The following is a 67,602-nucleotide window of genomic DNA, read 5'->3' as shown; positions in this document are numbered from 1 at the left end:
GTCTTTCCATGACGTAGACTGACCAGGTGTATTTCCATGACGTAGACTGACCAGGTGAATCCAGGTGTCTTTCCATGACGTAGACTGACCAGGTGAATCCAGGTGTCTTTCCATGACGTAGACTGACCAGGTGTCTTTCCATGACGTAGACTGACCAGGTGTCTTTCCATGACGTAGACTGACCAGGTGAATCCAGGTGTCTTTCCATGACGTAGACTGACCAGGTGAATCCAGGTGTCTATCCATGACGTAGACTGACCAGGTGTCTTTCCATGACGTAGACTGACCAGGTGAAACCAGGTGTCTTTACATGACGTAGACTGACCAGGTGAATCCAGGTGTCTTTCCAAGACGTAGACTGACGAGGTGTCTTTCCATGACGTAGTCTGACCAGGTGAAACCAGGTGTCTTTACATGACGTAGACTGACCAGGTGAATCCAGACTGACCAGGTGAATCCAGGTGTCTTTCCATGACGTAGACTGACCAGGTGAATCCAGACTGACCAGGTGAATCCAGGTGTCTTTCCAAGACGTAGACTGACCAGGTGTCTTTCCAAGACGTAGACTGACCAGGTGTCTTTCCATGACGTAGACTGACCAGGTGAATCCAGGTGTCTTTCCATGACGCAGACTGACCAGGTGAATCCAGGTGATCCCATATTGATGTCACCTGTTAAATCCACTTCAATCAGTGTAGATAAAGGGGAGGAGGCCTGGTTAAAGATGAAGGGGAGGAGGCCTGGTTAAAGATGAAGGGGAGGAGGCCTGGTTAAAGATGAAGGGAGGAGGCCTGGTTAAAGATGAAGGGAGGAGGCCTGGTTAAAGATGAAGGGGGAGGAGGCCTGGTTAAAGATCGAAGGGGAGGAGGCCTGGTTAAAGATGAAGGGAGGAGACCTGGTTAAAGATGAAGGGGAGGAGACCTGGTTAAAGATGAAGGGGAGGAGACTCTGGGTTGAAAGATGAAGGGGAGGAGACCTGGTTAAAGATGAAGGGGAGGAGGCCTGGTTAAAGATGAAGGAGGAGGCCTGGTTAAAGATGAAAGGGAGGAGGCCTGGTTAAAGATGAAGGGGAGAGGCCCTGGTTTAAAGATGAAGGGGGAGGCTATAGTTAAAGATGAAGGGGAGGAGGCCTGGTTAAAGATGAAGAGGAGGAGGCCTGGTTAAAGATGGGAGGAGCCTGGTTAAAGATGAGAGGCCTGGTTAAAGATGAAGGGAGAGGCCTGGTTAAAGATGAAGGGAGGAGGCCTGGTTAAAGATGAAGGGGAGAAGGCCTGGTTAAAGATGAAGGGAGGAGGCCTGGTTAAGTGAAGGGGAGGAGGCCCTGGTTAAAGATGAAGGGAGGAGGCCTGGTTAAAGATGAAGGGAAGAGGCCTGGTTAAAGATGAGAGGCCAGGGGAGGAGGCCTGGGTTAAAAGATGAAGGGGAGGCCTGGTTAAAGATGAAGGAGGAGGCCTGGTTAAAGATGAAGGGGAGGAGGCCTGGTTAAAGATGAAGGAGGATCTGGTTAAAGATCTGGTTCAGATGAAGGAGGAGGCCTGTCAAGGCCTGGTTAAAGATGAAAGGGAGACCTGGTTAAAGATGAAGGAGGAGGCCTGGTTAAAAACGAAGGGGAGAACCTGGTTTAAGACAGAAGGGGAGGAGGCCTGGTTAAAGACGAAGGAGAGGCCTGGTTACAGGCGAAAGGGAGGAGCCTGGTTACAGACGAAGGGAGGAGGCCTGGACACAGACGAAGGGGAGAGGCCTGGTTACAGACGAAGGGGAGAGGCCTGGTTACAGACGAAGGAGGAGGCCTGGTTACAGACCGCGAAAGGGAGGAGGCCTGGTTAAAGACGAAGGGGAGGAAGGCCTGGTTAAAGACGAAAGGGAGAGGCCTGGTTAAAGACGAAGGAGAGGCCTGGTTAAAGACGAAGGAGGGAGGCCTGGTTAAAGACGAAGGAGGAGGCCTGGTTAAAGACGAAGGGGAGGAGCTTCCTGCCGAAGGAGGAGGCCCAGGCAGATCTGATCCTGGTTGATGGTTGGAGGGGAGAGATCAGCCTGGTTGAGAGGGGCTGGTTCTGGTTACCTGGTTAAAGACGAAGGGGGAGCTGATGGCAGGAGAAGGCCTGGTTGACGAAGGGAGGGGCCTGGTTCGAAGGGGAGGAGGCTGAGTTCCTCAGGACTGGTTACGAAGGAGGAGGCCTGGTTAAAACAAAGAGCAGGAAGAGGCCTGGTTAAAGACGAAGGGAGCCTGGTTAAGAACGAAGGGAGAAGGCCTGGTTCAGAAGGGAGGGAGACCTGGTTAAAGACACCTGGTTATGTTATGGTTCGTTCGAAGGGAGGGATCAGACCAGCGAAGGGGAAGACCTGGTTAAAGCGAAGGGGGAGGAGACCTGGTTAAAGACATCTGGTTACACTGGTTAAAGGTATAGTGAAGGAGGAGGCCAGTTAAGCGTGGTTAAAGTATTACATGTTAATCAGTTACTTCCCAACCCTGCCTTTCACTATTGTTTTTTCTATTTAATGTATTTTTGTGTTTGTCTCTTTCTCATCTCCCTCATCTGATCTCTTCTCTCCTCCTTCACGTGACGGGGCCTTCGCTGAGTTCCTCTCTTTACGCCAACAAAAAACCAGGAAGATCTCTCATATGTTATCTTCTCATCTCTCTCTCACTATTCACTCTCTCCTATTGTTTTCGTATTTTACGTTTGTCTCTTTCTCATCTCCCTCATCTCTTTTTCTCTCCTTCTTACGCTTTCTCTCCTCTCTCTCTCTCCCTTCACTCTGTCTCTCTCTCCTTGCTCTCTCTCGTCGCTCTCTCTCTCGCTCTCCTTTGCTCTCTCTCTTCTCTGTCTCTCTCTCTCTTTGCTCTCTCTCTTGCGCTCTCTCTCTCTCTCTCTCTCTCTCTGCTCTCTCTCTCTCTCGCTCTCCTTTGCTCTCTCTCTCTCTCTCTCTCTCTCTCGCTCTCCTCTCTCTCTCTCTCTCTCTCTCTCCTTTGCTCTCTCTCTCTCTCTCTCTCCTTTGCTCTCTCTCTCTCTCTCTCTCTCTCTCTCTCTCTCTCTCTCTCTCTCTCTTCTCTCTCTCTCTCTCGCTCTCCTTTGCTCTCTCTTTCATTCTCTCTTTCATTCTCCTTCTTTCTCTCTTTCTTTCATCCCCCTTTTTTGTCCTGTCCGCCATTCAGAAGAGGGGAGGGAGGAGGAGGAGGATACTGAAGGTTTGATTGGTTGTCTGTCCCCCTAGGAGACTTGGGTTGTGTCCCAAATGGAACCATATTCACTATGTAGTGTACTTGTTTGAACCAGAGCCATATGAGTTATATGTAGGGAATAGATCGCCATCTGGGACACAGCCTTTGGTTTAGTCAGGGTCTCTATCCTAATACAGGCTACCTCTCCTTGTCTCCTCCCTATTTCCCTTAACAAACACTACTGATCTGGACTGGTAGCTTTGTTCCACCCTCCTGATCTGTTAGGAGAGCACAGGGGTCAGGATGGGGTCAGGCTACAGGACTGGTGTGGAGATAAAAAATAAAAAAAATGATTGGTTTAGTTGGCTGGAATTCCAGGAATTATTTTTCACATCAGTATCTCTGATTTCAGATTGTCACTCTTATCTGAGGGTATGAGGTCACTCTGATCTGAGGGTATGAGGTCACTCTGATCTGAGGGTATGAGGTCACTCTGATCTGAGGGTATGAGGTCACTCTGATCTGAGGGTATGAGGTCACTCTGATCTGAGGGTATGAGGTCACTCTGATCTGAGGGTATGAGGTCACTCTGATCTGAGGGTATGAGGTCACTCTGATCTGAGGGTATGAGGTCACTCTGATCTGAGGGTATGAGGTCACTCTGATCTGAGGGTATGAGGTCACTCTGATCTGAGGGTATGAGGTCACTCTGATCTGAGGGTATGAGGTCACTCTGATCTGAGGGTATGAGGTCACTCTGATCTGAGGGTATGAGGTCATGAGGTCACTGGTATGAGGACACTGATCTGAGGGTATGAGTTCACTGTGATCTGAGGGTATGAGGTCACACTGATCTGAGGGTATGAGGTCACTCTGATCTGAGGGTATGAGGTCACTGATCTGAGGGTATGAGGTCACTCTGATCTGAGGGTATGAGGTCACGAGGTCACTGGTATGAGGTCACTGATCTGAGGGTATGAGGTCACTCTGATATGAGGTTATGAGGTCACTCTGATATGAGGTTATGAGGTCACTCTGATATGAGGGTATGAGTTCACTCTGATCTGAGGGTATGAGGTCACTGGTATGCGGGTATGAGGTCACAAGGTCACTGGTATGAGGTCACTGATCTGAGGGTATGAGGTCACTCTGATCTGAGGCTATGAGACAAGGGTGGTAGGCCATGTAAAGACTGTGTAAAGATGGCCCTGCAGTATGGACACACAGACAGCCTGGCTCATGCATGTGTTTGCATGTCAGCTACATTACATTACACTACATTACATTACACTACATTACATTACATTACACTACACTACACTACACTACACTACACTACACTACACTACACTACACTACATTTAAGTCATTTAGCAGACGCTCTACAGCAGCACTCAGAGAAAACACAGGTCCTCCTGGTCCAAGCCCATGTTGTTTTCAACTCTACAACCTGACACTGTGATGGGTGGGTTCTGGGCTGGATGGCTGGGAGGAGGGCTGATTGATTGATGATGGCTGGGAGGAGGGTTGATTGATTGATGATGTGTGGGAGGAGGGCTGATTGAGAGATGATGGCTGGGAGGAGGGCTGATTGAGTGATGATGGCTGGGAGGAGGGCTGATTGAGAGATGATGGCTGGGAGGAGGGCTGATTGAGAGATGATGGCTGGGAGGAGGGCTGATTGAGTGATGATGGCTGGGAGGAGGGCTGATTGAGTGATGATGGGTGGGCAATGGGCTGGATGGCTGGGAGGAGGGCTGATTGAGAGATGATGGCTGGGAGGAGGGCTGATTGAGAGATGATGGCTGGGAGGAGGGCTGATTGATTGATGATGGCTGGGAGGAGGGCTGATTGAGTGATGATGGGTGGGAGGAGGGCTGATTGAGTGATGATGGGTGGGCAATGGGCTGGATGGCTGGGAGGAGGGCTGATTGAGAGATGATGGCTGGGAGGAGGGCTGATTGAGTGATGATGGCTGGGAGGAGGGCTGATTGAGTGATGATGGCTGGGAGGAGGGCTGATTGAGTGATGATGGGTGGGCAATGGGCTGGATGGCTGGGAGGAGGGCTGATTGAGAGATGATGGCTGGGAGGAGGGCTGATTGAGTGATGATGGCTGAGAGGAGGGCTGATTGAGTGATGATGGCTGGGAGGAGGGCTGATTGAGTGATGATGGGTGGGCAATGGGCTGGATGGCTGGGAGGAGGGCTGATTGAGAGATGATGGCTGGGAGGAGGGCTGATTGAGTGATGATGGCTGGAGGAGGGCTGATTGGTGATGATGGCTGGGAGGAGGGCTGATTGAGTGATGATGGCTGGGAGGAGGCTGATTGAGTGATGATGGGTGGGCAATGGGCTGGATGGCTGGGAGGAGGGCTGATTGAGAGATGATGGCTGGGAGGAGGGCTGATTGAGTGATGATGTCTGAGGCTGTGAGGTGTCAGAGTTGGGTGGGGCTGGATCCTGGGGTCTGAGTGTGATGGGGAAGGAACTGCATGAGATTCTGGCGTTGACACAATTTCACAGTTTGGGTGGTAATGTTCTGATCAATTTGAATGGGTTTTACAATGCATGAAACCAGTTGAGTTATACAGCATCTTGTCAAGGGTTTGAAGACACAGAATCACTTTTTGACATGAGCATGGGGTGATGTTTAAAACCATTTAGTTGTGACAACACGGAGAGTTTATCTCACTGGTATCATTACAACGTGATATCGGTGATGCTGGATGCATACCCTGGTTGGTATCATTATAACATGATATCAGTGATGCTGGATGTATACCATGGTTGGTACCATTACAACATGGTATCAGTGATAATAATAATAATATAATAATATATGCCATTTAGCAGACGCTTTTATCCAAAGCGACTTACAGTCATGTGTGCATACATTCTACGTATGGGTGGTCCCGGGGATCGAACCCACTACCCTGGCGTTACAAGCGCCATGCTCTACCAACTGAGCTACACAGAACCACTAATACCACTAACCACTAATGCTGGATGGATACCCTGGTTGGTATCATTACAACATATCAGTGATGCTGGATGGATAACCTGGTCGGTATCATTACAACATATCAGTGATGCTGGATGGATAACCTGGTCGGTATCATTACAACATATCAGTGATGCTGGATGGATAACCTGGTCGGTATCATTACAACATATCAGTGATGCTGGATGGATAACCTGGTCGGTATCATTACAACATATCAGTGATGCTGGATGGATACCCTGGTTGCTTATGCTGTATTAAGCACAGCTCTGGGGTCAGGTTCAGTGTACTTCCCGAAGGGCACCCTATTCCCTGTAAAGTGCACTGCTTTAGACCAGAGCCCTGTATAGTGCACGACTTACCTATTCCCTATATATAGTGCACCCCTTTTGAACCGGGGCCCCATATCCCCAATCAAACGTAGTGCACAATTTAGGGAATAGGGTGCATTTGGGAAACATCCTTATGCTGTATAAAGAAGTGTTTCAGACATACAGACGGTAGGACTTCCTCGCTACGAGCCACTCCACTGTTTATACAACTCTTAACGTTCAGTTGAACTACAGGACATCTAAAGAAATAAGTTCTGTCCAGTTCAGGACTCCAGCTCCGCGTTTGGTTTGCTAATTTAATAAGTAGCTGCATGTCAGGATGAAGCGTCTTGGTTACAGCTGAGATATTCAACCCCCCCTTCCTGGATTAAGATCCCTGGTGCCTAAATTGTTTTGTGCGTTTTTGGGGGGAAACAGCGCCCCCGTGTGTGCATGTCCGGTAATACCGTACACCTCAGTATGGTACAGAAGCAGTATGACATTCAGGGGAGGTTGGGTTAAACCCCCGGAAGACACATTTCAGTTGAATGCATTCAGTTGTACAACGGACTAGGTATCTCCTCTCCCTTTTCCCATCCGGATACTGCTCAACCCTGCTCCTTAGTTTCTATCCTGGTAGTTAAGGTTAGGATTGGGGCGTGGGGATCTGACCCGAGACCACTGCTAAGGGGCAGGTGTTTCCCTGGAGCTATCCTAGTAGTTAAGGTTAGGACTGGGGCGTGGGGATCTGACCTGAGACCACTGCTAAGGGGCAGGTGTTTCCCTGGAGCTATCCTAGTAGTTAAGGTTAGGATTGGGGCGTGGGGATCTGACCTGAGACCACTGCTAAGGGGCAGGTGTTTCCCTGGAGCTATCCTAGTAGTTAAGGTTAGGATTGGGGCGTGGGGATCTGACCTGAGACCACTGCTAAGGGGCAGGTGTTTCCCTGGAGCTATCCTAGTAGTTAAGGTTAGGATTGGGGCGTGGGGATCTGACCTGAGACCACTGCTAAGGGGCAGGTGTTTCCCTGGAGCTATCCTAGTAGTTAAGGTTAGGATTGGGGCGTGGGGATCTGACCTGAAACCACTGCTAAGGGGCAGGTGTTTCCCTGGAGCTGTTCTGACCCTGCTTTGTGTGGTGCTAATGGGTTATTCTAGCTGTGTGTGTGTGTTTTGAGTCTAGAGTGTGTGATGTACTCCCTATAGTTAGTGAAAGGTCTGACCAGGTGTCTGTCTCTTCTCTGGGATGTCTAGACTCTGCACCAAAGAGAGGACTGGAGAATGGACTTCCTGCTGCTGTGATTGGGTGAGTGAACACTCCCACTCTGCTGAAATCCTGGCTTTACAGCTCACGCTAAACTCTACAAACATCTCAAATCTCTGGCACACTCTCTCTGTCTCTCTGTCTCCAGTCAGGACCATACCAGTACAACCCTCTCTGTCTCTCTCTCTGTCTCTCTGTCTCTCTGTTTCTCCAGTCAGAACCATACCAGTACAACCCTCTCTCTCTCTCTCTCTCTCTCTCTCTCTCTGTCTCTCTCTCTCTCTCTCTCTCTCTCTGTCTCTCTCTGTCTCTCTCTCTGTCTCTCTCTCTGTCTCTCTCTCTGTCTCTCTCTCTGTCTCTCTCTCTGTCTCTCTCTCTGTCTCTCTCTCTGTCTCTCTCTCTGTCTCTCTCTCTCTCTCTCTCTCTCTCTCTCTCTCTCTCTGTCTCTCTCTCTCTCTCTCTCTCTCTCTCTGTCTCTCTGTCTCTCTGTCTCTCTCTCTCTCTCTCTCTCTCTCTCTCTCTCTGTTTCTCCAGTCAGAACCATACCAGTACATCAGCTGTGAGGACAGAAGGAGAGGTCCTGGGGAAGAAGGCCAAGAACGCTGAGGTGGGGAGAATCACAGAGGCTGACAAGGCCAACACCGGGCGGGTAAGAGACTGAGTGTGAGATCTTAAGTGACTCCCTATTAACAGTCAATGTAGTATACCAGAGCCTCAGAGCAACTGTCCATCTCTTACATTGAATCTCTCTCTTCTCTTTTGGTCTCTCTCCTCTCTCTCCCCTCCTCCCTCTCTCTCCCCCTCCCTCTCTCTCCCCCTCCCTCTCTCTCCCCCTCCCTCTCTCTCCCCCTCCCTCTCTATCCCCTCCCTCTCTCTCCCCCTCCCTCTCTCTCCCCCTCCCTCTCTATCCCCCTCCCTCTCTATCCCCCTCCCTCTCTATCCCCCTCCCCTCTCTATCCCCTCCCTCTCTATCCCCCCCCTCTCTCCCCCTCCCTCTCTCTCCCCTCCCTCTCTCTCCCCCTCCCTCTCTATCCCCCTCCCTCTCTCTCCCCCTCCTCTCTCTCCCTCTCCCTCTCTTCCTTTTCTCCCTCTCTCTCTCGCTCTCTCTCTCTCTCTCCCCTCCTCTCTCTCTATCCCCCTCCCTCTCTCCCCCTCCCTCTCTACCTTTTCTCTCTCCCTCTCTCTCTCCCTCTCTCTCTCCCTCTCTCTCTCCCCCTCCTCTCTCTCTCCCCTCCTCTCTCTCTCCCCCTCTCTCTCTCTCCTCTCTCTCCCCTCTCTCTCCCCTCCTCTCTCTCTCTCTCCCCTCCTCTCTCTCTCCCCCTCCTCTCTCTCTCTCCCCCTCCTCTCTCTCTCCCCCTCCTCTCTCTCTCTCTCCTCTCTCTCCCCCCTCCTCTCTCTCTCCCCCTCTCTCTCTCTCTCTCCCCCTCCTCTCTCTCTCTCTCTCTCCCTCTCTCTCCCCCTCCTCTCTCCCCCTCCCTCTCTCTCTCTCCCCTCCCCCTCCCTCTCTCTCTCCCCCTCCTCTCTCTCTCTCCCCCTCCTCTCTCTCCCCCCCTCCCTCTCTCTCTCTCCCCTCCTCTCTCCCCTCTCTCTCTCTCTCCCCCTCATCTCTCTCTCCCTCTCTCTCTCCACCCCCCCCCCCCTCTAGGTGAAGTTGTCAGTATTCTGGGAGTATATGAAGGCTATAGGGGTGGTGTTGTCCTGCGTCAGTATCTTCCTGTTCTTCAGTCACCACTTCGCCTCTCTCTTCTCTAACTACTGGCTCAGTCTGTGGACTGACGACCCAGTCGTCAACGGAACCCAGCCCAGCAGAGAGATGAGACTGGGGGTGTACGGAGCTCTGGGGGCCTCACAGGGTAAGGACGGTGGTGTGTGTTAGTCTCTGTCTGTGGGTGGTATCCTGGTCTGTCTACAAGTCTTTATGTTCAACTCTCTCCCTTCCTCTCTCCTCTCTCTTCTCCCAATTCTCCCCTCCCCTCGCTCTCCTTCCCCTCTCTTTTTCTCCTTCTCCCCAAACCCCCTTCCCCACTCTCTTCTCCCCCCTCTCTCCCCTACTCCCCATACCCTCGCTCTCCTCTCCCTCGCTCTTTCCCCTTCTCCCCATACCCCCTTCCCCTCTCTCTCACCATACCCCCTCTCCTCACCCCATACCCCCTTCCCACTCTCCTCCCCCTCTCTGTCTCCTACTCCCCCCATACCCCCTCCCCTCGCTCTCCACCCCTCGCTCTTTCCTCTTCTCCTCATACCCCCTTCCCCTCTCTCTCACCATACCCCCCGCCCCCTCTCCCCTCATACCCCATTCCCTTTCTCTCTCACCATACCCCCCTCTCTCTCACCATACCCCCCCCTCTCTCTCCCCTCATACCCCCCTTCCCCCTCTCTCTCACCATACCCCCTCTCTCTCCCCCTCATACCCCCTTCCCCCCTCTCTCTCACCATACCCCCCTCTCTCTCCCCTCTCTCTCACCATACCCCCCTCTCTCTCCCCTCATACCCCCTTCCCCCTCTCTCTCCCCTCATACCCCCTTCCCCCCTCTCTCTCACCATACCCCCCCTCCCCCCTCTCCCCCCTCTCTCTCACCATACCCCCCTCTCCCCCTCTCTCTCTCCCCTCATACCCCCTTCCCCCCTCTCTCTCACCATACCCCCCTCTCCCCCCTCTCTCTCTCCCCTCATACCCCCTTCCCCCTCTCTCTCCCCTCATACCCCCTTCCCCCCCTCTCTCTCACCATACCCCCCCTCTCCCCCTCTCTCTCACCATACCCCCTCTCCCCCCCTCTCTCTCTCCCCTCATACCCCCTTCCCCCCTCTCTCTCCCCTCATACCCCCTCCCCCCCTCTCTCTCACCATACCCCCTCTCCCCCCTCTCTCTCACCATACCCCCTCCTCTCACCATACCCCCCTCTTCCCCCCTCTCTCTCACCATACCCCCCTCTCCCCTCTCTCTCTCCCCTCATACCCCCTTCCCCCTCTCTCCCCATACCCCCCTCTCCCCCTCTCTCTCTCCCCTCATACCCCCTTCCCCCTCTCTCTCCCCTCATACCCCCCCCCCTTTCTCTCCCCTCTACTCCCCCTCTCTCTCCCCTCATACCCCCTTCCCCCTCTCTCTCCCCATACCCCCCTCTCTCTCCCCTCATACCCCCTTCCCCCCTCTCTCTCACCATACCCCCCTCTCCTCCCCCTCTCTCTCACCATACCCCCCTCTCCTCCCCCTCTCTCTCACCATACCCCCCTCTCCTCCCCCCCTCACTCTCCCCTCTCATATCCCTTCCCCCTCTCTCTCCCCATACCCCCCTCTCTCTCACCATACCCCCCTCTCCTCCCCCTCTCTCTCCCCATACCCCTCTCCTCCCCCTCTCTCTCCCCATACCCCTCTCCTCCCCTCTCTCTCCCCATACCCCCCTCCCCCTCTCTCTCCCCATACCCCTCTCCTCCCCTCCCTCTCTCTCCTCCCCCTCTCTCTCCCCATACCCCTCTCCTCCCCCTCTCTCTCCCCATACCCCCCTCCCCCTCTCTCTCACCATACCCCCCTCTCCCCCCTCTCTCTCACCATACCCCCTCTTCTCCCCTCTCTCTCCCCATACCCCTCTCCTCCCCCCCTCTCTCCCCATACCCCATCATCTCTCTCTCTCAGGCATAGCTGTGTTCTGCTACTCCATCTCTGTCTCTATCGGTGGTATATTAGCATCACGCTACCTCCACCAGTCCATGCTGTACAACGTACTGCGCTCCCCCATGTCCTTCTTCGAGCGCACCCCCAGCGGTAACCTGGTGAACCGTTTCTCCAAGGAGACAGACACCATTGACTCTATCATCCCAAGGTTTTTACAGAAAATATTTAGATATATATTTGTACAGAAAATCCTTAAATTCTTCTTCTTATTTTTTTTAAAGTTGTCGATTTTATTATGTCTATAACATTTTTGTGTATTGTGTTTTTATGAAAATATGAAATTCTCTGAAATTTCCCTGTCGCCTGCTGTTGGTACCATGTAATGCCGCCTTATAGAAGTAAATATTTCCCTGTCGCCTGCTGTTGGTACCATGTAATGCTGCCTTATAGAAGTAAATATTTCCCTGTCGCCTGCTGTTGGTACCATGTAATGCTGCCTTATAGAAGTAAATATTTCCCTGTCGCCTGCTGTTGGTACCATGTAATGCTGCCTTATAGAAGTAAATATTTCCCTGTCGCCTGCTGTTGGTACCATGTAATGCTGCCTTATAGAAGTAAATATTTCCCTGTCGCCTGCTGTTGGTACCATGTAATGCCGCCTTATAGAAGTAAATATTTCCCTGTCGCCTGCTGTTGGTACCATGTAATGCTGCCTTATAGAAGTAAATATTTCCCTGTCGCCTGCTGTTGGTACCATGTAATGCCGCCTTATAGAAGTAAATATTTCCCTGTCGCCTGCTGTTGGTACCATGTAATGCTGCCTTATAGAAGTAAATATTTCCCTGTCGCCTGCTGTTGGTACCATGTAATGCTGCCTTATAGAAGTAAATATTTCCCTGTCGCCTGCTGTTGGTACCATGTAATGCTGCCTTATAGAAGTAAATATTTCCCTGTCGCCTGCTGTTGGTACCATGTAATGCTGCCTTATAGAAGTAAATATTTCCCTGTCGCCTGCTGTTGGTACCATGTAATGCTGCCTTATCTCTCCTCTCTCCCCAGTATCATTAAGATGTTCATGGGCTCCATGTTCAACGTAGTAGGATCCTGTGTGGTCATACTGATCGCTACTCCACTAGTGGCTATTATCATACCTCCTCTGGGGATACTCTACTTCTTTGTCCAGGTGGGTCGCTGAGGGGGGCAGAGAGACTGAGAGAGGGGGGGTTAGAGAGATAGAGAGAGGGGGGCAGAGAGACTGGCTATTATCATACCTCCTCTGGGGATACTCTACTTCTTTGTCCAGGTGGGTCGATGAGGGGGGGGGGGGTTAGAGAGACTGGCTATTATCATACCTCCTCTGGGGATACTCTACTTCTTTGTCCAGGTGGGTTGTTGAGGGGGGGTTAGAGAGATAGAGAGAGGGGTGTTAGAGAGAGAGAGGGGTGGGGGCAGAGAGACTGGCTATTATCATACCTCCTCTGGGGATACTCTACTTCTTTGTCCAGGTGGGTCGATGAGGGGGGTTAGAGAGGGGGGCAGAGAGACTGGCTATTATCATACCTCCTCTGGGGATACTCTACTTCTTTGTCCAGGTGGGTCGATGAGGGGGGGGGGTTAGAGAGATAGAGAGAGAGGGGGTGTTAGAGAGAGGGGGCGGGCAGGGAGTTAGAGAGAGAGAGAGGGGGGCAGGGGAGTTAGAGAGAGAGGGGGGGCAGAGAGACTGAGAGAGGGGGGGGGCAGGGGAGTTAGAGAGAGAGAGGGGGGCAGAGCAGACTGAGAGAGGGGGGCAGGGGAGTTAGAGAGAGGGGGTGTTAGAGAGAGAGAGGGGGGTGTTAGAGAGAGGGTGTAGAGAGAGGGGGGCAGAGAAACTGAGAGAGGGGGAGGCAGGGGAGTTAGAGAGAGAGAGGGGTGTTAGAGAGAGAGGGGGCAGAGACTGAGAGGGGGGGCAGGGGAGTTAGAGAGAGAGAGGGGGTGTTAGAGAGAGAGAGAGGGGGGGGCAGAGAGACAGAGAGGGGGGGCAGGGAGTTAGAGAGAGAGGGGTGTTAGAGAGAGAGAGGGGGGGGGCAGGGGAGTTAGAGAGAGAGAGGGGTGTTAGAGAGAGAGAGAGGGGGGCAGAGAGACTGAGAGAGAGGGGGCAGAGAGACTGAGAGAGAGGCGGGGTGTTAGAGAGAGAGAGGGGGTGTTAGAGAGAGAGAGGGGGTGTTAGAGAGAGAGAGAGGGGTGTTAGAGAGAGAGAGGGGGTGTTAGAGAGAGAGAGGGGTGTTAGAGAGAGAGAGGGGGTGTTGGAGAGGGAGGGTGAGAGAGGGGGTGTTAGAGAGGGAGGGTAAGGGGGGGTGAGAGAAAAAGGGTGAGAGAGAGAGGGGGAAGGTGAGAGAGAGATCCCTCTCTCCCTACTCACTGTTATTTTATCTCCCTCCATCTCATCCCTCCGTGTCATCCCTCCGTGTCATCCCTCCGTGTCATCCCTCCGTGTCATCCCTCCGTGTCATCCCTCCGTGTCATCCCTCCGTGTCATCCCTCCGTGTCATCCCTCCGTGTCATCCCTCCGTGTCATCCTCGTGTCATCCCTCCGTGTCATCCCTTCGTGTCATCCCTCCGTGTCATCCCTCCGTGTCATCCCTCCGTGTCATCCCTCCGTGTCATCCCTCCATGTCATCCCTCCATGTCATCCCTCCATGTCATCCCTCCATGTCATCCCTCCATGTCATCCCTTCATGTCATCCCTCCATGTCATCCCTCCGTGTCATCCCTCCGTGTCATCCCTCCGTGTCATCCCTCCGTGTCATCCCTCCGTGTCATCCCTCCGTGTCATCCCTCCGTGTCATCCCTCCGTGTCATCCCTCTGTGTCATCCCTCTGTGTCATCCCTCCGTGTCATCCCCTCCATCACATCCCTCTGTGTCATCCCTCCGTGTCATCCCCTCCATCACATCCCTCTGTGTCATCCCTCCGTGTCATCCCCTCCATCACATCCCTCTGTGTCATCCCTCCGTGTCATCCCCTCCATCACATCCCTCTGTGTCATCCCTCCGTGTCATCCCTCCATCACATCCCTCTGTGTCATCCCTCCGTGTCATCCCTCCATCACATCCCTCCGTGTCATCCCTCCGTGTCATCCCTCCGTGTCATCCCTCCGTGTCATCCCTCCACCTCATCCCTCCGTGTCATCCCTCCGTGTCATCCCTCCACCTCATCCCTCCGTGTCATTCCTCCCCACAGCGTTTCTACGTGGCGTCGTCTCGTCAGTTGAAGCGTCTGGAGTCCGTCAGTCGCTCCCCGGTCTACACACACTTCAACGAGACGTTGCTAGGCGCCAGCGTCATCCGAGCCTTTGGGGAGCAGGAACGCTTCATCAGGGAGAGTGACGGTCGAGTTGACCACAACCAGAAAGCATACTACCCCAGCATCGTAGCCAACCGGTGAGGAGCGTGGTCACACACACACACACACCTTTATTGGTTGAATCAATAAGTCATGTTGAGATATAAAATATTTTTAAAACAAAATCCAAACTAATGAGACCTGGTCAACATTTATAGCAGGTACTATTAACATTAACCTGCGTCTGGAGTTTGTAGGGAACCGTACCGTAATGTCTCTAATATCTCTGTGTGTTGTAGGTGGCTGGCGGTGCGTCTGGAGTTTGTAGGGAACCGTACCATAATGTCTCTAATATCTCTGTGTGTTGTAGGTGGCTGGCGGTGCGTCTGGAGTTTGTAGGGAACTGTATCGTAATGTTTGCTGCTCTGTTTGCTGTGATGGCCAGAGAGAGCCTCAGCCCTGGGATCATGGGCCTGTCCATCTCATACGCACTACAGGTCAGTAACGTGTGTGTGTGTGTGTGTGTGTGTGTGTGTGTGTGTGTGTGTGTGTGTGTGTGTGTGTGTGTGTGTGTGTGTGTGTGTGTGTGTGTGTGTGTGTGTGTGTGTGTGTGTGTGTGTGTGTGTGTGTGTGTGTGTGTGTGTGTGTGTGTGTGTGTGGTTCATAAAAAAAAAACGGTTTAGTTTCACAGCCGGTCCCCCCCCCCCAAAAAAAAACAGGCACAAGTTAAAGATGAACCTTGTTTTTCTGGGAGCCCTGTCAGTCCTGAGAGCCCAGGTTGTTGAACCCTGTCAGTCCTGAGAGCCCAGGTTGTTGAACCCTGTCAGTCCTGAGAGCCCAGGTTGTTTAACCCTGTCAGTCCTGAGAGCCCAGGTTGTTTAACCCTGTCAGTCCTGAGAGCCCAGGTTGTTGAACCCTGTCAGTCCTGAGAGCCCAGGTTGTTGAACCCTGTCAGTCCTGAGAGCCCAGGTTGTTGAACCCTGTCAGTCCTGAGAGCCCAGGTTGTTGAACCCTGTCAGTCCTGAGAGCCCAGGTTGTTGAACCCTGTCAGTCCTGAGAGCCCAGGTTGTTGAACCCTGTCAGTCCTGAGAGCCCATGTTAGTATTTACTATGGTCTTCTAGATTAACCCCTTACAGTATTATAGACACTATGACCTGGGATTTACTATGGTCTTCTATGTAGATTAACCCCTTACAGTATTATAGACACTATGACCTGGGATTTACTATGGTCTTCTATGTAGATTAACCCCTTACAGTATTATAGACACTATGACCTGGGATTTACTATGGTCTATTATGTAGATTAACCCCTTACAGTATTATAGACACTATGACCTGGGATTTACTATGGTCTACTATGTAGATTAACCCCTTACAGTATTATAGACACTATGACCTGGGATTTACTATGGTCTTCTATGTAGATTAACCCCTTACAGTATTATAGACACTATGACCTGGGATTTACTATGGTCTTCTAGATTAACCCCTTACGTTGTAATGAGTGCTGTGTAGTTTATGAGCGTCATAGAGCAGAACATGTTACATGTGTGAGTCTCAGCTGTTCCTAGATGACATCATAGATGGCTTTTAATACTTTGACTCAAACCACTCTGCCTCTCTCTGTCTCTGCTTCTCCTTCTCTCTGTCTCTGCCTCTCTCTGTCTCTGCCTCTCTCTGTCTCTGCCTCTCCTTCTCTCTGTCTCTGCCTCTCCTTCTCTCTGTCTCTCTCTGCCTCTCCTTCTCTCTGTCTCTCTCTGCCTCTCCTTCTCTCTGTCTCTGTCTTTCTCTCTGTCTCTGCCTCTCCTTCTCTCTGTCTCTCTCTGTCTCTGTCTCTCCTTCTCTCTGTCTCTCTCTGCCTCTCCTTCTCTCTGTCTCTCTCTGTCTCTGTCTCTCCTTCTCTCTGTCTCTCTCTGCCTCTCCTTCTCTCTGTCTCTGTCTTTCTCTCTGTCTCTGCCTCTCCTTCTCTCTGTCTCTCTCTGTCTCTGTCTTTCTGTCTCTCTCTGTCTCTGCCTCTCCTTCTCTCTGTCTCTGTCTTTCTGTCTCTCTCTGTCTCTGTCTCTCCTTCTCTCTGTCTCTCTCTGCCTCTCCTTCTCTCTGTCTCTGTCTTTCTCTCTGTCTCTGCCTCTCCTTCTCTCTGTCTCTCTCTGTCTCTGTCTTTCTGTCTCTCTCTGTCTCTGCCTCTCCTTCTCTCTGTCTCTGTCTTTCTGTCTCTCTGTCTCTGTCTCTGTCTCTCCTTCTCTCTGTCTCTCTCTGCCTCTCCTTCTCTCTGTCTCTGTCTTTCTCTCTGTCTCTGCCTCTCCTTCTCTCTGTCTCTGTCTTTCTCTCTGTCTCTGTCTCTGCCTCTCTCTCTTCTCTCTGTCTCTGTCTTTCTCTCTGTCTCTGCCTCTCCTTCTCTCTGTCTCTGTCTTTCTCTCTGTCTCTGCCTCTCCTTCTCTCTGTCTCTCTCTGTCTCTGTCTTTCTCTCTGTCTCTGCCTCTCCTTCTCTCTGTCTCTGTCTTTCTGTCTCTCTCTGTCTCTGCCTCTCCTTCTCTCTGTCTCTGCCTCTCCTTCTCTCTGTCTCTGTCTCTCCTTCTCTCTGTCTCTCTCTGCCTCTCTTCTTCTCTCTGTCTCTCTCTGTCTCTGTCTTTCTCTCTGTCTCTGCCTCTCCTTCTCTCTGTCTCTGTCTTTCTGTCTCTCTCTGTCTCTGCCTCTCCTTCTCTCTGTCTCTGCCTCTCCTTCTCTCTGCCTCTGTCTCTCCTCTCTGTCTCTGCCTCTCCTCTCTGTCTCTGCCTCTCCTTCTCTCTGTCTCTGTCTCTCCTCTCTCTCTCTGTCTCTCTCTGTCTCTGTCTCTCCTTGTCTCTGTCTCTGTCTCTCCTTGTCTCTGTCTCTGTCTCTCCTTCTCTCTGTCTCTGTCTCTCCTTGTCTCTGTCTCTGTCTCTCCTTCTCTCTGTCTCTGTCTCTGCCTCTCCTCTCTCTCTGTCTCTCTCTGTCTCTGCCTCTCCTTCTCTCTGTCTCTGCCTCTCCTTCTCTCTGTCTCTGTCTCTCCTTCTCTCTGTCTCTCTCTGTCTCTGTCTCTCCTTCTCTCTGTCTCTCCTTCTCTCTGTCTCTGTCTCTCCTTCTCTCTGTCTCTGTCTCTCTCTGTCTCTGTCTCTCTCTGTCTCTGCCTCTCCTTCTCTCTGTCTCTGCCTCTCCTTCTCTCTGTCTCTGCCTCTCCTTCTCTCTGTCTCTGCCTCTCCTTCTCTCTGTCTCTGTCTCTCCTTCTCTCTGTCTCTCTGTCTCTGTCTCTCCTCTCTGTCTCTGTCTCTCTCTGTCTCTGCCTCTCCTTCTCTCTGCCTCTGTCTCTCCTTCTCTCTGTCTCTCTCTGTCTCTGTCTCTCCTTCTCTCTGTCTCTGCCTCTCCTCTCTGTCTCTGTCTCTCCTTCTCTCTGTCTCTGTCTCTCCTTCTCTCTGTCTCTCTCTGTCTCTGCCTCTCCTTCTCTCTGCCTCTGTCTCTCCTTCTCTCTGTCTCTCTCTGTCTCTGTCTCTCCTTCTCTCTGTCTCTGTCTCTCTCTATCTCTGCCTCTCCTTCTCTCTGTCTCTGCCTCTCCTCTCTGTCTCTGTCTCTCCTTCTCTCTGTCTCTGTCTCTCCTTCTCTCTGTCTCTCTGTCTCTGTCTCTCCTTCTCTCTGTCTCTGTCTCTCTCTGTCTCTGCCTCTCCTTCTCTCTGCCTCTGTCTCTCCTTCTCTCTGTCTCTCTCTGTCTCTGCCTCTCCTTCTCTCTGTCTCTGTCTCTCCTTCTCTCTGTCTCTCTCTGTCTCTGTCTCTCCTTCTCTCTGTCTCTGTCTCTCTCTGTCTCTGCCTCTCCTTCTCTCTGCCTCTGTCTCTCCTTCTCTCTGTCTCTGCCTCTCCTCTCTGTCTCTGTCTCTCCTCTCTGTCTCTGCCTCTCCTCTCTGCCCCTGTCTTTCTGTCTCTCTGTCTCTGTCTCTGCCTCTCCTTCTCTCTGTCTCTGTCTCTCCTTCTCTCTGTCTCTGTCTCTCCTTTTCTCTGTCTCTGTCTCTCCTTCTCTCTGTCTCTGTCTCTCCTTTTCTCTGTCTCTGCCTCTCCTTCTCTCTCTCTCCGCCTCTCCTTCTCTCTCTCTCCTTATCTCTGTCTTTCTGTCTCTCTCTGTCTCTGCCTCTCCTTCTCCTTGCCTCTGTCTTTCTGTCTCTCTCTGTCTCTGCCTCTCCTTCTCTCTGTCTCTGTCTCTCCTTCTCTCTGTCTCTGCCTCTCCTTCTCTCTCTCTCCTTATCTCTCTCTGTCTTTCTGTCTCTCTCTGTCTCTGTCTCTCCTTCTCTCTGTCTCTGCCTCTCCTTCTCTCTGTCTCTCCTTATCTCTATGTTTCTGCCTCTACTTCTCCTTGCCTCTGTCTTTCTGTCTCTCTCTGTCTCTGCCTCTCCTTCTCTCTGTCTCTGTCTCTCCTTCTCTCTGTCTCTGCCTCTCCTTCTCTCTGTCTCTGCCTCTCCTTCTCTCTCTCTCCTTATCTCTCTCTGTCTTTCTGTCTCTCTCTGTCTCTGTCTCTCCTTCTCTCTGCCTCTGTCTTTCTGTCTCTCTCTGTCTCTGTCTTTCTGTCTCTCTCTGTCTCTGTCTTTCTGTCTCTCTCTGTCTCTGTCTTTCTGTCTCTCTCTGTCTCTGCCTGTCCTTCTCTCTGTCTCGGTCTTTCTGTCTCTCTCTGTCTCTGCCTCTCCGTCTCTCTGTCCTGTAGCTGACGGCCTCTCTGACCTGGCTAGTGAGGATGTCTTCAGATCTAGAAACCAACATTGTGGCCGTGGAGAGAGTCAAGGAGTACGAAGACACAGAGAAAGAGGTACGTCTGTGTGTGTTTATGTTCTCATAGACAACTCTGTAGGTAGAGCTGTTGTTGGGACTGTGTGTGTTGTTGTGACTGTGTGTGGTGTTGTGACTGTGTGTATAAAATAACATATGACCTGCCATACTGTCCTTCAGTCAGCTGGTCTTTCTATAAAATAACATATGACCTGCTATACTGTCCTTCAGTCAGCTGGTCTTTCTATAAAATAACATATGATCTGCCATACTGTCCTTCAGTCAGCTGGTCTTTCTATAAAATAACATATGACCTGCCATACTGTCCTTCAGTCACTGTAAAATAACATATGACCTGCCATACTGTCCTTCAGTCAGCTGGTCTTTCTATAAAATAACATATGACCTGCCATACTGTCCTTCAGTCAGCTGGTCTTTCTATAAAATAACATATGAGCTGTCATACTGTCCTTCAGTCAGCTGGTCTTTCTATAAAATAACATATGATCTGCCATACTGTCCTTCAGTCAGCTGGTCTTTCTATAAAATAACATATGACCTGCCATACTGTCCTTCAGTCAGCTGGTCTTTCTACTTCTATAAAATAACATATGAGCTGCCATACTGTCCTTCAGTCAGCTGGTCTTTCTATAAAATAACATATGAGCTGCCATACTGTCCTTCAGTCAGCTGGTCTTTCTACTCCTATAAAATAACATATGAGCTGCCATACTGTCCTTCAGTCAGCTGGTCTTTCTACTCCTATAAAATAACATATGAGCTGCCATACTGTCCTTCAGTCAGCTGGTCTTTCTACTTCTATAAAATAACATATGAGCTGCCATACTGTCCTTCAGTCAGCTGGTCTTTCTACTTCTATAAAATAACATATGAGCTGCCATACTGTCCTTCAGTCAGCTGGTCTTTCTACTTCTATAAAATAACATGACCTGCCATACTGTCCTTCAGTCAGCTGGTCTTTCTATAAAATAACATATGACCTGCCATACTGTCCTTCAGTCAGCTGGTCTTTCTATAAAATAACATATGAGCTGCCATACTGTCCTTCAGTCAGCTGGTCTTTCTACTCCTATAAAATAACATATGAGCTGTCATACTGTCCTTCAGTCAGCTGGTCTTTCTATAAAATAACATATGACCTGCCATACTGTCCTTCAGTCAGCTGGTCTTTCTACTTCTATAAAATAACATATGAGCTACCATACTGTCCTTCAGTCAGCTGGTCTTTCTACTTCTATAAAATAACATATGACCTGCTATACTGTCCTTCAGTCAGCTGGTCTTTCTATAAAATAATATGATCTGCCATACTGTCCTTCAGTCAGCTGGTCTTTCTATAAAATAACATATGATCTGCCATACTGTCCTTCAGTCAGCTGGTCTTTCTATAAAATAACATATGACCTGCCATACTGTCCTTCAGTCAGCTGGTCTTTCTATAAAATAACATATGACCTGCCATACTGTCCTTCAGTCAGCTGGTCTTTCTATAAAATAACATATGACCTGCTATACTGTCCTTCAGTCAGCTGGTCTTTCTATAAAATAACATATGATCTGCCATACTGTCCTTCAGTCAGCTGGTCTTTCTATAAAATAACATATGACCTGCCATACTGTCCTTCAGTCAGCTGGTCTTTCTATAAAATAACATATGACCTGCCATACTGTCCTTCAGTCAGCTGGTCTTTCTACTTCTATAAAATAACATATGACCTGCCATACTGTCCTTCAGTCAGCTGGTCTTTCTATAAAATAACATGACCTGCCATACTGTCCTTCAGTCAGCTGGTCTTTCTATAAAATAACATATGAGCTGCCATACTGTCCTTCAGTCAGCTGGTCTTTCTATAAAATAACATATGACCTGCCATACTGTCCTTCAGTCAGCTGGTCTTTCTACTTCTATAAAATAACATATGACCTGCCATACTGTCCTTCAGTCAGCTGGTCTTTCTATAAAATAACATATGACCTGCCATACTGTCCTTCAGTCAGCTGGTCTTTCTATAAAATAACATATGATCTGCCATACTGTCCTTCAGTCAGCTGGTCTTTCATATAAAATAACATATGACCTGCCATACTGTCCTTCAGTCAGCTGGTCTTTCTATAAAATAACATATGACCTGCCATACTGTCCTTCAGTCAGCTGGTCTTTCTATAAAATAACATATGACCTGCCATACTGTCCTTCAGTCAGCTGGTCTTTCTATAAAATAACATATGACCTGCTATACTGTCCTTCAGTCAGCTGGTCTTTCTATAAAATAACATATGATCTGCCATACTGTCCTTCAGTCAGCTGGTCTTTCTATAAAATAACATATGACCTGCCATACTGTCCTTCAGTCAGCTGGTCTTTCTATAAAATAACATATGACCTGCCATACTGTCCTTCAGTCAGCTGGTCTTTCTACTTCTATAAAATAACATATGACCTGCCATACTGTCCTTCAGTCAGCTGGTCTTTCTATAAAATAACATGACCTGCCATACTGTCCTTCAGTCAGCTGGTCTTTCTATAAAATAACATATGAGCTGCCATACTGTCCTTCAGTCAGCTGGTCTTTCTATAAAATAACATATGACCTGCCATACTGTCCTTCAGTCAGCTGGTCTTTCTACTTCTATAAAATAACATATGACCTGCCATACTGTCCTTCAGTCAGCTGGTCTTTCTATAAAATAACATATGACCTGCCATACTGTCCTTCAGTCAGCTGGTCTTTCTATAAAATAACATATGATCTGCCATACTGTCCTTCAGTCAGCTGGTCTTTCTATAAAATAACATATGACCTGCCATACTGTCCTTCAGTCAGCTGGTCTTTCTATAAAATAACATATGACCTGCCATACTGTCCTTCAGTCAGCTGGTCTTTCTATAAAATAACATATGACCTGCCATACTGTCCTTCAGTCAGCTGGTCTTTCTATAAAATAACATATGATCTGCCATACTGTCCTTCAGTCAGCTGGTCTTTCTATAAAATAACATATGAGCTGCCATACTGTCCTTCAGTCAGCTGGTCTTTCTATAAAATAACATATGACCTGCCATACTGTCCTTCAGTCAGCTGGTCTTTCTATAAAATAACATATGACCTGCCATACTGTCCTTCAGTCAGCTGGTCTTTCTATAAAATAACATATGACCTGCCATACTGTCCTTCAGTCAGCTGGTCTTTCTATAAAATAACATATGACCTGCCATACTGTCCTTCAGTCAGCTGGTCTTTCTATAAAATAACATATGATCTGCCATACTGTCCTTCAGTCAGCTGGTCTTTCTATAAAATAACATATGATCTGCCATACTGTCCTTCAGTCAGCTGGTCTTTCTATAAAATAACATATGATCTGCCATACTGTCCTTCAGTCAGCTGGTCTTTCTATAAAATAACATATGACCTGCCATACTGTCCTTCAGTCAGCTGGTCTTTCTATAAAATAACATGACCTGCCATACTGTCCTTCAGTCAGCTGGTCTTTCTATAAAATAACATGACCTGCCATACTGTCCTTCAGTCAGCTGGTCTTTCTATAAAATAACATGACCTGCCATACTGTCCTTCAGTCAGCTGGTCTTTCTATAAAATAACATATGACCTGCCATACTGTCCTTCAGTCAGCTGGTCTTTCTATAAAATAACATATGATCTGCCATACTGTCCTTCAGTCAGCTGGTCTTTCTATAAAATAACATATGAGCTGCCATACTGTCCTTCAGTCAGCTGGTCTTTCTATAAAATAACATGACCTGCCATACTGTCCTTCAGTCAGCTGGTCTTTCTATAAAATAACATATGAGCTGCCATACTGTCCTTCAGTCAGCTGGTCTTTCTATAAAATAACATATGAGCTGCCATACTGTCCTTCAGTCAGCTGGTCTTTCTATAAAATAACATATGATCTGCTATACTGTCCTTCAGTCAGCTGGTCTTTCTATAAAATAACATGACCTGCCATACTGTCCTTCAGTCAGCTGGTCTTTCTACTTCTATAAAATAACATATGAGCTGCCATACTGTCCTTCAGTCAGCTGGTCTTTCTATAAAATAACATATGACCTGCCATACTGTCCTTCAGTCAGCTGGTCTTTCTATAAAATAACATATGAGCTGCCATACTGTCCTTCAGTCAGCTGGTCTTTCTATAAAATAACATATGATCTGCCATACTGTCCTTCAGTCAGCTGGTCTTTCTACTTCTATAAAATAACATATGAGCTGCCATACTGTCCTTCAGTCAGCTGGTCTTTCTATAAAATAACATATGACCTGCTATACTGTCCTTCAGTCAGCTGGTCTTTCTATAAAATAACATATGATCTGCCATACTGTCCTTCAGTCAGCTGGTCTTTCTATAAAATAACATATGACCTGCCATACTGTCCTTCAGTCAGCTGGTCTTTCTATAAAATAACATATGAGCTGCCATACTGTCCTTCAGTCAGCTGGTCTTTCTATAAAATAACATATGATCTGCCATACTGTCCTTCAGTCAGCTGGTCTTTCTATAAAATAACATATGACCTGCCATACTGTCCTTCAGTCAGCTGGTCTTTCTACTTCTATAAAATAACATATGAGCTGCCATACTGTCCTTCAGTCAGCTGGTCTTTCTATAAAATAACATATGAGCTGCCATACTGTCCTTCAGTCAGCTGGTCTTTCTATAAAATAACATATGACCTGCCATACTGTCCTTCAGTCAGCTGGTCTTTCTACTCCTATAAAATAACATATGAGCTGCCATACTGTCCTTCAGTCAGCTGGTCTTTCTACTCCTATAAAATAACATATGAGCTGCCATACTGTCCTTCAGTCAGCTGGTCTTTCTACTTCTATAAAATAACATATGAGCTGCCATACTGTCCTTCAGTCAGCTGGTCTTTCTACTTCTATAAAATAACATGACCTGCCATACTGTCCTTCAGTCAGCTGGTCTTTCTATAAAATAACATATGACCTGCCATACTGTCCTTCAGTCAGCTGGTCTTTCTATAAAATAACATATGAGCTGCCATACTGTCCTTCAGTCAGCTGGTCTTTCTACTCCTATAAAATAACATATGAGCTGTCATACTGTCCTTCAGTCAGCTGGTCTTTCTATAAAATAACATATGACCTGCCATACTGTCCTTCAGTCAGCTGGTCTTTCTACTTCTATAAAATAACATATGAGCTACCATACTGTCCTTCAGTCAGCTGGTCTTTCTACTTCTATAAAATAACATATGACCTGCTATACTGTCCTTCAGTCAGCTGGTCTTTCTATAAAATAATATGATCTGCCATACTGTCCTTCAGTCAGCTGGTCTTTCTATAAAATAACATATGATCTGCCATACTGTCCTTCAGTCAGCTGGTCTTTCTATAAAATAACATATGACCTGCCATACTGTCCTTCAGTCAGCTGGTCTTTCTATAAAATAACATATGACCTGCCATACTGTCCTTCAGTCAGCTGGTCTTTCTATAAAATAACATATGACCTGCCATACTGTCCTTCAGTCAGCTGGTCTTTCTATAAAATAACATATGACCTGCTATACTGTCCTTCAGTCAGCTGGTCTTTCTATAAAATAACATATGATCTGCCATACTGTCCTTCAGTCAGCTGGTCTTTCTATAAAATAACATATGACCTGCCATACTGTCCTTCAGTCAGCTGGTCTTTCTATAAAATAACATATGACCTGCCATACTGTCCTTCAGTCAGCTGGTCTTTCTACTTCTATAAAATAACATATGACCTGCCATACTGTCCTTCAGTCAGCTGGTCTTTCTATAAAATAACATGACCTGCCATACTGTCCTTCAGTCAGCTGGTCTTTCTATAAAATAACATATGAGCTGCCATACTGTCCTTCAGTCAGCTGGTCTTTCTATAAAATAACATATGACCTGCCATACTGTCCTTCAGTCAGCTGGTCTTTCTACTTCTATAAAATAACATATGACCTGCCATACTGTCCTTCAGTCAGCTGGTCTTTCTATAAAATAACATATGACCTGCCATACTGTCCTTCAGTCAGCTGGTCTTTCTATAAAATAACATATGATCTGCCATACTGTCCTTCAGTCAGCTGGTCTTTCTATAAAATAACATATGACCTGCCATACTGTCCTTCAGTCAGCTGGTCTTTCTATAAAATAACATATGACCTGCCATACTGTCCTTCAGTCAGCTGGTCTTTCTATAAAATAACATATGACCTGCCATACTGTCCTTCAGTCAGCTGGTCTTTCTATAAAATAACATATGATCTGCCATACTGTCCTTCAGTCAGCTGGTCTTTCTATAAAATAACATATGAGCTGCCATACTGTCCTTCAGTCAGCTGGTCTTTCTATAAAATAACATATGACCTGCCATACTGTCCTTCAGTCAGCTGGTCTTTCTATAAAATAACATATGACCTGCCATACTGTCCTTCAGTCAGCTGGTCTTTCTATAAAATAACATATGACCTGCCATACTGTCCTTCAGTCAGCTGGTCTTTCTATAAAATAACATATGACCTGCCATACTGTCCTTCAGTCAGCTGGTCTTTCTATAAAATAACATATGATCTGCCATACTGTCCTTCAGTCAGCTGGTCTTTCTATAAAATAACATATGACCTGCCATACTGTCCTTCAGTCAGCTGGTCTTTCTATAAAATAACATATGATCTGCCATACTGTCCTTCAGTCAGCTGGTCTTTCTATAAAATAACATATGACCTGCCATACTGTCCTTCAGTCAGCTGGTCTTTCTATAAAATAACATGACCTGCCATACTGTCCTTCAGTCAGCTGGTCTTTCTATAAAATAACATGACCTGCCATACTGTCCTTCAGTCAGCTGGTCTTTCTATAAAATAACATGACCTGCCATACTGTCCTTCAGTCAGCTGGTCTTTCTATAAAATAACATATGACCTGCCATACTGTCCTTCAGTCAGCTGGTCTTTCTATAAAATAACATATGATCTGCCATACTGTCCTTCAGTCAGCTGGTCTTTCTATAAAATAACATATGAGCTGCCATACTGTCCTTCAGTCAGCTGGTCTTTCTATAAAATAACATGACCTGCCATACTGTCCTTCAGTCAGCTGGTCTTTCTATAAAATAACATATGAGCTGCCATACTGTCCTTCAGTCAGCTGGTCTTTCTATAAAATAACATATGAGCTGCCATACTGTCCTTCAGTCAGCTGGTCTTTCTATAAAATAACATATGATCTGCTATACTGTCCTTCAGTCAGCTGGTCTTTCTATAAAATAACATGACCTGCCATACTGTCCTTCAGTCAGCTGGTCTTTCTACTTCTATAAAATAACATATGAGCTGCCATACTGTCCTTCAGTCAGCTGGTCTTTCTATAAAATAACATATGACCTGCCATACTGTCCTTCAGTCAGCTGGTCTTTCTATAAAATAACATATGAGCTGCCATACTGTCCTTCAGTCAGCTGGTCTTTCTATAAAATAACATATGACCTGCCATACTGTCCTTCAGTCAGCTGGTCTTTTCTATAAAATAACATATGAGCTGCCATACTGTCCTTCAGTCAGCTGGTCTTTCTATAAAATAACATATGACCTGCCATACTGTCCTTCAGTCAGCTGGTCTTTCTATAAAATAACATATGACCTGCCATACTGTCCTTCAGTCAGCTGGTCTTTCTATAAATAAAATAACATATGAGCTGCCATACTGTCCTTCAGTCAGCTGGTCTTTCTATAAAATAACATATGACCTGCCATACTGTCCTTCAGTCAGCTGGTCTTTCTATAAAATAACATATGAGCTGCCATACTGTCCTTCAGTCAGCTGGTCTTTCTACTCTATAAAATAACATATGACCTGCCATACTGTCCTTCAGTCAGCTGGTCTTTCTATAAAATAACATATGACCTGCCATACTGTCCTTCAGTCAGCTGGTCTTTCTATAAAATAACATATGAGCTGCCATACTGTCCTTCAGTCAGCTGGTCTTTCTACTCCTATAAAATAACATATGAGCTGCCATACTGTCCTTCAGTCAGCTGGTCTTTCTATAAAATAACATATGACCTGCCATACTGTCCTTCAGTCAGCTGGTCTTTCTACTTCTATAAAATAACATATGAGCTGCCATACTGTCCTTCAGTCAGCTGGTCTTTCTACTTCTATAAAATAACATATGACCTGCCATACTGTCCTTCAGTCAGCTGGTCTTTCTATAAAATAACATATGACCTGCCATACTGTCCTTCAGTCAGCTGGTCTTTCTATAAAATAACATATGATCTGCCATACTGTCCTTCAGTCAGCTGGTCTTTCTATAAAATAACATATGACCTGCCATACTGTCCTTCAGTCAGCTGGTCTTTCTATAAAATAACATATGACCTGCCATACTGTCCTTCAGTCAGCTGGTCTTTCTATAAAATAACATATGACCTGCTATACTGTCCTTCAGTCAGCTGGTCTTTCTATAAAATAACATATGATCTGCCATACTGTCCTTCAGTCAGCTGGTCTTTCTATAAAATAACATATGACCTGCCATACTGTCCTTCAGTCAGCTGGTCTTTCTATAAAATAACATATGACCTGCCATACTGTCCTTCAGTCAGCTGGTCTTTCTTTCTATAAAATAACATATGACCTGCCATACTGTCCTTCAGTCAGCTGGTCTTTCTATAAAATAACATGACCTGCCATACTGTCCTTCAGTCAGCTGGTCTTTCTATAAAATAACATATGAGCTGCCATACTGTCCTTCAGTCAGCTGGTCTTTCTATAAAATAACATATGACCTGCCATACTGTCCTTCAGTCAGCTGGTCTTTCTACTTCTATAAAATAACATATGACCTGCCATACTGTCCTTCAGTCAGCTGGTCTTTCTATAAAATAACATATGACCTGCCATACTGTCCTTCAGTCAGCTGGTCTTTCTATAAAATAACATATGATCTGCCATACTGTCCTTCAGTCAGCTGGTCTTTCTATAAAATAACATATGACCTGCCATACTGTCCTTCAGTCAGCTGGTCTATAAAATAACATATGACCTGCCATACTGTCCTTCAGTCAGCTGGTCTTTCTATAAAATAACATATGACCTGCCATACTGTCCTTCAGTCAGCTGGTCTTTCTATAAAATAACATATGACCTGCCATACTGTCCTTCAGTCAGCTGGTCTTTCTATAAAATAACATATGATCTGCCATACTGTCCTTCAGTCAGCTGGTCTTTCTATAAAATAACATATGACCTGCCATACTGTCCTTCAGTCAGCTGGTCTTTCTATAAAATAACATATGACCTGCCATACTGTCCTTCAGTCAGCTGGTCTTTCTACTTCTATAAAATAACATATGACCTGCCATACTGTCCTTCAGTCAGCTGGTCTTTCTATAAAATAACATATGACCTGCCATACTGTCCTTCAGTCAGCTGGTCTTTCTATAAAATAACATATGAGCTGCCATACTGTCCTTCAGTCAGCTGGTCTTTCTATAAAATAACATATGACCTGCCATACTGTCCTTCAGTCAGCTGGTCTTTCTACTTCTATAAAATAACATATGACCTGCCATACTGTCCTTCAGTCAGCTGGTCTTTCTATAAAATAACATATGACCTGCCATACTGTCCTTCAGTCAGCTGGTCTTTCTATAAAATAACATATGACCTGCCATACTGTCCTTCAGTCAGCTGGTCTTTCTATAAAATAACATATGACCTGCCATACTGTCCTTCAGTCAGCTGGTCTTTCTATAAAATAACATATGACCTGCCATACTGTCCTTCAGTCAGCTGGTCTTTCTATAAAATAACATATGACCTGCCATACTGTCCTTCAGTCAGCTGGTCTTTCTATAAAATAACATATGATCTGCCATACTGTCCTTCAGTCAGCTGGTCTTTCTATAAAATAACATATGATCTGCCATACTGTCCTTCAGTCAGCTGGTCTTTCTATAAAATAACATATGACCTGCCATACTGTCCTTCAGTCAGCTGGTCTTTCTATAAAATAACATATGACCTGCCATACTGTCCTTCAGTCAGCTGGTCTTTCTATAAAATAACATATGAGTCAGCTGGTCTTTCCATGACTGCCATACTGTCCTTCAGTCAGCTGGTCTTTCTATAAAATAACATATGATCTGCCATACTGTCCTTCAGTCAGCTGGTCTTTCTATAAAATAACATATGATCTGCCATACTGTCCTTCAGTCAGCTGGTCTTTCTATAAAATAACATATGACCTGCCATACTGTCCTTCAGTCAGCTGGTCTTTCTATAAAATAACATATGACCTGCCATACTGTCCTTCAGTCAGCTGGTCTTTCTATAAAATAACATATGACCTGCCATACTGTCCTTCAGTCAGCTGGTCTTTCTATAAAATAACATGACCTGCCATACTGTCCTTCAGTCAGCTGGTCTTTCTATAAAATAACATATGACCTGCCATACTGTCCTTCAGTCAGCTGGTCTTTCTATAAAATAACATATGATCTGCCATACTGTCCTTCAGTCAGCTGGTCTTTCTATAAAATAACATATGAGCTGCCATACTGTCCTTCAGTCAGCTGGTCTTTCTATAAAATAACATGACCTGCCATACTGTCCTTCAGTCAGCTGGTCTTTCTATAAAATAACATATGAGCTGCCATACTGTCCTTCAGTCAGCTGGTCTTTCTATAAAATAACATATGAGCTGCCATACTGTCCTTCAGTCAGCTGGTCTTTCTATAAAATAACATATGATCTGCTATACTGTCCTTCAGTCAGCTGGTCTTTCTATAAAATAACATATGACCTGCCATACTGTCCTTCAGTCAGCTGGTCTTTCTACTTCTATAAAATAACATATGAGCTGCCATACTGTCCTTCAGTCAGCTGGTCTTTCTATAAAATAACATATGACCTGCCATACTGTCCTTCAGTCAGCTGGTCTTTCTATAAAATAACATATGAGCTGCCATACTGTCCTTCAGTCAGCTGGTCTTTCTATAAAATAACATATGATCTGCCATACTGTCCTTCAGTCAGCTGGTCTTTCTACTTCTATAAAATAACATATGAGCTGCCATACTGTCCTTCAGTCAGCTGGTCTTTCTATAAAATAACATATGAGCTGTCATACTGTCCTTCAGTCAGCTGGTCTTTCTATAAAATAACATATGAGCTGCCATACTGTCCTTCAGTCAGCTGGTCTTTCTATAAAATAACATATGACCTGCCATACTGTCCTTCAGTCAGCTGGTCTTTCTATAAAATAACATATGACCTGCCATACTGTCCTTCAGTCAGCTGGTCTTTCTACTTCTATAAAATAACATATGAGCTGCCATACTGTCCTTCAGTCAGCTGGTCTTTCTACTTCTATAAAATAACATATGATCTGCCATACTGTCCTTCAGTCAGCTGGTCTTTCTACTTCTATAAAATAACATATGATCTGCCATACTGTCCTTCAGTCAGCTGGTCTTTCTATAAAATAACATATGACCTGCCATACTGTCCTTCAGTCAGCTGGTCTTTCTATAAAATAACATATGACCTGCCATACTGTCCTTCAGTCAGCTGGTCTTTCTATAAAATAACATATGACCTGCCATACTGTCCTTCAGTCAGCTGGTCTTTCTATAAAATAACATATGACCTGCCATACTGTCCTTCAGTCAGCTGGTCTTTCTATAAAATAACATATGATCTGCCATACTGTCCTTCAGTCAGCTGGTCTTTCTATAAAATAACATATGATCTGCCATACTGTCCTTCAGTCAGCTGGTCTTTCTATAAAATAACATATGAGCTGCCATACTGTCCTTCAGTCAGCTGGTCTTTCTATAAAATAACATATGATCTGCTATACTGTCCTTCAGTCAGCTGGTCTTTCTACTTCTATAAAATAACATATGACCTGCCATACTGTCCTTCAGTCAGCTGGTCTTTCTATAAAATAACATATGAGCTGCCATACTGTCCTTCAGTCAGCTGGTCTTTCTATAAAATAACATATGATCTGCCATACTGTCCTTCAGTCAGCTGGTCTTTCTACTTCTATAAAATAACATATGATCTGCTATACTGTCCTTCAGTCAGCTGGTCTTTCTATAAAATAACATATGATCTGCATACTGTCCTTCAGTCAGCTGGTCTTTCTATAAAATAACATATGACCTGCCATACTGTCCTTCAGTCAGCTGGTCTTTCTATAAAATAACATATGAGCTGCCATACTGTCCTTCAGTCAGCTGGTCTTTCTACTTCTAAAAAACAGTTATGATGGTTATTTTATTTATTTAGTTGTGTCGGGAACTATAAAATAACATATGATCACGGGAACTGTCCTTGTCAGCTGGTAAAATGACTGTCTGTACACGGGAACTCTGCTGTGTATGGCTATAAAATAACATATGACCTGCCTGTTTGTCCTTCAGTCAGCTGGACTGGAGACATGACCAATGAGTCTCTGCCTCCAGGCTGGCCCACAGTCCAGGCAACATAGACATCAGGGGTTTCTCTGCGAAAATAGGACCAGGAACTGCATACTGTAACATCACCGTAGCCATCCACGGAGGAGAGAAGGTATGTGATGGGGGGTATACGGACTGTATGACAGGTCGGGCTGTATGACAGGACATATGCTGTGTGACAGGAGGGTCGGGCTGTGTCAGGAGGGTACGGGCTGTGTGACATAGGGTACGGGCTGTCCTTGACAGGAGCTGGTCGGGCTGTGTGACAGGAGGGCCGGGCTGTGTGACAGGAGGGTACGGGCTGTGTGACAGGAGGGTACGGGCTGTGTGACAGGAGGTACACGGGCTGTGTGACAGGAGGGTACGGGCTGTGGAACAGGTGGTATGGCTGTGTGATGGGAGGGTACGGGCTGTGTGACAGGATATACGGGCTGTGTGACAGGCAGGCGGGCTGTGTGACAGGAGGGTACGGGCTGTGTGACAGGAGGCAACGGGCTGTGTGACAGGAGGGTACGGGCTGTGTGACAGGAGGACCACGGGCTGTGTGACAGGAGGGTCACGGGCTGTGTGACAGGAGGGTACGGGCTGTGTGACAGGAGGGTACGGGCTGTGTGACAGGAGGGTACGGGCTGTGTGACAGGAGGGTACGGGCTGTGTGACAGGAGGGTACGGGCTGTGTGACAGGAGGGTACGGGCTGTGTGACAGGAGGGTACGGGCTGTGTGACAGGAGGGTACGGGCTGTGTGACAGGAGGGTACGGGCTGTGTGACAGGAGGGTACGGGCTGTGTGACAGGAGGGTACGGGCTGTGTGACAGGAGGGTACGGCCTGTGTGACAGGAGGGTACGGCCTGTGTGACAGGAGGGATTAGGATGCGTGACAGGGGGATTAGGCTGAGCTGTGTGACAGGGGATTAGGCTGCGTGACTGGTGGGGGATTAGGCTGCGTGACTGGTGGGGGATTAGGCTGAGGTGACGGGGGATTAGGCTGTGTGACTGGTGGGGGATTAGGCTGAGTGACGGGGGTTTAGGCTGCGTGACTGGTGGGGGATTAGGCTGAGTGACGGGGGGATTAGGCTGCGTGACGGGGGATTAGGCTGCGTGACAGGGGGATTAGGCTGTGTGACGGGGGATTAGGCTGAGTGACAGGGGATTAGGCTGTGTGACAGGGGATTAGGCTGTGTGACGGGAGGATTAGGCTGCGTGACAGGGGGATTAGGCTGCGTGACAGGAGGGGTTTAGGCTGTGTGACAGGGGATTAGGCTGCGTGACTGGTGGGGGATTAGGCTGAGTGAAAGGGAGGGTGGGTATAGTAGGTCGACACAGGACCAGGGTAGTGACTGTTGTTGTTGTTCCAGGTGGGTATAGTATTACAGGAGCAGGGTAGTGACTGTTGTTATTGTTATTCCAGGTGGGTATAGTATTAGGAGCTAGTGACTGGTGTTATTGTTATTCCAGGTGGGTATAGTAGGGCTACAGGAGCAGGGTAGTGACTGTTGTTATTGTTATTCCAGATGGGTATAGTAGGTCGTACAGGAGCAGGGTAGTGACTGTTGTTGTTGTTATTCCAGGTGGGTAGGCGTAGTGGTGACAGGAGCAGGATAGTAACTGTTGTTGTTATTCCAGGTGGGTATAGTAGGTCGTACAGGAGCAGGGTAGTGACTGTTGTTGTTGTTGTTATTCCAGGTGGGTATTAGGCTGTGAGCAGGGTAGTGACTGTTGTTATTGTTATTCCAGGTGGGTATAGTAGGTCGACGGGGGATTAGGTAGTGACTGTTGTTGTTGTTATTCCAGGTGGGTATAGTAGGCTGCGTGACAGGGTTTAGTGACTGTTGTTGGGTTATTCCAGGTGGTTATAGTAGGGGGATTAGGAGCAGGGTAGTGACTGTTGTTGTTGTTGTTATTCCAGGTGGGTATAGTAGGTCGTACAGGAGCAGGGTAGTGACTGTTGTTGTTGTTATTCCAGGTGGGTATAGTAGGTCGTACAGGAGCAGGGTAGTGACTGTTGTTGTTGTTATTCCAGGTGGGTATAGTAGGTCGTACAGGAGCAGGGTAGTGACTGGTGTTATTGTTATTCCAGGTGGGTATAGTAGGTCGTACAGGAGCAGGGTAGTGACTGTTGTTGTTGTTCCAGGTGGGTATAGTAGGTCGTACAGGAGCAGGGTAGTGACTGTTGTTATTCCAGGTGGGTATAGTAGGTCGTACAGGAGCAGGGTAGTGACTGTTGTTATTCCAGGTGGGTATAGTAGGTCGTACAGGAGCAGGGTAGTGACTGTTGTTGTTGTTGTTATTCCAGGTGGGTATAGTAGGTCGTACAGGAGCAGGGTAGTGACTGTTGTTATTGTTATTCCAGGTGGGTATAGTAGGTCGTACAGGAGCAGGGTAGTGACTGTTGTTGTTGTTATTCCAGGTGGGTATAGTAGGTCGTACAGGAGCAGGGTAGTGACTGTTGTTGTTGTTATTCCAGGTGGGTATAGTAGGTCGTACAGGAGCAGGGTAGTGACTGTTGTTGTCGTTGTTCCAGGTGGGTATAGTAGGTCGTACAGGAGCAGGGTAGTGACTGTTGTTATTGTTATTCCAGGTGGGTATAGTAGGTCGTACAGGAGCAGGGTAGTGACTGTTGTTGTTGTTGTACCAGGTGGGTATAGTAGGTCGTACAGGAGCAGGGTAGTGACTGTTGTTGTTGTTGTTGTTGTTGTTATTCCAGGTGGGTATAGTAGGTCGTACAGGAGCAGGGTAGTGACTGTTGTTGTTGTTGTTCCAGGTGGGTATAGTAGGTCGTACAGGAGCAGGGTAGTGACTGTTGTTGTTGTTGTTATTCCAGGTGGGTATAGTAGGTCGTACAGGAGCAGGGTAGTGACTGTTGTTGTTGTTGTTCCAGGTGGGTATAGTAGGTCGTACAGAAGCAGGGTAGTGACTGTTGTTGTTGTTGTTATTCCAGGTGGGTATAGTAGGTCGTACAGGAGCAGGGTAGTGACTGTTGTTGTTGTTGTTCCAGGTGGGTATAGTAGGTCGTACAGGAGCAGGGTAGTGACTGTTGTTGTTGTTGTTGTTCCAGGTGGGTATAGTAGGTCGTACAGGAGCAGGGTAGTGACTGTTGTTATTCCAGGTGGGTATAGTAGGTCGTACAGGAGCAGGGTAGTGACTGTTGTTGTTATTCCAGGTGGGTATAGTAGGTCGTACAGGAGCAGGGTAGTGACTGTTGTTGTTATTCCAGGTGGGTATAGTAGGTCGTACAGGAGCAGGGTAGTGACTGTTGTTGTTGTTCCAGGTGGGTATAGTAGGTCGTACAGGAGCAGGGTAGTGACTGTTGTTATTCCAGGTGGGTATAGTAGGTCGTACAGGAGCAGGGTAGTGACTGTTGTTGTTATTCCAGGTGGGTATAGTAGGTCGTACAGGAGCAGGGTAGTGACTGTTGTTGTTGTTCCAGGTGGGTATAGTAGGTCGTACAGGAGCAGGGAAGTGACTATTGTTGTTGTTCCAGGTGGGTATAGTAGGTCGTACAGGAGCAGGGTAGTGACTGTTGTTGTTGTTCCAGGTGGGTATAGTAGGTCGTACAGGAGCAGGGTAGTGACTGTTGTTGTTATTCCAGGTGGGTATAGTAGGTCGTACAGAAGCAGGGTAGTGACTGTTGTTGTTGTTGTTGTTCCAGGTGGGTATAGTAGGTCGTACAGGAGCAGGGTAGTGACTGTTGTTGTTATTCCAGGTGGGTATAGTAGGTCGTACAGGAGCAGGGTAGTGACTGTTGTTGTTATTCCAGGTGGGTATAGTAGGTCGTACAGGAGCAGGGTAGTGACTGTTGTTGTTGTTCCAGGTGGGTATAGTAGGTCGTACAGGAGCAGGGTAGTGACTGTTGTTATTCCAGGTGGGTATAGTAGGTCGTACAGGAGCAGGGTAGTGACTGTTGTTATTCCAGGTGGGTATAGTAGGTCGTACAGGAGCAGGGTAGTGACTGTTGTTGTTGTTGTTATTCCAGGTGGGTATAGTAGGTCGTACAGGAGCAGGGTAGTGACTGTTGTTGTTGTTGTTATTCCAGGTGGGTATAGTAGGTCGTACAGGAGCAGGGTAGTGACTGTTGTTCTTGTTATTCCAGGTGGGTATAGTAGGTCGTACAGGAGCAGGGTAGTGACTGTTGTTGTTGTTGTTATTCCAGGTGGTTATAGTAGGTCGTACAGGAGCAGGGTAGTGACTGTTGTTATTCCAGGTGGGTATAGTAGGTCGTACAGGAGCAGGGTAGTGACTGTTGTTATTCCAGGTGGGTATAGTAGGTCGTACAGGAGCAGGGTAGTGACTGTTGTTATTCCAGGTGGGTATAGTAGGTCGTACAGGAGCAGGGTAGTGACTGTTGTTGTTGTTGTTATTCCAGGTGGGTATAGTAGGTCGTACAGGAGCAGGGTAGTGACTGTTGTTGTTGTTGTTATTCCAGGTGGTTATAGTAGGTCGTACAGGAGCAGGGTAGTGACTGTTGTCGTTATTCCAGGTGGGTATAGTAGGTCATACAGGAGCAGGGTAGTGACTGTTGTCGTTGTTCCAGGTGGGTATAGTAGGTCGTACAGGAGCAGGGTAGTGACTGTTGTTGTTATTCCAGGTGGGTATAGTAGGTCGTACAGGAGCAGGGTAGTGACTGTTGTTGTTATTCCAGGTGGGTATAGTAGGTCATACAGGAGCAGGGTAGTGACTGTTGTCGTTGTTCCAGGTGGGTATAGTAGGTCGTACAGGAGCAGGGTAGTGACTGTTGTTGTTGTTGTTCCAGGTGGGTATAGTAGGTCGTACAGGAGCAGGGTAGTGACTGTTGTTGTTATTCCAGGTGGGTATAGTAGGTCGTACAGGAGCAGGGTAGTGACTGTTGTTTTTGTTGTTATTCCAGGTGGGTATAGTAGGTCGTACAGGAGCAGGGTAGTGACTGTTGTTGTTATTCCAGGTGGGTATAGTAGGTCGTACAGGAGCAGGGTAGTGACTGTTGTTGTTGTTCCAGGTGGGTATAGTAGGTCGTACAGGAGCAGGGTAGTGACTGTTGTTATTCCAGGTGGGTATAGTAGGTCGTACAGGAGCAGGGTAGTGACTGTTGTTATTCCAGGTGGGTATAGTAGGTCGTACAGGAGCAGGGTAGTGACTGTTGTTATTGTTATTCCAGATGGGTATAGTAGGTCGTACAGGAGCAGGGTAGTGACTGTTGTTGTTGTTATTCCAGGTGGGTATAGTAGGTCGTACAGGAGCAGGATAGTAACTGTTGTTGTTATTCCAGGTGGGTATAGTAGGTCGTACAGGAGCAGGGTAGTGACTGTTGTTGTTGTTGTTATTCCAGGTGGGTATAGTAGGTCGTACGAGCAGGGTAGTGACTGTTGTTATTGTTATTCCAGGTGGGTATAGTAGGTCGTACAGGAGCAGGGTAGTGACTGTTGTTGTTGTTATTCCAGGTGGGTATAGTAGGTCGTACAGGAGCAGGGTAGTGACTGTTGTTGTTGTTATTCCAGGTGGTTATAGTAGGTCGTACAGGAGCAGGGTAGTGACTGTTGTTGTTGTTGTTATTCCAGGTGGGTATAGTAGGTCGTACAGGAGCAGGGTAGTGACTGTTGTTGTTGTTATTCCAGGTGGGTATAGTAGGTCGTACAGGAGCAGGGTAGTGACTGTTGTTGTCGTTGTTCCAGGTGGGTATAGTAGGTCGTACAAGAGCAGGGTAGTGACTGTTGTTGTTATTCCAGGTGGGTATAGTAGGTCGTACAGGAGCAGGGTAGTGACTGTTGTTGTTGTTATTCCAGGTGGGTATAGTAGGTCGTACAGGAGCAGGGTAGTGACTGTTGTTATTCCAGGTGGGTATAGTAGGTCGTACAGGAGCAGGGTAGTGACTGTTGTTATTCCAGGTGGGTATAGTAGGTCGTACAGGAGCAGGGTAGTGACTGTTGTTGTTGTTGTTATTCCAGGTGGGTATAGTAGGTCGTACAGGAGCAGGGTAGTGACTGTTGTTATTGTTATTCCAGGTGGGTATAGTAGGTCGTACAGGAGCAGGGTAGTGACTGTTGTTGTTGTTATTCCAGGTGGGTATAGTAGGTCGTACAGGAGCAGGGTAGTGACTGTTGTTGTTGTTATTCCAGGTGGGTATAGTAGGTCGTACAGGAGCAGGGTAGTGACTGTTGTTGTCGTTGTTCCAGGTGGGTATAGTAGGTCGTACAGGAGCAGGGTAGTGACTGTTGTTATTGTTATTCCAGGTGGGTATAGTAGGTCGTACAGGAGCAGGGTAGTGACTGTTGTTGTTGTTGTACCAGGTGGGTATAGTAGGTCGTACAGGAGCAGGGTAGTGACTGTTGTTGTTGTTGTTATTCCAGGTGGGTATAGTAGGTCGTACAGGAGCAGGGTAGTGACTGTTGTTGTTGTTGTTCCAGGTGGGTATAGTAGGTCGTACAGAAGCAGGGTAGTGACTGTTGTTGTTGTTGTTATTCCAGGTGGGTATAGTAGGTCGTACAGGAGCAGGGTAGTGACTGTTGTTGTTGTTGTTCCAGGTGGGTATAGTAGGTCGTACAGGAGCAGGGTAGTGACTGTTGTTGTTGTTGTTGTTCCAGGTGGGTATAGTAGGTCGTACAGGAGCAGGGTAGTGACTGTTGTTGTTATTCCAGGTGGGTATAGTAGGTCGTACAGGAGCAGGGTAGTGACTGTTGTTGTTATTCCAGGTGGGTATAGTAGGTCGTACAGGAGCAGGGTAGTGACTGTTGTTGTTGTTCCAGGTGGGTATAGTAGGTCGTACAGGAGCAGGGTAGTGACTGTTGTTATTCCAGGTGGGTATAGTAGGTCGTACAGGAGCAGGGTAGTGACTGTTGTTGTTATTCCAGGTGGGTATAGTAGGTCGTACAGGAGCAGGGTAGTGACTGTTGTTGTTGTTCCAGGTGGGTATAGTAGGTCGTACAGGAGCAGGGAAGTGACTATTGTTGTTGTTCCAGGTGGGTATAGTAGGTCGTACAGGAGCAGGGTAGTGACTGTTGTTGTTGTTCCAGGTGGGTATAGTAGGTCGTACAGGAGCAGGGTAGTGACTGTTGTTGTTATTCCAGGTGGGTATAGTAGGTCGTACAGAAGCAGGGTAGTGACTGTTGTTGTTGTTGTTGTTCCAGGTGGGTATAGTAGGTCGTACAGGAGCAGGGTAGTGACTGTTGTTGTTATTCCAGGTGGGTATAGTAGGTCGTACAGGAGCAGGGTAGTGACTGTTGTTGTTATTCCAGGTGGGTATAGTAGGTCGTACAGGAGCAGGGTAGTGACTGTTGTTGTTGTTCCAGGTGGGTATAGTAGGTCGTACAGGAGCAGGGTAGTGACTGTTGTTATTCCAGGTGGGTATAGTAGGTCGTACAGGAGCAGGGTAGTGACTGTTGTTATTCCAGGTGGGTATAGTAGGTCGTACAGGAGCAGGGTAGTGACTGTTGTTGTTGTTGTTATTCCAGGTGGGTATAGTAGGTCGTACAGGAGCAGGGTAGTGACTGTTGTTGTTGTTGTTATTCCAGGTGGGTATAGTAGGTCGTACAGGAGCAGGGTAGTGACTGTTGTTCTTGTTATTCCAGGTGGGTATAGTAGGTCGTACAGGAGCAGGGTAGTGACTGTTGTTGTTGTTGTTATTCCAGGTGGTTATAGTAGGTCGTACAGGAGCAGGGTAGTGACTGTTGTTATTCCAGGTGGGTATAGTAGGTCGTACAGGAGCAGGGTAGTGACTGTTGTTATTCCAGGTGGGTATAGTAGGTCGTACAGGAGCAGGGTAGTGACTGTTGTTATTCCAGGTGGGTATAGTAGGTCGTACAGGAGCAGGGTAGTGACTGTTGTTGTTGTTGTTATTCCAGGTGGGTATAGTAGGTCGTACAGGAGCAGGGTAGTGACTGTTGTTGTTGTTGTTATTCCAGGTGGTTATAGTAGGTCGTACAGGAGCAGGGTAGTGACTGTTGTCGTTATTCCAGGTGGGTATAGTAGGTCATACAGGAGCAGGGTAGTGACTGTTGTCGTTGTTCCAGGTGGGTATAGTAGGTCGTACAGGAGCAGGGTAGTGACTGTTGTTGTTATTCCAGGTGGGTATAGTAGGTCGTACAGGAGCAGGGTAGTGACTGTTGTTGTTATTCCAGGTGGGTATAGTAGGTCATACAGGAGCAGGGTAGTGACTGTTGTCGTTGTTCCAGGTGGGTATAGTAGGTCGTACAGGAGCAGGGTAGTGACTGTTGTTGTTGTTGTTCCAGGTGGGTATAGTAGGTCGTACAGGAGCAGGGTAGTGACTGTTGTTGTTATTCCAGGTGGGTATAGTAGGTCGTACAGGAGCAGGGTAGTGACTGTTGTTTTTGTTGTTATTCCAGGTGGGTATAGTAGGTCGTACAGGAGCAGGGTAGTGACTGTTGTTGTTATTCCAGGTGGGTATAGTAGGTCGTACAGGAGCAGGGTAGTGACTGTTGTTGTTGTTCCAGGTGGGTATAGTAGGTCGTACAGGAGCAGGGTAGTGACTGTTGTTATTCCAGGTGGGTATAGTAGGTCGTACAGGAGCAGGGTAGTGACTGTTGTTATTCCAGGTGGGTATAGTAGGTCGTACAGGAGCAGGGTAGTGACTGTTGTTGTTGTTGTTATTCCAGGTGGGTATAGTAGGTCGTACAGGAGCAGGGTAGTGAATGTTGTTATTGTTATTCCAGGTGGGTATAGTAGGTCGTACAGGAGCAGGGTAGTGACTGTTGTTGTTGTTATTCCAGGTGGGTATAGTAGGTCGTACAGGAGCAGGGTAGTGACTGTTGTTGTTGTTATTCCAGGTGGGTATAGTAGGTCGTACAGGAGCAGGGTAGTGACTGTTGTTGTCGTTGTTCCAGGTGGGTATAGTAGGTCGTACAGGAGCAGGGTAGTGACTGTTGTTATTGTTATTCCAGGTGGGTATAGTAGGTCGTACAGGAGCAGGGTAGTGACTGTTGTTGTTGTTGTACCAGGTGGGTATAGTAGGTCGTACAGGAGCAGGGTAGTGACTGTTGTTGTTGTTGTTGTTGTTGTTATTCCAGGTGGGTATAGTAGGTCGTACAGGAGCAGGGTAGTGACTGTTGTTGTTGTTGTTCCAGGTGGGTATAGTAGGTCGTACAGGAGCAGGGTAGTGACTGTTGTTGTTGTTGTTATTCCAGGTGGGTATAGTAGGTCGTACAGGAGCAGGGTAGTGACTGTTGTTGTTGTTGTTCCAGGTGGGTATAGTAGGTCGTACAGAAGCAGGGTAGTGACTGTTGTTGTTGTTGTTATTCCAGGTGGGTATAGTAGGTCGTACAGGAGCAGGGTAGTGACTGTTGTTGTTGTTGTTCCAGGTGGGTATAGTAGGTCGTACAGGAGCAGGGTAGTGACTGTTGTTGTTGTTGTTGTTCCAGGTGGGTATAGTAGGTCGTACAGGAGCAGGGTAGTGACTGTTGTTATTCCAGGTGGGTATAGTAGGTCCTACAGGAGCAGGGTAGTGACTGTTGTTGTTATTCCAGGTGGGTATAGTAGGTCGTACAGGAGCAGGGTAGTGACTGTTGTTGTTATTCCAGGTGGGTATAGTAGGTCGTACAGGAGCAGGGTAGTGACTGTTGTTATTCCAGGTGGGTATAGTAGGTCGTACAGGAGCAGGGTAGTGACTGTTGTTATTCCAGGTGGGTATAGTAGGTCGTACAGGAGCAGGGTAGTGACTGTTGTTGTTATTCCAGGTGGGTATAGTAGGTCGTACAGGAGCAGGGTAGTGACTGTTGTTGTTGTTCCAGGTGGGTATAGTAGGTCGTACAGGAGCAGGGTAGTGACTGTTGTTATTCCAGGTGGGTATAGTAGGTCGTACAGGAGCAGGGTAGTGACTGTTGTTGTTATTCCAGGTGGGTATAGTAGGTCGTACAGGAGCAGGGTAGTGACTGTTGTTGTTGTTCCAGGTGGGTATAGTAGGTCGTACAGGAGCAGGGAAGTGACTATTGTTGTTGTTCCAGGTGGGTATAGTAGGTCGTACAGGAGCAGGGTAGTGACTGTTGTTGTTGTTCCAGGTGGGTATAGTAGGTCGTACAGGAGCAGGGTAGTGACTGTTGTTGTTATTCCAGGTGGGTATAGTAGGTCGTACAGAAGCAGGGTAGTGACTGTTGTTGTTGTTGTTGTTCCAGGTGGGTATAGTAGGTCGTACAGGAGCAGGGTAGTGACTGTTGTTGTTATTCCAGGTGGGTATAGTAGGTCGTACAGGAGCAGGGTAGTGACTGTTGTTGTTGTTCCAGGTGGGTATAGTAGGTCGTACAGGAGCAGGGTAGTGACTGTTGTTATTCCAGGTGGGTATAGTAGGTCGTACAGGAGCAGGGTAGTGACTGTTGTTATTCCAGGTGGGTATAGTAGGTCGTACAGGAGCAGGGTAGTGACTGTTGTTGTTGTTGTTATTCCAGGTGGGTATAGTAGGTCGTACAGGAGCAGGGTAGTGACTGTTGTTGTTGTTGTTATTCCAGGTGGGTATAGTAGGTCGTACAGGAGCAGGGTAGTGACTGTTGTTGTTGTTATTCCAGGTGGGTATAGTAGGTCGTACAGGAGCAGGGTAGTGACTGTTGTTGTTGTTGTTATTCCAGGTGGTTATAGTAGGTCGTACAGGAGCAGGGTAGTGACTGTTGTTATTCCAGGTGGGTATAGTAGGTCGTACAGGAGCAGGGTAGTGACTGTTGTTATTCCAGGTGGGTATAGTAGGTCGTACAGGAGCAGGGTAGTGACTGTTGTTATTCCAGGTGGGTATAGTAGGTCGTACAGGAGCAGGGTAGTGACTGTTGTTGTTGTTGTTATTCCAGGTGGGTATAGTAGGTCGTACAGGAGCAGGGTAGTGACTGTTGTTGTTGTTGTTATTCCAGGTGGTTATAGTAGGTCGTACAGGAGCAGGGTAGTGACTGTTGTCGTTATTCCAGGTGGGTATAGTAGGTCATACAGGAGCAGGGTAGTGACTGTTGTCGTTGTTCCAGGTGGGTATAGTAGGTCGTACAGGAGCAGGGTAGTGACTGTTGTTTATGTTGTTATTCCAGGTGGGTATAGTAGGTCGTACAGGAGCAGGGTAGTGACTGTTGTTGTTATTCCAGGTGGGTATAGTAGGTCATACAGGAGCAGGGTAGTGACTGTTGTCGTTGTTCCAGGTGGGTATAGTAGGTCGTACAGGAGCAGGGTAGTGACTGTTGTTGTTGTTGTTCCAGGTGGGTATAGTAGGTCGTACAGGAGCAGGGTAGTGACTGTTGTTGTTATTCCAGGTGGGTATAGTAGGTCGTACAGGAGCAGGGTAGTGACTGTTGTTTTTGTTGTTATTCCAGGTGGGTATAGTAGGTCGTACAGGAGCAGGGTAGTGACTGTTGTTTTTGTTGTTATTCCAGGTGGGTATAGTAGGTCGTACAGGAGCAGGGTAGTGACTGTTGTTGTTATTCCAGGTGGGTATAGTAGGTCATACAGGAGCAGGGTAGTGACTGTTGTCGTTGTTCCAGGTGGGTATAGTAGGTCGTACAGGAGCAGGGTAGTGACTGTTGTTGTTGTTGTTCCAGGTGGGTATAGTAGGTCGTACAGGAGCAGGGTAGTGACTGTTGTTGTTATTCCAGGTGGGTATAGTAGGTCGTACAGGAGCAGGGTAGTGACTGTTGTTGTTGTTGTTGTTGTTCCAGGTGGGTATAGTAGGTCGTACAGGAGCAGGGAAGTCCTCTCTGACTCTAGGATTGTTCCGCATCATCGAGGCGTGTGAGGGAGAGATTCATATCGATGGAGTTAACATCGCCACGCTGGGTCTCCATGAACTCCGCTCCAGGATCACCATCATACCACAGGTACACACCCACGGCCCATACAGACACACTCAAACTGACCCACACACCCACGGCCCATACAGACACACTCAGACTGACCCACACACCCACGGCCCATACAGACACACTCAGACTGACCCACACACCCACGGCCCATACAGACACACTCAGACTGACCCACACTCCCACGGCCCATACAGACACACTCAGACTGACCCACACACCCAAGGCCCATACAGACACACTCAGACTGACCCACACACCCACGGCCCATACAGACACACTCAGACTGACCCACACACCCACGGCCCATACAGACACACTCAGACTGACCCACACACCCACGGCCCATACAGACACACTCAGACTGACCCACACACCCAAGGCCCATACAGACACACTCAGACTGACCCACACACCCACGGCCCATACAGACACACTCAGACTGACCCACACACCCACGGCCCATACAGACACACTCAGACTGACCCACACACCCACGGCCCATACAGACACACTCAAACTGACCCACACACCCACGGCCCATACAGACACACTCACACTGACCCACACACCCACAGCCCATACAGACACACTCAAACTGACCCACACACCCACGGCCCATACAGACACACTCAAACTGACCCACACACCCACGGCCCATACAGACACACTCAGACTGACCCACACACCCACGGCCCATACAGACACACTCAGACTGACCCACACACCCACGGCCCATACAGACACACTCACACTGACCCACACACCCACGGCCCATACAGACACACTCAAACTGACCCACACACCCACGGCCCATACAGACACACTCAGACTGACCCACACACCCACGGCCCATACAGACACACTCAGACTGACCCACACACCCACGGCCCATACAGACACACTCACACTGACCCACACACCCACGGCCCATACAGACACACTCACACTGACCCACGGCCCATACAGACACACTCAAACTGACCCACGGCCCATACAGACACACTCAAACTGACCCACACTCTTCTGCATACATGTTATATTTAAAATATCTTTATTTATCCTCTCCCTCCTTTCCCTCTCTCCCCCTTCCCTCTCTCCCCCTTCTCTCTCATGGCTCTCCCCCTCTCCCCCCTCCTCCCTCTCATGGCTCTCCCCCTCTCCCCCCTCCTCCCTCCCCCTCCAGGACCCAGTGTTGTTCTCTGGGTCTCTGAGGATGAATCTGGACCCCTTCGATGGCTACTCTGATGAGGAGGTGTGGAGAGCCCTGGAGCTCTCCCATCTCAAGAGCTTTGTGTCGGGCCTGCCGGACAAACTCAACCACGAGTGTTCAGAGGGAGGAGAGAACCTCAGGTAACCTCATACATCATACATAGGCCCACATACACCATACATAGGCCTACATAGCATTACATACACACACAGCTTCTGGTTCGCTCTCTCGTACCTCTCTCCTTCTCTTCTTATCTCTCTCCTTCTCTTCTTACCTCTCTCCTCCTCTTCTTACCTCTCTCCTCTCTCCTCCTCTTCTTACCTCTCTCCTCCTCTTCTTACCTCTCTCCTCTTCTTCTTACCTCTCTCCTCCTCTTCTTACCTCTCTCCTCCTCTTCTTACCTCTCTCCTCTTCTTCTTACCTCTCTCCTCCTCTTCTTACCTCTCTCCTCCTCTTCTTACCTCTCTCCTCCTCTTCTTACCTCTCTCCTCTTCTTCTTATCTCTCTCCTCCTCTTCTTACCTCTCTCCTCTTCTTCTTACCTCTCTCCTCTTCTTCTTATCTCTCTCCTCCTCTTCTTACCTCTCTCCTCCTCTTCTTACCTCTCTCCTCCTCTTCTTACCTCTCTCCTCCTCCTTCTTACCTCTCTCCTCCTCTTCTTACCTCTCTCCTCCTCTTCTTACCTCTCTCCTCCTCTTCTTACCTCTCTCCTCCTCTTCTTACCTCTCTCCTCCTCTTCTTACCTCTCTCCTCCTCTTCTTACCTCTCTCCTCCTCTTCTTACCTCTCTCCTCTTCTTCTTATCTCTCTCCTCCTCTTCTTACCTCTCTCCTCTTCTTCTTACCTCTCTCCTCCTCTTCTTACCTCTCTCCTCCTCTTCTTACCTCTCTCCTCCTCTTCTTACCTCTCTCCTCCTCTTCTTACCTCTCTCCTCCTCTTCTTACCTCTCTCCTCCTCCTTCTTACCTCTCTCCTCCTCTTCTTACCTCTCTCCTCCTCTTCTTACCTCTCTCCTCCTCTTCTTACCTCTCTCCTCCTCTTCTTACCTCTCTCCTCTCTCCTCCTCTTCTTACCTCTCTCCTCCTCTTCTTACCTCTCTCCTCCTCTTCTTACCTCTCTCCTCCTCTTCTTACCTCTCTCCTCCTCTTCTTACCTCTCTCCTCCTCTTCTTACCTCTCTCCTCCCTTCTCTCTCCTCCTCTTCTTACCTCTCTCCTCCTCTTCTTACCTCTCTCCTCCTCTTCTTACCTCTCTCCTCCTCTTCTTACCTCTCTCCTCCTCTTCTTACCTCTCTCCTCCTCTTCTTACCTCTCTCCTCCTCTCCTCACCTCTCTCCTCCTCCTTCTTACCTCTCTCCTCCTCTTCTTACCTCTCTCCTCCTCTTCTTACCTCTCTCCTCTCTCCTCCTCTTCTTACCTCTCTCCTCCTCTTCTTACCTCTCTCCTCCTCTTCTTACCTCTCTCCTCTTCTTCTTACCTCTCTCCTCTTCTTCTTACCTCTCTCCTCCTCTTCTTACCTCTCTCCTCCTCTTCTTACCTCTCTCCTCCTCTTCTTACCTCTCTCCTCTTCTTCTTATCTCTCTCCTCCTCTTCTTACCTCTCTCCTCCTCTTCTTACCTCTCTCCTCCTCTTCTTACCTCTCTCCTCCTCTTCTTACCTCTCTCCTCCTCTTCTTACCTCTCTCCTCCTCTTCTTACCTCTCTCCTCCTCTCCTCACCTCTCTCCTCTTCTTACCTCTGTCCTCTCTCCTTCTCTCCTTACCTCTCTCCTCCTCTTCTTACCTCTCCTCTCTCCTTCTCTTTTCTTACCTCTCTCTCTCTCATTAACATAATCTCTCTCCAGTCTGGGTCAGCGCCAGCTGGTGTGTCTGGCCCGAGCCCTCCTGAGGAAGACGAAGATCTTAGTTCTGGATGAGGCCACAGCTGCTGTGGACCTGGAGACAGACAACCTGATCCAGTCCACCATCAGAACCCAGTTTGATGACTGCACTGTCCTGACCATCGCACACAGACTCAATACTATCATGGACTACACCAGGTAATATATAGACTGACTCAATACTATCATGGACTACACCAGGTAATATATAGACTGACTCAATACTATCATGGACTACACCAGGTAATATATAGACTGACTCAATACTATCATGGACTACACCAGGTAATATATAGACTGACTCAATACTATCATGGACTACACCAGGTAATATATAGACTGACTCAATACTATCATGGACTACATCAGGTAATATATAGACTGACTCAATACTATCATGGACTACACTAGGTAATATATACACTGACTCAATATTATCATGGACTACACCAGGTAATATATAGACTGACTCAATACTATCATGGACTACACCAGGTAATATATAGACTGACTCAATGCTATCATGGACTACACCAGGTAATATATAGACTGACTCAATACTATCATGGACTACACCAGGTAATATATAGACTGACTCAATACTATCATGGACTACACCAGGTAATATATAGACTGACTCAATACTATCATGGACTACACCAGGTAATATATAGACTGACTCAATACTATCATGGACTACACCAGGTAATATATAGACTGACTCAATACTATCATGGACTACACCAGGTAATATATAGACTGACTCAATACTATCATGGACTACACTAGGTAATATATACACTGACTCAATATTATCATGGACTACACCAGGTAATATATAGACTGACTCAATACTATCATGGACTACACCAGGTAATATATAGACTGACTCAATGCTATCATGGACTACACCAGGTAATATATAGACTGACTCAATACTATCATGGACTACACCAGGTAATATATAGACTGACTCAATACTATCATGGACTACACCAGGTAATATATGAAAACACACACTCCTGCTCTTTCTCTCTCATCTCTCTCTCTCCTCCCTTCAGAGTGCTGGTCCTGGATAAAGGGGAGATGGCAGAGTTTGACTCTCCCGCCACTCTCATCACCAAGAGAGGAATCTTCTACAAGATGGCTAAAGACTCTGGACTGGTCTGAGTGGGCGAACGGGAGAGGACAGGTTGCCTAAAGACAACATCCCTCCTTACAGAGAACTCCTCCTCCAACCCCCTCTTCCTCTCCTCCGACCGGGAGGCTGTGCAGGGAAGAAGTAGCAGAGAGAGAGAGGAGATTTCTAAGGATTTCTATGTTTCTGATAGAGTGCTCCCACAATTTATACACACTTATCTCCACTCCTTCCTCCATCCTCTTCTCCCTCCATCCCTCCCTTCTCTTCTCCCTCCACCCCTCCCTCCTCTTCTCCCTCCATCCCTCCCTCCTCTTCTCCCTCCATCCCTCCCTCCTCTTCTCCCTCCACCCCTCCCTCCTCTTCTCCCTCCACCCCTCCCTCCTCTTCTCCCTCCACCCCTCCCTCCTCTTCTCCCTCCATCCCTCCCTCCTCTTCTCCCTCCACCCCTCCCTCCTCTTCTCCCTCCACCCCTCTCTTCTCCATCCATCCATCCCTCACTCTACTTCTCCCTCCATCCCTCCATCTCTCCCTCCATCCATCCATCCATCCATCCCTCACTCTACTTCTCCCTCCATCCCTCCCTCCTCTTCTCCCTCCATCCATCCCTCCCTCCTCTTCTCCCTCCATCCATCCATCTCTCCCTCCATCCATCCATCCCTCCTCTTCTCCCTCCACCCCTCCCTCCTCTTCTCCCTCCACCCCTCCCTCCTCTTCTCCCTCCCTCCATCCCTCCCTCCTCTTCTCCATCCATCCATCCATCCATCCCTCCCTCCTCTTCTCCCTCCATCCATCCATCTCTCCCTCCATCCATCCATCCATCCCTCACTCTACTTCTCCCTCCATCCCTCCCTCCTCTTCTCCCTCCATCCATCCCTCCCTCCTCTTCTCCCTCCATCCATCCATCTCTCCCTCCATCCACCCCTCCCTCCTCTTCTCCCTCCACCCCTCCCTCCTCTTCTCCCTCCACCCCTCCCTCCTCTTCTCCCTCCATCCCTCCCTCCTCTTCTCCCTCCACCCCTCCCTCCTCTTCTCCCTCCACCCCTCTCTTCTCCATCCATCCATCCCTCACTCTACTTCTCCCTCCATCCCTCCCTCCATCCATCCATCTCTCCCTCCATCCATCCATCCATCCCTCACTCTACTTCTCCCTCCATCCCTCCCTCCTCTTCTCCCTCCATCCATCCCTCCCTCCTCTTCTCCCTCCATCCATCCATCTCTCCCTCCATCCATCCATCCCTCCATCCTCTTCTCCATCCATCCATCCATCCATCCATCCATCTCTCCCTCCCTCCATCCATCCATCCATCCCTCCCTCCTCTTCTCCCTCCATCCATCCATCCCTCCCTCCTCTTCTCCCTCCATCCATCCATCCCTCCCTCCTCTTCTCCCTCCATCCATCCCTCCCTCCTCTTCTCCCTCCATCCATCCATCCCTCCCTCCTCTTCTCCATCCATCCATCCATCCATCCCTCCCTCCTCTTCTCCCTCCATCCATCCATCCATCCCTCCCTCCACTTCTCCCTCCCTCCTCTTCTCCCTCCCTCCTCTTCTCCCTCCCTCCTCTTCTCCCTCCATCCATCCATCCATCCATCTCTCTCCCTCCCTCCCTCCATCCATCCATCCCTCCTCCTCTTCTCCCTCCATCCATCCCTCCCTCCTCTTCTCCCTCCATCCATCCATCCCTCCCTCCTCTTCTCCCTCCATCCATCCCTCCCTCCTCTTCTCCCTCCATCCATCCATCCCTCCCTCCTCTTCTCCATCCATCCATCCATCCCTCCCTCCTCTTCTCCCTCCATCCATCCATCCATCCCTCCCTCCTCTTCTCCCTCCATCCTCTTCTCCCTCCATCCATCCATCTCTCCCTCCTCTTCTCCCTCCACCCCTCCCTCCTCTTCTCCATCCATCCCTCCCTCCTCTTCTCCCTCTTCTCCCTCCCTCCTCTTCTCCCTCCATCCATCCATCCATCCATCTCTCCCTCCCTCCCTCCCTCCATCCATCCATCCATCCATCCATCCCTCCCTCCTCTTCTCCCTCCATCCATCCCTCCCTCCTCTTCTCCCTCCATCCATCCATCCCTCCCTCCTCTTCTCCCTCCATCCATCCCTCCCTCCTCTTCTCCCTCCATCCATCCATCCCTCCCTCCTCTTCTCCATCCATCCATCCATCCATCCCTCCCTCCTCTTCTCCCTCCATCCATCCATCCATCCCTCCCTCCTCTTCTCCCTCCATCCTCTTCTCCCTCCATCCATCCATTCTCCTCCTCTCTCCCTCCACCCCTCCCTCCTCTTCTCCCTCCACCCCTCCCTCCCTCTTCTCCCTCCACCCCTCCCTCCTCTTCTCCCTCCACCCCCTCCCTCCTCTTCTCCCTCCACCCCCTCCCTCCTCTTCTCCCTCCACCCCTCCCTCCTCTTCTCCCTCCACCCCTCCCTCCTCTTCTCCCTCCACCCCTCCCTCCTCTTCTCTCCCTCCACCCCTCCTCCTCTTCTCCCTCCACCCCTCCCTCCTCTTCTCCCTCCACCCCTCCCTCCTCTTCTCCCTCCATCTCTCCCTCCTCTTCCCTCCACCCCCCCTCCCTCCCTCCACCCCTCCCTCCCTTCTCCTCCACCCTCTCCCTCCTCTTCTCCCTCCACCCTCCCTCCTCTTCTCCCTCCACCCCTCCCTCCTCTTCTCCCTCCCCTCCCTCCTCTCTCCCTCCATCCCTCCCTCCTCTTCTCCCTCCATCCCTCCCTCCTCTTCTCCCTCCATCCCTCCCTCCTCTTCTCCATCCATCCCTCCTCCTCTTCTCCCTCCATCCTCCCTCCTCTTCTCCCCCTCCATCCCTCCCTCCTCTTCTCCCTCCACCCCTCCCTCCTCTTCTCCCTCCTCTTCTCCATCCATCCCTCCCTCCTCTTCTCCCTCCATCCCTCCCTCCTCTTCTCCCTCCATCCCTCCCTCCTCTTCTCCCTCCATCCCTCCCTCCTCTTCTCCCTCCATCCCTCCCTCCTCTTCTCCCTCCATCCCTCCCTCCTCTTCTCCTCCACCCCTCCCTCCTCTTCTCCCTCCATCTCTCCCTCCTCTTCTCCCTCCACCCCTCCTCCTCTTCTCCTCCCATCCTCCCTCTCTTCTCCCTCCATCCCTCCCTCCTCTTCTCCCTCCATCTCTCCCTCCTCTTCTCCCTCCACCCTCCCTCCTCTTCCCTCCCTCCCTCCTCCTCTTCTCCCTCCATCCCTCCCTCCTCTTCTCCCTCCATCTCTCCCTCCTCTTCTCCCTCCATCCATCCCTCCTCCTCTTCTCCCTCCATCCCTCCCTCCTCTCCATCCATCCCATCCCTCCCCTCCTCTTCTCCCTCCCCTCCCTCCTCTTCTCCCTCCATCTCTCCCTCCTCTTCTCCTCTCTCCATCCCTCCCTCCTCTTCTCCTCCATCCCTCCCTCCTCTTCTCCCTCCATCCCTCCTCCTCTTCTCCCTCCATCCCTCCCTCCTCTTCTCCCTCCATCCCTCCCTCCTCTTCTCCCTCCATCTCTCCCTCCTCTTCTCCTCCCTCCCTCCCTCTCTTCTCCCTCCATCTCCCCCTCCCTCCACCCTCCCTCCATCTCTCCCTCCTCTTCTCTCCCTCCATCCCTCCCTCCTCTTCTCCCTCCATCCCTCCCTCCTCTTCTCCCTCCATCTCCTCCTCTTCTCCATCCATCTTCCCTCTTCTCCCTCCATCTCTCCCCTCCTCTTCTCCCTCCATCTCTCCCTCCTCTTCTCCCTCCACCCTCCCTCTCTTCCCTCCATCTCTCCCTCTTCTCCTCCATCTCCCTCCATCCCTCCATCCCTCCCTCCTCTCCCTCCATCCCTCCCCTCTTCTCCCTCCATCCCCTCCCTCCACCTCCTCCCCCTCCATCTCTCCTTCTCTTCTCCTCCATCCCTCCCTCCTCTTCTCCTCCATCCCTCCTCTTCTCCTCCTCCATCTCTTCTCCTCCTCCCTCCACCCCCCCTCCATCTCTCCTCCTTCTCCATCCATCCTCCCTTCTCTCCTCCATCCCTCCTCTCCTCCATCCCTCCCTCCTCTTCTCCTCCCATCCCTCCCTCCTCTTCTCCCTCCATCCCTCCCTCCTCTTCTCCTCCATCCCTCCCTCCTCTTCTCCTCCTCTTCTCCCTCCCCTCTCTCCTCCATCCCTCCCTCCCTTCCTCCCTCCATCCTCCTCCTCTTCTCCCTCCTCTTCTCCCTCCATCCTCTCCTCCCTCCATCCATCCATCCATCCCTCCTCCTCTTCTCCTCCATCCATCCATCCCTCCTCCTCTTCTCCCTCCATCCATCCATCCTCCCTCCTCTTCTCCCTCCATCCATCCCCTCCTCCTCTTCTCCCTCCATCCATCCATCCCTCCCTCCTCTTCTCCATCCATCCATCCATCCATCCCTCCCTCCTCTTCTCCCTCATCCATCCATCCATCCCTCCCTCCACTTCTCCCTCCCTCCTCTTCTCCCTCCCTCCTCTTCTCCCTCCTCCTCTTCTCCCTCCATCCATCCATCATCCATCTCTCCCTCCCTCCCTCCCTCCATCCATCCATCCATCCATCCATCCCTCCTCCTCTTCTCCTCCATCCATCCCTCCCTCCTCTTCTCCCTCCATCCATCCATCCCTCCCTCCTCTTCTCCCTCCATCCATCCCTCCCTCCTCTTCTCCATCCATCCATCCCTCCCTCCTCTTCTCCATCCATCCATCCATCCTCCCTCCTCTTCTCCCTCCATCCATCCATCCATCCCTCCCTCCTCTTCTCCCTCCATCCTCTTCTCCCTCCATCCATCCATCTCTCCTCCTCTTCTCCCTCCACCCCTCCCTCCTCTCTCCATCCATCCCTCCCCTCCTCTTCTCCCTCTTCTCCCTCCCTCCTCTTCTCCCTCCATCCATCCATCCATCCATCTCTCCCTCCCTCCTCCTCCATCTCCATCCATCCATCCATCCTCCCTCCCTCCTTTCTTCTCCATCCTCCATCCCTCCCTCCTCTTCTCCCTCCATCCCATCCCTCCTCTTCTCCCTCCATCCATCCATCCCTCCCTCCTCTTCTCCATCCTCCATCCATCCCTCCCTCCTCTCTCCTCCATCCATCCATCCATCCCTCCCTCCTCTTCTCCCTCCATCCTCTCTCCCTCCTCCATCCTCTCTCTCCTCCCTCCCTCTTCTCCCTCCTCCCCCTCCCTCTTCCTCCCACCTCTTCTCCCTCCCCTCTCCTCTCTCCCTCCACCCCTCCCTCCTCTTCTCCTCCACCCCTCCCTCCTCTTCTCCCTCCACCTCCCTCCTCTTCTCCCTCCACCCCTCCCTCCTCTCTCTCCCTCCACCCCTCCCTCCTCTTCTCCCTCCACCCCTCCCTCCTCTTCTCCCTCCACCCCTCCCTCCTCTTCTCCCTCCATCTCTCCCTCCTCTTCTCTCCTCTTCCCTCTTTCTCCCTCCATCCCTCCCTCCTCTTCTCCTCCACCCCTCCCTCCTCTTCTCCCTCCATCTCTCCCTCCTCTTCTCCCTCCACCCCTCCCTCCTCCCCTTCTCCCTCCATCTCTCCCTCCCTCCTCTTCTCCCTCCATCCCTCCCTCCTCTTCTCCCTCCATCCCTCCCTCCTCTTCTCCCTCCATCCCTCCCTTCCCATTCTCCATCCATCTCCCCCATCCTCCTCTTCTCCCTCCATCCCTCCCTCCTCTCCCTCCCTCCTCTTCTCCCTCCATCCCTCCCTCCTCTTCTCCCTCCATCCCTCCCTCCTCTTCTCCCTCCATCCCTCCCTCCTCTTCTCCTCCATCCCTCCCTCCTCTTCTCCCTCCATCCCTCCTCCTCTTCTCCCTCCATCCCTCCTCTTCCCTCCATCCCTCCCTCCTCTTCTCCTCCATCCCTCCCTCCTCTTCTCCCTCCATCCCTCCCTCCTCTTCTCCTCCATCCCTCCCTCCTCTTCTCCCTCCATCCCTCCCTCCCTCTTCTCCCTCCATCCTCCCTCCTCTTCTCCCTCCATCCCTCCCTCCTCTTCTCCCTCCATCCCTCCCTCCTCTCCTCCATCCTCCCTCCTCTTCTCCCCCTCCCTCCTCTTCTCCCTCCATCCCTCCCTCCTCTTCTCCCCTCCATCCCTCCCTCCTCTTCTCCCTCCATCCTCCCTCCTCTTCTCCCTCCATCCCTCCCTCCTCTTCTCCCTCCATCCCTCCCTCTCTTTCTCCCTCCATCCCTCCCTCCTCTTCTCCCTCCATCCCTCTCCTCCCTCCTTCTCCCTCCATCATCCATCCCTCCTCTTCTCCCTCCATCCCTCCCTCCTCTTCTCCCTCCATCTCTCCCTCCTCTTCTCCCTCCACCCCTCCCTCCTCCTCCCTCCATCCCTCCCTCCCTTCTCCCTCCATCCCTCCCTCCTCTTCTCCCTCCATCCCTCCCTCCTCTTCTCCTCCATCCCTCCCTCCTCTTCTCCCTCCACCCTCCCTCCCCCTCCCTCCATCTCTCCCTCCTCTTCTCCCTCCATCCCTCCCTCCTCTTCTCCTCCATCCCTCCTCCACCTTCTCCCTCCATCCCTCCCTCCTCTTCTCCCTCCATCCCTCCCCTCTCCCTCCTCCATCCCTCCCTCTTCTCCCTCCATCCCTCCCTCCTCTTCTCCCTCCATCCCTCCCTCCTCTTCTCCCTCCATCCCTCCCTCCTCTTCTCCCTCCATCCCTCCCCTCCTCCATCCCTCCCTCCTCTCTCCCTCCATCCCTCCCTCCTTCTCCTCATCCCTCCTCCTCCTTCTCCCTCCATCCTCTCCCTCCATCTCCCTCCTCTTCTCCCTCCATCCCTCCCTCCTCTTCTCCCTCCATCCATCCCTCCTCTTCTCCCTCCATCCCCTCCTCTTCTCCCTCCATCCTCTTCTCCCTCCTCTTCTCCCTCTTCTCCCTCCATCCCCTCTTCTCCCTCCTCTTCTCCCTCCTCCATCCCTCCCTCCTCTTCTCCCTCCTCTTCTCCTCCATCCTCTCCTCCCTCCATCCATCCATCCATCCCTCCCTCCTCTTCTCCCTCCATCCATCCATCCCTCCTCCTCTTCTCCCTCCATCCATCCATCCCTCCTCCTTCTCCCTCCATCCATCCCTCCCTCCTCTTCTCCCTCCATCCATCCATCCCTCCCTCTCTTCTCCATCCATCCATCCATCCATCCCTCCCTCCTTCTCTCCATCCATCCATCCATCCCTCCCTCCATCCCCCCTCCTCTTCTCCCTCCATCCATCCATCCATCCTCCCTCCCTCCCTCCTCCATCCATCCATCCATCCATCCATCCATCCCTCCCTCCTCTTCTCCCTCCATCCATCCCTCCCTCCTCTTCTCCCTCCATCCATCCATCCCTCTCGTCGTCCCTCCTCTCCCTCCATCCATCCCTCCCTCCTCTTCTCCCTCCATCCATCCTCCTCCCTCCTCTTCTCCATCCATCCATCCTCCCTCCCTCCTTCTCCCTCCATCCATCCATCCATCCCTCCCTCCTCTTCTCCCTCCATCCTCTTCTCCCTCCATCCATCCATCTCTCCCTCCTCTTCTCCCTCCACCCCTCCCTCCTCTTCTCCATCCATCCCTCCCTCCCTTCTCCCTCTTCTCCTCCCTCCTCTTCTCCCTCCATCCATCCATCCATCTCTCCCTCCCTCCCTCCCTCCATCCATCCATCCATCCATCCCTCCCCCTCCTCTTCTCCCTCCATCCATCCCTCCCTCCTCTTCTCCCTCCATCCATCCATCCCTCCCTCCTCTCCCTCCATCCATCCCTCCCTCCCTTCTCTCCATCCATCCATCCCTCCCTCCTCTTCTCCCATCCATCCATCCATCCCCCTCCTTCTCCCTCCATCCATCCATCCATCCTCCCTCCTCTTCTCCCTCCATCCTCTTCTCCCTCCATCCATCCATCTCTCCCTCCTCTTCTCCCTCCACCCCTCCCTCCTCTTCTCCCTCCACCCCTCCCTCCTCTTCTCCCTCCATCCCTCCCTCCTCTTCTCCCTCCATCCCTCCCTCCTCTTCTCCCTCCACCCCTCCCTCCTCTTCTCCCTCCACCCCTCCCTCCTCTTTCCCTCCACCCCCTCCCTCCTCTTCTCCCTCCACCCTCCCTCCCTCTTCTCCCTCCCTCCCTCCTCTTCTCCCTCCACCCCCTCCTCCTCTTCTCCCTCCCCTCCCTCCTCTTCTCCCTCCATCTCTCCCTCCTCTTCTCCCTCCACCCCTCCCTCCTCTTCTCCCTCCACCCCTCCCTCCTCTTCTCCCTCCACCCCCTCCCTCTCTTCTCCTCCATCTCTCCCTCCTCTTCTCCCTCCACCCCTCCCTCCCCTCCCCCATCTCTCCCTCCTCTCCCTCCATCCCTCCCTCCTCTTCTCCCTCCATCCCTCCCTCCTCTTCTCCCTCCATCCCTCCCTCCTCTTCTCCATCCATCCCTCCCTCCTCTTCTCCCTCCATCTCCCTCCTCTTCTCCCTCCATTCCTCCTCCTCCCTCCACCCCTCCCTCCTCTTCTCCCTCCATCTCTCCCTCTTCTCCCTCCATCCCTCCCTCCTCTTCCCTCCATCCCTCCCTCCTTCTCCCTCCATCCCTCCTTCTCCATCCATCCTCCCTCCTCTTCTCCCTCCATCTCTCCCTCCTCTTCTCCCTCCACCCCTCTCTCTTCTCCCTCCATCTCATCCCTCCTCTTCTCCCTCCACCCCTCCCTCCTCTTCTCCCTCCATCTCTCCCTCCTCTTCTCCTCCATCCCTCCCTCCTTCTCCCTCCCTCCTCCTCTTCTCCCTCCATCCCCTCCTCTCCCTCTTCTCCCTCCTCCCTCCCCTCCCTCCTCTTCTCCCTCCATCTCCCTCCATCTCCATCCCTCCCTCCTCTTCTCCCTCCATCCCTCCCTCCTCTTCTCCCTCCATCCCTCCCTCCTCTTCTCCATCCATCCCTCTCCTCTTCTCCTCCATCTCTCCCTCCTCTTCTCCCTCCATCCCTCCCTCCTCTTCCCTCCCTCCATCCCTCCCTCCATCTCTCCCTCTTCTCCCTCCATCCCTCCCTCCTCTTCTCCCTCCATCCCTCCCTCTCCCTCCATCCCTCCCTCCTCTTCTCCTCCATTCCCTCCCTTCTCCTCCATCTCTCCCTCCTCTTCTCCCTCCACCCCTCCCTCCTCTCCCTCCATCCCTCCTCTTCTCCCCTCCACCCCTCCTCCTCTTCTCCCTCCATCTCTCCCTCCTCTTCTCCCTCCATCCCTCCCTCCCTCTTCTCCCTCCATCCCTCCCTCCTCTTCTCCCTCCATCCCTCCCTCCTCTTCTCCATCCATCCCTCCCTCCTCTTCTCCCTCCATCCCTCCCTCCTCTTCTCCCTCCATCCCTCCCTCCTCCATCCCTCCCTCCTCTTCTCCCTCCTCTTCTCCCTCCCTCCTCCCTCCCATCCCCCTCTTCTCCCTCCATCCTCCCCCTCCTCTTCTCCCTCCATCTCTCCCTCCTCTTCTCCCTCCACCCCTCCCTCCTCTCCCTCCTCCTCCATCCTCTCTCCCTCCTCTTCTCCCTCCTCTTCTCCCTCCTCTTCTCCCTCCACCCCTCCCTCCTCTTCTCCCTCCATCTCTCCCTCCTCTTCTCCCTCCATCCCTCCCTCCTCTTCTCCCTCCACCCCTCCCTCCTCTCTCCCTCCACCCCTCCCTCCTCTTCTCCCTCCATCTCTCCCTCCTCTTCTCCCTCCATCCCTCCCTCCTCTTCTCCCTCCATCTCTCCTCCTCTTCTCCCTCCATCTCTCCCTCCTCTTCTCCCTCCATCCCTCCCTCCTCTTCTCCCTCCATCCCTCCCTCCTCTTCTCCCTCCATCCCTCCCTCCTCTTCTCCATCCATCCCTCCCTCCATCTCTCCCTCCTCTTCTCCCTCCATCCCTCCCTCTCTTCTCCCTCCCCTCCCTCCTCTTCTCCCTCCATCTCTCCCTCCTCTTCTCCTCCATCCCTCCCTCCTCTTCTCCCTCCATCCTCCCTCTTCTCCCCTCCATCCCTCCCTCCTCTTCTCCATCCATCCCTCCCTCCTCTCTCCCTCCATCTCTCCCTCCTCTTCTCCCTCCATCCCTCCATCTCTCCCTCCTCTTCTCCCTCCCTCCCTCCCTCTTCTCCCTCCATCTCCCTCCTCTTCTCCCTCCATCCCTCCCTCCTCTTCTCCCTCCATCCCTCCCTCCTCTTCTCCCTCCATCCCTCCCTCCTCTTCTCCATCCATCCCTCCCTCCTCTTCTCCCTCCATCTCTCCCTCCTCTTCTCCCTCCATCCCTCCCTCCTCTTCTCCCTCCACCCTCCCTCCTCTTCTCCCTCCATCTCTCCTCCTCTTCTCCCTCCATCCCTCCCTCCTCTTCTCCCTCCATCCCTCCCTCCTCTTCTCCCTCCATCCCTCCCTCCTCTTCTCCCTCCACCCTCCCTCCCTCCCTCCATCTCTCCCTCCTCTTCTCCTCTCCATCCCTCCCTCCTCTTCTCCCTCCATCCTCCCTCCTCTTCTCCCTCCATCCCTCCTCCTCTTCTCCCTCCACCCCTCCCTCCACCCCTCCCTCCATCTCCCTCCTCTTCTCCCTCCATCCCTCCCTCCTCTTCTCCATCCATCCCTCCCTCCTCTTCTCCCTCCATCCCTCCCTCCTCTTCTCCCTCCATCCCTCCCTCCTCTTCTCCCTCCATCCCTCCCTCCTCTTCTCCCTCCATCCCTCCCTCCTCTTCTCCCTCTTCTCTCCCTCCTCTTCTCCCTCCATCCCTCCCTCCCTCTTCCCTCCATCCCTCCCCTCCTCTTCTCCCTCCTCTTCTCCATCCATCCCTCCTCTTCTTCTCCCTCCATCCTCCCTCCTCTTCTCCCTCCATCCCTCCCTCCTCTTCCTCCATCCCTCCCTCCTCTTCTCCCTCCATCCCTCCCTCCTCTTCTCCCTCCTCCCTCCTCTTCTCCCTCCATCCCTCCCTCCTCTTCTCCTCCTCTTCTCCCTCCATCTCTCCTCCCTCCATCCATCCATCCATCCCTCCCTCCTCTTCTCCCTCCATCCATCCATCCCTCCTCCTCTTCTCCCTCCATCCATCCATCCCTCCTCCTCTTTCCCTCCATCCATCCCTCCCCTCCTCTTCTCCCTCCATCCATCCATCCCTCCCTCCTCTTCTCCATCCATCCATCCATCCATCCTCCCTCCTCTTCTCCTCCATCCATCCATCCATCCCTCCCTCCACTTCTCCCTCCCTCCTCTTCTCCCTCCCTCCTCTTCTCCCTCCCTCCTCTTCTCCCTCCATCCATCCATCCATCCATCTCTCCCTCCCTCCCTCCCTCCATCCATCCATCCATCCATCCATCCATCCATCCTCCCTCCTCTTCTCCTCCATCCATCCCTCCCTCCTCTTCTCTCCCTCCATCCATCCATCCTCCCTCCTCTTCTCCTCCATCCATCCCTCCCTCCTCTTCTCCCTCCATCCATCCATCCCTCCCTCCTCTTCTCCATCCATCCATCCATCCATCCCTCCCCCTCCTCTTCTCCCTCCATCCATCCATCCATCCCTCCCTCCTCTTCTCCCTCCATCCTCTTCTCCCTCCATCCATCCATCTCTCCTCCTCTTCTCCCTCCACCCCTCCCTCCTCTTCTCCATCCATCCCTCCCTCCTCTTCTCCCTCTTCTCCTCCCTCCTCTTCTCCCTCCATCCATCCATCCATCCATCTCTCCCTCCCTCCCTCCCTCCATCCATCCATCCATCCATCCCTCCCTCCCTCCTCTTCTCCCTCCATCCATCCCTCCCTCCTCTTCTCCCTCCATCCATCCATCCCTCCCTCCTCTTCTCCCTCCATCCATCCCTCCCTCCTCTTCTCCCTCCATCCATCCATCCCTCCCTCCTCTTCTCCATCCATCCATCCATCCATCCCTCCCTCCTCTTCTCCCTCCATCCATCCATCCATCCCTCCCTCCTCTTCTCCCTCCATCCTCTTCTCCCTCCATCCATCCATCTCTCCCTCCTCTTCTCCCTCCACCCCTCCCTCCTCTTCTCCCTCCACCCCTCCCTCCCTCTTCTCCCCTCCACCCCTCCCTCCTCTTCTCCCTCCACCCCTCCTCCTCTTCTCCCTCCACCCCTCCTCCTCTTCTCCCTCCACCCCCTCCCTCCTCTTCTCCCTCCACCCTCCCTCCTCTTCTCCCTCCACCCTCCTCCTCTTCTCCCTCCACCCCTCCCTCCTCTTCTCCCTCCACCCTCCCTCCTCTTCTCCCTCCACCCCTCCCTCCTCTTCTCCCTCCATCTCTCCTCACTCTCTCCCTCCACCCCTCCTCCTCTTCTCCCTCCACCCTCCCTCCTCTTCTCCTCCACCCCTCCCTCCTCTTCTCCCTCCATCTCTCCCTCCTCTTCTCCCTCCACCCCTCCCTCCTCTTCTCCCTCCATCTCTCCCTCCTCTTCTCCTCCATCCCTCCCTCCTCTTCTCCCTCCATCCCTCCCTCCTCTTCTCCCTCCATCCCTCCCTCCTCTTCTCCATCCATCCCTCCCTCCTCTTCTCCCCTCCATCTCTCCCTCCTCTTCTCCCTCCATCCCTCCCTCCTCTTCTCCCTCCACCCCTCCCTCCCTCTTCTCCTCCATCTCTCCTCCTCTTCTCCCTCCATCCCTCCCTCCTCTTCTCCCTCCCATCCCTCCCTCCTCTTCTCCCTCCATCCCTCCCTCTCTTCTCCATCCATCCCTCCCTCCTCTTCTCCCTCCATCTCTCCCTCCTCTTCTCCCTCCACCCCTCCCTCCTCTTCTCCCTCCATCTCTCCCTCCTCTTCTCCCTCCACCCCTCCCTCCTCTTCTCCCTCCATCTCTCCCTCCTCTTCTCCCTCCATCCCTCCCTCCTCTTCTCCCTCCACCCCTCCCTCCTCTTCTCCCTCCACCCCTCCCTCCTCTTCTCCCTCCATCTCTCCCTCCTCTTTCTCCCTCCACCCCTCCCTCCTCTTCTCCCTCCATCTCTCCCTCCTCTTCTCCCTCCATCCCTCCCCCTCCTCTTCTCCCCTCCATCCCTCCTCCCTTCTCCCTCCATCCCTCCCTCCTCTTCTCCATCCATCCTCCCTCCTCTTCTCCCTCCCATCTCTCCCTCCTCTTTCCCTCCATCCCTCCCTCCTCTTCTCCCTCCACCCCTCCCTCCTCTTCTCCCTCCATCTCTCCCTCCTCTTCTCCCTCCATCCCTCCCTCTCTCTTCTCCCTCCATCCCTCCCTCCTCTTCTCCCTCCATCCCTCCCTCCTCTTCTCCATCCATCCCTCCTCCTCTTCTCCTCCATCTCTCCCTCCTCTTCTCCCTCCCCCTCCCTCCTCTTCTCCTCCATCTCTCCCTCCTCTTCTCCCTCCACCCCTCCCTCCTCTTCTCCCTCCATCTCTCCCTCCTCTTCTCCCTCCATCCTCCCTCCTCTTCTCCCTCCATCCCTCCCTCCTCTTCTCCCTCCATCCTCCCTCCTCTTCTCCATCCATCCCTCCCTCCTCTTCTCCCTCCATCCCTCCTCCTCTTCTCCCTCCATCCCTCCCTCCTCTTCTCCTCCTCTTCTCCCTCCTCTTCTCCTCCCATCCATCCCTCCCTCCTCTTCTCCCTCCATCCCTCCTCCTCTTCTCCCTCCACCCCTCCCTCCTCTTCTCCCTCCTCTTCTCCCTCCTCTTCTCCCTCCTCTTCTCCCTCCTCTTCTCCCTCCTCTTCTCCCTCCTCTTCTCCCTCCTCTTCTCCCTCCTCTTCTCCCTCCACCCCTCCCTCCTCTTCTCCCCTCCTCTTCTCCTCTCCTCTTCTCCCTCCTCTTCTCCCCTCCTCTTCTCCCTCCTCTTCTCCCTCCTCTTCTCCCTCCACCCCTCCCTCCTCTTCTCCCTCCTCTTCTCCCTCCTCTTCTCCCTCCTCTTCTCCCTCCTCTTCTCCCTCCTCTTCTCCCTCCTCTTCTCCCTCCTCTTCTCCCTCCTCTTCTCCCTCCTCTTCTCCCTCCTTAACTAAAGACTTCTCCAGGACAAATCCCTCCTGTTTACTCCTCCCTCTCTCCCTTAACTAAAGACTTCTCCAGGACAAATCCCTCCTGTTACTCCTCCCTCCATCACTCCCTTAACTAAAGACTTCTCCAGGACAAATCCCTCCTGTTACTCCTCCCTCCATCACTCCCTTAACTAAAGACTTCTCCAGGACAAATCCCTCCTGTTACTCCTCCCTCTCTCCCTTAACTAAAGACTTCTCCAGTACAAATCCCTCCTGTTACTCCTCCCTCCCTCCCTTAACTAAAGACTTCTCCAGAACAAATCCCTCCTGTTACTCCTCCCTCCCTTAACTAAAGACTTCTCCAGAACAAATCCCTCCTGTTACTCCTCCATCACTTAACTAAAGACTTCTCCAGAACAAATCCCTCCTGTTACTCCTCCCTCCCTCACTTAACTAAAGACTTCTCCAGGACAAATCCCTCCTGTTACTCCTCCCTCCCTTAACTAAAGACTTCTCCAGGACAAATCCCTCCTGTTACTCCTCCCTCCATCACTCCTTTAACTAAAGACTTCTCCAGGACAAATCCCTCCTGTTACTCCTCCCTCCCTTAACTAAAGACTTCTCCAGAACAAATCCCTCCTGTTACTCCTCCCTCCCTTAACTAAAGACTTCTCCAGGACAAATCCCTCCTGTTACTCCTCCCTCCCTTAACTAAAGACTTCTCCAGAACAAATCCCTCCTGTTACTCCTCCCTCCCTCCCTTAACTAAAGACTTCTCCAGAACAAATCCCTCCTGTTACTCCTCCCTCCCTCACTTAACTAAAGACTTCTCCAGGACAAATCCCTCCTGTTACTCCTCCCTCCCTCCCTTAACTAAAGACTTCTCCAGGACAAATCCCTCCTGTTACTCCTCCCTCCTGTTTACTCCTCCCTCTCTCCCTTAACTAAAGACTTCTCCAGAACAAATCCCTCCTGTTACTCCTCCCTCCTGTTTACTCCCTCCCTCTCTCCCTTAACTAAAGACTTCTCCAGAACAAATCCCTCCTGTTACTCCTCCCTCCTGTTTACTCCTCCCTCTCTCCCTTAACTAAAGACTTCTCCAGAACAAATCCCTCCTGTTACTCCTCCCTCCTGTTTACTCCTCCCTCTCTCCCTTAACTAAAGACTTCTCCAGAACAAATCCCTCCTGTTACTCCTCCCTCCCTCCCTTAACTAAAGACTTCTCCAGAACAAATCCCTCCTGTTACTCCTCCCTCCCTTAACTAAAGACTTCTCCAGAACAAATCCCTCCTGTTACTCCTCCCTCCCTCCCTTAACTAAAGACTTCTCCAGGACAAATCCCTCCTGTTACTCCTCCCTCCCTTAACTAAAGACTTCTCCAGGACAAATCCCTCCTGTTACTCCTCCCTCCCTTAACTAAAGACTTCTCCAGAACAAATCCCTCCTGTTACTCCTCCCTCCCTTAACTAAAGACTTCTCCAGAACAAATCCCTCCTGTTACTCCCTCCCTCCCTTAACTAAAGACTTCTCCAGGACAAATCCCTCCTGTTACTCCTCCCTCCCTTAACTAAAGACTTCTCCAGAACAAATCCCTCCTGTTACTCCTCCCTCCCTTAACTAAAGACTTCTCCAGAACAAATCCCTCCTGTTACTCCTCCCTCCCTTAACTAAAGACTTCTCCAGGACAAATCCCTCCTGTTACTCCTCCCTCCCTTAACTTCTCAGGACAAAAGACTTCTCCAGAACAAATCCCTCCTGTTACTCCTCCCTCCCTCCCTTAACTAAAGACTTCTCCAGGACAAATCCCTCCTGTTACTCCTCCCTCCCTCCCTTAACTAAAGACTTCTCCAGGACAAATCCCTCCTGTTACTCCTCCCTCCTGTTTACTCCTCCCTCTCTCCCTTAACTAAAGACTTCTCCAGTACAAATCCCTCCTGTTACTCCTCCCTCCCTCCCTTAACTAAAGACTTCTCCAGAACAAATCCCTCCTGTTACTCCTCCCTCCCTTAACTAAAGACTTCTCCAGAACAAATCCCTCCTGTTACTCCTCCATCACTTAACTAAAGACTTCTCCAGAACAAATCCCTCCTGTTACTCCTCCCTCCCTCACTTAACTAAAGACTTCTCCAGGACAAATCCCCTCCTGTTACTCCTCCCTCCCTTAACTAAAGACTTCTCCAGGACAAATCCCTCCTGTTACTCCTCCCTCCATCACTCCTTTAACTAAAGACTTCTCCAGGACAAATCCCTCCTGTTACTCCTCCCTCCCTTAACTAAAGACTTCTCCAGAACAAATCCCTCCTGTTACTCCTCCCTCCCTCCCTTAACTAAAGACTTCTCCAGGACAAATCCCTCCTGTTACTCCTCCCTCCCTTAACTAAAGACTTCTCCAGAACAAATCCCTCCTGTTACTCCTCCCTCCCTCCCTTAACTAAAGACTTCTCCAGAACAAATCCCTCCTGTTACTCCTCCCTCCCTTAACTAAAGACTTCTCCAGGACAAATCCCTCCTGTTACTCCTCCCTCCCTTAACTAAAGACTTCTCCAGAACAAATCCCTCCTGTTACTCCTCCCTCCCTCCCTTAACTAAAGACTTCTCCAGGACAAATCCCTCCTGTTACTCCTCCCTCCCTCCCTTAACTAAAGACTTCTCCAGGACAAATCCCTCCTGTTACTCCTCCCTCCTTAACTAAAGACTTCTCCAGGACAAATCCCTCCTGTTACTCCTCCCTCCCTCCCTTAACTAAAGACTTCTCCAGGACAAATCCCTCCTGTTACTCCTCCCTCCCTCCCTTAACTAAAGACTTCTCCAGGACAAATCCCTCCTGTTACTCCTCCTCCCTCCCTTAACTAAAGACTTCTCCAGGACAAATCCCTCCTGTTACTCCTCCCTCCCTTAACTAAAGACTTCTCCAGGACAAATCCCTCCTGTTACTCCTCCCTCCCTCCCTTAACTAAAGACTTCTCCAGGACAAATCCCTCCTGTTACTCCTCCCTCCCTTAACTAAAGACTTCTCCAGGACAAATCCCTCCTGTTACTCCTCCCTCCCTCCCTTAACTAAAGACTTCTCCAGGACAAATCCCTCCTGTTACTCCTCCCTCCATCACTCCCTTAACTAAAGACTTCTCCAGGACAAATCCCTCCTGTTACTCCTCCCTCCATCACTCCCTTAACTAAAGACTTCTCCAGGACAAATCCCTCCTGTTACTCCTCCCTCCATCACTCCCTTAACTAAAGACTTCTCCAGGACAAATCCCTCCTGTTACTCCTCCCTCCCTCCCTTAACTAAAGACTTCTCCAGGACAAATCCCTCCTGTTACTCCTCCCTCCCTCCCTTAACTAAAGACTTCTCCAGGACAAATCCCTCCTGTTACTCCTCCCTCCCTCCCTTAACTAAAGACTTTCCAGGACAAATCCCTCCTGTTACTCCTCCCTCCATCACTCCCTTAACTAAAGACTTCTCCAGGACAAATCCCTCCTGTTACTCCTCCCTCCCTCCCTTAACTAAAGACTTCTCCAGGACAAATCCCTCCTGTTACTCCTCCCTCCCTTAACTAAAGACTTCTCCAGGACAAATCCCTCCTGTTACTCCTCCCTTAACTAAAGACTTCTCCAGGACAAATCCCTCCCTTAACTAAAGACTTCTCCAGGACAAATCCCTCCTGTTACTCCTCCCTCCCTTAACTAAAGACTTCTCCAGGACAAATCCCTCCTGTTACTCCTCCCTCCCTCCCTTAACTAAAGACTTCTCCAGGACAAATCCCTCCTGTTACTCCTCCCTCCATCACTCCTGTTACTCCTCCCTCCCTCCCTTAACTAAAAACTTCTCCAGGACAAATCCCTTCCAACAACTCTTACTGTTTCTCCCAAACTCTGTTTGTTCAACTCTCCTTTGAACGGTTGTCTGGATGTTTTCAAGATTCCCTTCATCGTGCAGAATTTGTCCGCTCCGGCTTGCCGTTGTGGGAAGTCAGAAGGCCATCAGATCTGCTCTCCTCCGTCAATCAGACTCAGAATAGCAGCTAGGTTTATTTTATTTTTAAATGGGCATTGTGTGCTTTTGAAGATGTACTCTGTTAAGAGACTATAAAAGAGTCCTTTTTGTTTTCGTCTCTGCCCCAGTTTGCCTTTATTTCCATCAGAGGAAAGAATCAGAATATTCTGATTTGTTCTCCCCAACGGAACCAGAATGTTCTGGTGTGTTCCTTCCAACAGAACTGGAATGTTTTCATCTGTTCTTTCCAAGGGAACCAGAATGTTCTGATTTGTTCTCTCCAACGGAACCGGAATGTTCTGATCTGTTCTCTCCAACGGAACCGGAATGTTCTGATCTGTTCTCTCCAATAGAACCGGGTGGACTAGGTTGAATATTTATTTGACAGACAGTGCAATGTTATTCCCTACAGGGAGTGAGTGAATGGATATCTGTCCAATCACAGACGACGCCAATCACAGACGTTGAAACCTGTCCCATCAGTCAGATCCCGCCCCCCTCTATGTTGAGTACTGTTAAAGAGAGTGAGGTCACCCACCCTTGACCTCTGCCTGGATGGCCTTTAACCCTTGACCTCCCAGCTTTCCATAGTGCTGCTCTTCCATAGTGCCACACCTCAAACGGCATCCTACACCACACTTCTCTTGTAACCCTAGTCTGCGTTAACCAGCAGTCTGTTGTCTGTAACCTAGTAACTAGTCTAGGGAGAGACCTGTTGTCTGTAACCAGTAACTAGTCTAGGGAGAGACCTGTTGTCTGTAACCAGTAACTAGTCTAGGGAGAGACCTGTTGTCTGTAACCAGTAACTAGTCTAGGGAGAGACCTGTTGTCTGTAACCAGTAACTAGTCTAAACCTGCTAGTTATTTAAATGAATGTAACTACTAGGGAGAGACCTGGCACTTTAAACCTGCTTTATTTAAATATGTCACATTATTATATCCTTCTGGCTAAATCCCAAATGGCACCCTAAATGACCAGTTCAAAAGTAGCGCACTTTATAGGGAACAGGGTGTCATTTGGGCCAAATATAGGATCATATGACTGTAGCCTTCTGCGTTCAGCAGAGACCACTTTTTCCTTGTTGGCACTTTATCTGTTGGTTAGTAGGTGCTATTGAACCTTTTGAGCCATACGCTATTGGGTTAGTCAGGCTGATCAACAAGTGTCAATGAGGTGTTGGGTTAGTCAGGCTGATCAACAAGTGTCAATAAGGTGTTGGGATCAACAAGTCTCAATAAGATGTTGGGTTAGTCAGGCTGATCAACAAGTCTCAATAAGGTGTTGGGATCAACAAGTCTCAATAAGGTGTTGGGTTAGGCAGGCTGATCAACAAGTCTCAATAAGATGTTGGGTTAGGCAGGCTGATCAACAAGTCTCAATAAGATGTTTGGTTAGGCAGGCTGATCAACAAGTCTCAATAAGGTGATGGGTTAGGCAGGCTGATCAACAAGTCTCAATAAGATGTTGGGTTAGTCAGGCTGATCAACAAGTCTCAATAAGGTGTTGGGTTAGTCAGGCTGATCAACAAGTCTCAATAAGATGTTGGGTTAGTCAGGCTGATCAACAAGTCTCAATAAGGTGTTGGGTTAGTCAGGCTGATCAACAAGTCTCAATAAGGTGTTGGGATCAACAAGTCTCAATAAGATGTTGGGTTAGTCAGGCTGATCAACAAGTCTCAATAAGATGTTGGGTTAGGCAGGCTGATCAGCAAGTCTCAATAAGGTGTTGGGTTAGTCAGGCTGATCAACAAGTCTCAATAAGGTGTTGGGTTAGTCAGGCTGATCAACAAGTCTCAATAAGATGTTGGGTTAGTCAGGCTGATCAGCAAGTCTCAATAAGATGTTGGGTTAGTCAGGCTGATCAGCAAGTCTC

General features: G+C 50.3%; 1 protein-coding gene and 1 long non-coding RNA gene across 2 annotated transcripts in view; both read left to right on the top strand.

Moving 5' to 3' along the window:
* Positions 1–6,956: 6,956 nt before the first annotated feature.
* Positions 6,957–48,101, top strand: LOC124026381 (multidrug resistance-associated protein 1-like). The gene is made up of 13 exons (XM_046339405.1): positions 6,957–6,988; positions 8,274–8,388; positions 9,385–9,592; positions 11,371–11,557; positions 12,409–12,532; positions 14,568–14,767; positions 15,040–15,166; positions 19,372–19,481; positions 31,942–32,047; positions 43,540–43,698; positions 44,867–45,033; positions 46,731–46,925; positions 47,828–48,101. The coding sequence occupies exons 1-13, from the start codon at positions 6,957–6,959 to the stop codon at positions 47,934–47,936; spliced, it is 1,839 nt and encodes a 612-aa protein (XP_046195361.1). The 3' UTR covers positions 47,937–48,101.
* Positions 48,102–67,056: 18,955 nt separating this feature from the next.
* LOC124026382 overlaps positions 67,057–67,602 on the top strand; it is a 985-nt gene continuing 439 nt past the window's right edge. The window contains exons 1-2 of the long non-coding RNA XR_006837281.1: positions 67,057–67,347; positions 67,453–67,602. The exon at positions 67,453–67,602 is cut by the window's right edge and continues 439 nt beyond it. This is a non-coding gene — a long non-coding RNA (uncharacterized LOC124026382). The remainder of the gene's footprint in view (positions 67,348–67,452) is intronic.

Source organism: Oncorhynchus gorbuscha, unplaced genomic scaffold, assembly GCF_021184085.1.
Source record: "Oncorhynchus gorbuscha isolate QuinsamMale2020 ecotype Even-year unplaced genomic scaffold, OgorEven_v1.0 Un_scaffold_2712, whole genome shotgun sequence".
Classification (NCBI taxonomy): domain Eukaryota; kingdom Metazoa; phylum Chordata; class Actinopteri; order Salmoniformes; family Salmonidae; genus Oncorhynchus; species Oncorhynchus gorbuscha.
The sequence above is the reverse complement of the archived record's forward strand: the minus strand, read 5'-3'. Positions and strand labels throughout refer to the sequence as shown.

What these genes read in the sequence shown, in the direction of transcription:
- LOC124026381 (XM_046339405.1), top strand. Translation starts at nt 6,957, where the DNA reads ATGGTACAGAAGCAGTATGACATTCAGGGGAG. An exon ending in CAGTATGACATTCAGGGGAG is followed by an intron (nt 6,989 to 8,273) that starts GTTGGGTTAAAC and finishes CTGTTTCTCCAG; the next exon opens with TCAGAACCATACCAGTACAT. An exon ending in TACTCTACTTCTTTGTCCAG is followed by an intron (nt 12,533 to 14,567) that starts GTGGGTCGCTGA and finishes TCCTCCCCACAG; the next exon opens with CGTTTCTACGTGGCGTCGTC.